At 40.9% G+C, this 72,089-nt stretch overlaps 1 long non-coding RNA gene across 2 annotated transcripts; it reads left to right on the forward strand.

Moving 5' to 3' along the window:
• The first annotated feature begins 22,111 nt into the window (after positions 1 to 22,111).
• LOC141942876 (uncharacterized) lies at positions 22,112 to 45,051 on the forward strand. Of its 2 annotated transcripts, XR_012628767.1 has the most exons (4): positions 22,112 to 22,340; positions 23,109 to 23,179; positions 25,162 to 25,339; positions 43,303 to 45,051. It is a non-coding gene; the product is annotated as an uncharacterized LOC141942876 (long non-coding RNA). The 2 variants fall into 2 exon arrangements; XR_012628766.1 differs by lacking the exon at positions 43,303 to 45,051 and having other exon boundaries at positions 22,117 to 22,340; positions 25,162 to 25,416.
• The last annotated feature ends 27,038 nt before the right edge of the window (positions 45,052 to 72,089 follow it).

Consider the following 72,089-nt stretch of genomic DNA (forward strand, 5'->3'; position numbering starts at 1 on the left):
AGCCAGTGTCTCAAGAAAAAAACTTTAGGCATTAAGTGAAATGGATTTAAAACAAATGCAGAAATTTGTCAAATAGCTGAGTAACCCCTTGTCTCTAAAGATATACAGCAAAGAAGGATCTGCCTAGGATAAAAAGTGAGAACATCTGCCGTAGCAGGCAAGAGCATGCAAAAGAGATGGTCAAAAAGACTTTCTGTTCAGTGGCAGTTACAGAGAAGTTGACTAATGTGCCTTTGTCCTGGGGGACAGAGCAGGCAGAGCCTTGCAGGTGGGCTCAGTACACGAAAGCCTGTCTGCACCCTGGCTTAGTCTCATGGCCATGGTGGTGGTAACAACGCAGCAGACACATCAGTGAGGAGATATCTTGAACTATGGTGTTTCAGCATCTGACCTGCTAGCAAATAACATATGCAGACAACTTATATACAGCCAGGGTGGCTGGCTCAGGGTGGGCAGGAAATAACCAAGTGCCTGCACTGGACTGACCACAGGCTCTCTTACTGGTGTGAGAAATAAATTACAAAGGACATGTTGGACTGTGTGCTGCAAGAGGCATAGAACAGAAAGATCTTGAAGCAACAGCTTGAAGGAAGTTTAATGGTCTGATCATCTGAGCCTTTTACTCAAATTAACGTTGTCCCAGAGGAACAAACATTTGTCCCACCAGTGACACACACACACCCTAGCTTCTCTTCCTTTGCTCTGTATTTTTGAAAAGCATGCACAAAGAGAGCTAATGAAATGTTCTTTAAAGGCAGGACCAGAAAATCTCTGCATACAGGGAGTAACAAAGGAGAACGAAGACTTCATTAAAAAAACTTTCACAATTTCTTTTTTCAGTTTCTCCTTCCATATGTCAAGCCTTCCCAATGATGCATTTAGACAGGTGCCTAAGAAGAGGTGCATTCCACACCACTACTGGCTACTAAAAATCCCAGTGTTGTGTTTTATCGAAACAAGCTGAAGTTGAGATGCACCTTCATTTTGCCTGAAGGTAACTGCTGAGAAGAGGATCACAGAAGTACTTATTAGACCTCTGAACCACACATATTGTCTTTATTAAGACAGCTGGGACTCCAGTGGCCATTTATACTATCAGGAGATAGAGCTGTTGTGCATCATAGCCACCCTGTTCTCTTCATACCAGCAATTTCTGGTGAACCAATGTCTAATGTTAAGGTGTGAACCCCCTGACATTAACAGTGAAATCACAAGTTCTCAAAGAATCCCAAAGTGCTGAGGATGGACAACACAATTTCTATTTCACAGCTGATTCACTCAGTGCCATAAGTAAATAAAGACAAAACTCAATCCTGACATAACATAGCAAATTCACGTGTGGCAGTAATAGGTAGGAAATATGTAAAAATTATGGTTTAAGAGCTACAGCATGAAAATAAAAAACAATGTAAAAGAAAGGCAAATATAAGCAACCAAGAGCAAGGAATATTCCCCAAAAAACGCTCACAGAAAGTTACTGATTAGGGAAGAAACATACGTTTTGTAAACACAATAATTAAATCTCAGAACTTCAACATCTGCAGAGGGAAATCTCTACTAAACACAGGCTCAAGGGTGAAGGATTGCACGCAAGCTACCAGATAACTCTTTGTCTTAAATTTTACATTGTTAGCAGATGTTTTTATAAATACACAATCTTATTTTATCTTAATAAGGTATAATATATATGGGGCACAGAGGCACTGAAGCTATTTCTACTGACTTTCTGCCCACAGAAAACCTAACATGTTTCTTGCACCCCCAATATTTTCTGTATCTGTTACTTCTATGTAACCTAACACATTCAGTTGACTTAAGCTTTGACTACTCATATTCACCAGACTACTACTTATTATTTTTACCTATTCTGGCACTGGCCTACAACAGCTAGTGCTTTTCATCAGGTTCTTTAAAGTCAAAGAGCAGTTATGAGTGAAAAAGGGTTTTATTTTTCTTTGAAAAAAGTTTATTTGGAGTATGAAAAGCAAATATAAAAAAAATTGTCCCTAAACCTGAAAGCTGTCCAGTTGGAAACAGCAGATTGAGAAGTGCATTTTGCATTTCTCATACGCTGATTCTGCCCCATGGATCTGGTGAGACTGTGTCCTCCATGACCAGTGCAGCCCTGTCTCTGAGGGAGGAAAACCCATCACAATGCAGGCTCTGAGGAGGGTGCACCACTGCAAACACAGCCTGGCTTCTTGAGACCAATTTAGAATATAAAGAAGAATGAGACTGAAGCTTCAGAGCTGCAGCTTCCAGAAAGCACCATCATTAAAAAAGAAAAAAAAAAGATGACCAAGATTTCTGAAAAAACCCACTCTTTCCCTGAAATATTTTATTTAAACAAAGAAGATATTTTATTTTTCCATCAAAAGTCAGCATTGGTTGACTTTTCAGTAATCTTAGCACCAGACAAATTACAATATTCCTCACTACAGCTTTCCAACCCAGTAATCCTACAAAGAACTGTGCGATCAGAATTTTAAATGCCCTGGGAACTGAGTTAATACCAGATGGTATCCAGCTATATTCATCATTATAATTTCCTAATATTATATTAACATTTACTAGTTTAGCACTTGAATCATCTAGCACGACACTGTTAAAATGTATGTCCTGAACTCAGCACCATGCAGAACAATCTTGCCTCTCTCTCCTTGGCTGTCATTTCTTCAGGTTTTTAATAATCTTGATCTTTTAACATTTTATGGTCTTATGAAAAGCGCAGGCTTCACATATAATATTATTTTATCTTTTCAGTTACAATCACAGAATTAGATCAATCTATAGGTGCTTTTGCCTTTTCAATAGTTCCTAGATTTTTAATAATATCAAGATAAAAGTGTTTCTTTCTTTCAGATTAAGTAAAATATGTTGCATGAATGGAGTGTGCATTTTCTGCATGGGAGAATGATCAGAGCTGCCAGTTTAGTTATGTTGTTCTCCTTCCCAATACTCCATTAGAAAACATGCTGGAAATCTCCAATTGTACCACTGTCCCACTCCTCCATGTGCAAGTTTATGGCACTTAAGATAAATACTTCTTACCCAACTTCGCATCAAGAGTAATGCGTTAAGTTATACTTGGTTGCAAAGAGTTACAATGATAAATTCTTTTTTTAATTTATCATATCACATGTCTTCTTGGTGCACATTTTCATTTGAAGAGTTTGACATTTTGTTTAGTGTTCAGCTCTGTTTGGCAATAAAAAGCACTTTCATCTCCTACCCTTCCCACCTTGTGCCTTCAGTGTGTAGATATAATTGATTCAAAGATTGCAGAGCTGACCTAATCGCTGCTCTCCCAAGAAATGAGCCCCTTTTCAAAGCAGAAAAGGAATCAGCTCACCAAGCAGCATTTTCTTGGCTTTGAAATGACTAGCACAGTATTGTGAACAGTTAAACTGTTTCCTTTTCACTGTGATATGACATAAATAGCTTGTGAATAAAGACTAAAGTACACGTTCATTTAAACCGTAAGACAGTGTCCAACATCTATAGTGCAAGGCATACCCATTTCCCTGTACATACTGTAAATTTTCCATATATACTCTTCCAACAATATCCATTCATTGTAATTGGCAAAGCAGTAACACTTAGCACTCCCTTCTTGAAATGATGCTCTTTAGGAGGGGGCCCTCTGAATGCACAATACTTGGTGGCACATCTTTGTCCCCCACTTTATTTATTCCAGGCATGCTACTCTTACACAGTGGAATTAGACTGAATGTATATCATGTTAAGTCTCTTCTTCATGTGATTCCTCATAAGAGTAGGCATTTATCTGCATACCAAGACTATCCAAATCTAACATCAACAACAGAAAATACTTTGAAACAACTATTAAACTTTGTGCTCCAGAACATAAGTTATTCCAATTACAGCTCAGCAGAAGACTTATGTGGGAGTAGATAATCATCGTTAACATCTATGGACAGCACAGGTCTCACTTGCTACTTTTACCCACTGCTGCAAACCAACTGGGCTTTGGGTTTGATCCAGTCTGGCAGTTCCTGGGAGTCTGTGTATTTGGATAAACTGTGAGTCAGCCCAGTTAGCCCAGTTAGAGCATAACGGAATTTGTATTCTCATTAGAAATGCCATTGTTCCTCCTTCAATTATCCTTCTGCCCTTCTTTGCCTTTCTTCGTTCCCAGCACGAAACTAAGAGGTGCCTAATTAGTACCACTGTCCACAAGACTGGCACATGAAGAAACTGTGGTCTCTGCCAGCCTGATAACCCAGAGGTCAGATCCTTCACTGAGCTACATTGTTGTCCTGCTCAGGATGTCAATTTACTTAGTGGATGACGTGCCTCCATAATGCTATCTCTAAAAGAAGATGTTTAGCCCCACAAAGATGACATCAAGGCTGAAAGAGACTTCTGTGATCACCCAGTCTGATGTCTTACAGATAATCTCACTTGGTGACTCTTAGATCATGGGGAAGCAATGTACAGAAGATGGCTTTGAAAGCATGCAGCAATTTCTAAAATACCATTCTCAAAACCACCATTAATTAAAAAGAAAATTGACAAAAGAGCATGACAGCAATTTTTTTTCTCTGAAATGGGGTTATCAATAATGCATCATTTGTTTTAAGGGAATGGATGCAGAAGTACACAGGTAAAAGGCTATGGTAATTTACTGTGGTTCCTTATTGCAAGGCAGGCTAAATATACTTTTTGAGATCTTTTTTTCCCCCCTGCAAGTAAACATCTTTGCTATTGTGCCTACTATGCATTAACTTGGGGAGTTTGGCTCAGTCTCCCATGACACAGTGAAGTGACCAGCCTGCAGTACCTATCCCTACATAATAAGGAGAACTTTTGCCAGTTCTGTATTGACATCATGAGATACGAACTCCAGCATTTACAGCATGTCCATGCAATTTAGGAGCCTAACTACCACTTCTGAAATTGAAGTGGGTAGATAAGTGCTTCACAATCAAAAGAATTAAGTTGCAAGGGTTCCATCTATCTCAACTCTCACTGAAAAGACCACCACCACCTAGACATTCAATAAATTCCACAGGAACCTACAGCCTCAGTGTGCCCTGAGATCCATGCAACTGAAATGCCTATGAGGACCTAAACCCATGATAGCTCTAAAAATGGCACACTTAGGGTCCAGAATTCCTTAGTAATTGCAGAAAACGTGTTCCAGAAAACACTGGAATAGAGGATTTAAGACATTTCAGTCTGTAGCCTCCTTGCCATGGATAGCAGTGGCAACAGCTGGGGTCTGATGTCATATCAGTATTTTACTGCCCTTTTGCATGAAGTATATTTTTGGTCTGGTAAAATGAACAAAGAATTTATCAGAGAAAAAGGCAACATTGTGAAGACAGACAGTGTTCCAAGTTTGCATAGTCAATGTCTTCTGCATCTTCAATTTCACTTCCAAAAATCTCCTGAGATTCTCCACCTCTGTATCAGGCATCCTGTGTATCATGGGGAAAGATGACTACCTCTCCTCTTTCAAACCCATTCAGTCTCTCTCCTGGACAGCACTTAGCCCTGCTCACCGTTATTCTAGGTCCCCAAATTCTAGCTGGTCAAACATCAAATGTTACAGTTTGCTAAAAATCAGAAGAAGAAAAGAAAACTTGGTGGAAGCTGGTGGCAGACTTGCCCTGACAAGGGTAACAAATTCCAAATCACGTTCCTGTGCCATGAGTCTCCTCTCCTGGGCTTCCCCTGTGTGGCAGGTACCTCCTTCTACAGAGCAAGTTTCTTTCTATTTCTCTTGCAGTCTTCCACTAGCATTTAAAAAAAAAAAAAAATCAAGCACCAATTTGGCTGGAGGGCAACAGGAAAACCAGCTGGATAACCCACTTCTGATGACATTCATTGATACACAAGACTAAGGTTTCAGTCCCTATTCTCCTGCACACCTGTTGAGTAACTTGAAGAGATCAGATAAGAGTAGAGGGGTTAATTAAGAAGTAGCAATTTGTATCATATGTCAGCATGATCCAGAGTCCACTGGAATCAGTGGAAAGGATCCCTGTAGTTAATTCAAATTAATTAACCCAACTATGATTAAGTCTTGAGTGCAGTATATGGCAAGCTGAAAATCAGAAACAGAGTTATATTTTATATAACTTTATGTAAGAGATTAAAAGGCAGTATGGTCAGGACATATGAAATAGTATTTTTGACATGTTCTTAGAGTCACATGTCTCCTTGCATGCTAAATTTCAGATGAAATACCCCAAGCAATGAATATAAGCCACTGTGTTTTGCAAATCAATTAAAAATTAAACATACCTCCTTTCTTTTAGACATGAAGAAAAGCACACATCACTGAAAAAAAAAAAATTCTGATCAAAGAAAATCTGTAGCAGCAGGAATGGGGAAGCAGAACTTAAACTTGCCATTTTGAAAAAGTACTTATTCAATGCACAATTTAAAAATAGCACAACAGTGTCTAAACATAAAGCAGCCACAAGCATGAATAGTGTGGTTTAAAATGTGCCTTTCCTACTAACCAAAGAACCCTGATCTGCACGCTAAATTGTTGGAATGATGCTTGTAATTCATAATTGAGTGATGAGAACTAATACCATCGTGCTGAGCCTTGTTCTCAGTAAGAGCTCTCAAGCTGCTCCCATCCCACAGCACAGTTGCTTCTGATCACAGTTACTCCCACTGCCCATCCTTTTCCCTTAAAACCTCTAGGTCCTTCCACCCTAGGCAATCCAAACTTTGTTCTCCACCAAAAAATCGCTACTGAAGAGAACACAAACTATACTGTTGCATCCTATGAAACGATGTATGAAATCAAAACTTCTAGTTCGTAACAGCTGAGAAGACTTCATGCGTTGGCACTGTTCAGGATTATCCACCGGATTTCTCAGCTGGTCAGAGGCATGATGTGTGCTATCTGGGGACAAGCCATGCATGGCCTGACTGTCAAAGCCAGCAGTCCTGCATCCCCATTTAACTCTATGTTAATACTTCTAAATTGGTAAATAGATTTTCCAAAGTGTCAAGCAACCAACAACTTAAAGAAGCTTATCTCTAAGCATCCAGAACTTGCAGATGAAATTAACTCCCAAGAGGAGGATAGACACAATCCAAAGGATCTGGATATTCACTAAAACCAAAATGTTTTGTTGAAAAGACATAGTTTTCATTAACTCACCCCAGTAAACAAAATTCCATTGAAACTGGGTCAGGACCCTGCACTTTGTCAGAAACCAGGATTTTCTGTGTATGTAGCTCTTGAATGCCCCATGGAGTTCCCAGGACCAGGAAACTGAAAGTCTCTGGGAGTTTCTAGAGGGCTGTGCAGCTAATCAACATTCTGCATCTCTATATAAATCCCCTGTCTATGTCTTCTAAAGAAGATTGTGGAATCAAGGTTCATTTTTGTATTTTTTTTCCTTTCACAAATATCACACAGCAGGAAAAACATTATGGAAGTTTTAAATCCAAACCAATGGGCAGTTATTACCTCCCCAAGGTCACTCCGACAGTTTTATTATCAGTGACACAGGAGCAAATTTTGCAAAAGCAATGTGGCAAAAACACCTATGTATTATGCTTCTGTGCATGGTCTGAAGCTAAATTACTTTGGATAATGTGCCAGTGATAGTTCTGATAACACTTTTTAAGACCAGACACGGGTCATGTCACATCCATGGATTATGTATGGAACTGTCAAAATTTCCAGAAAACCTTCTGCTGCTTTGTGTGCGCATCTGTGTGCTGGTAGCCAATTCTGCGATATTATTTATAATTATAAAGTGCCAATAAGTATAAACATGGGAAAGCATTTAGGATTTAGTCTTGCACATATTGAATAACAACATACATTGACTTCTAGCTGATTGTGACAGACCTTAAAAATATATACACTTCTTGAAAAGCATAAAAAAGGGAAGGCAAAAATAGAGAGTGTAATCCAATACATAGAGAAATGATACAAGGTTCCTTCTATCCAATGCTACATTTCTGGTGAACAACAATCACGAGGGCTTGAGAAAATTTTCTCACTGCAGATCACAAAATGCCACACTAGTTGGAGGGAGACAGCCAGCCTTTTCAGCCACAGCCTGGTATTCCTTCTGTGGATGGCATGTGTTTTGCTGTCTCACTCGTACATATACAGGCACATACACATGCACACACACAGTGCCTGAGCTTGCAAACACATCAACCCCAAGCAAAAAGTCTTTACACAGGTTTCTTTTGAGAGGCTTGCCCACACCAGATGGAAATAAATCCAAGAGCACTAGAAGCAGCTTTATGGAAACATGTTGCTGGAGTTGAGCGGGGTTTATCTATACTGTTAAAGGCAGTAGGGGCTGTTTTTCTCCTCTCAGGCAGTACCAGGGAGGCCTCAGTTACAGAGGGGAAATCCTGCTCTGGAATCAACTGAAAAACAATGAGATTTTCCCCCAGCTCTTGCCTGCGTAAAACTTTCTCTGCTCACCACTTTCTCCAAAGAACTTTGTTATGTTTCTCCAGCTATTCCCTAATGCCAATAAGGGCGGTAAGCAACTAGGAAGGTGCTTTTAGCACAGAGAAAAACATAAGCTTTGACAACTCTTGTCTTGAAAAACAATAGTGCTCTTACTTTGCAAATCAATTTTAATAACTGTGGCTAGTTTGCTGTGAGTTGAGTAGTTTTGCATGAACACACACAATTAAATTAATATGCAAATGTTCCCATTCCTCTGAGAATACTAAGAGGCATTCTTTACAGCTTGTGAGACAAGGAGAAGGAAGAGAAAAAAAATAGCAGGCCCCAAAAGAGTCTTGTTCAGGAGGGTGAGATGTCTTTTCTTTGGCTAAGCCACTGAAAGGGGATTCAAGCCTGACTGAAACAATGCTTGTTGATGAAGCAGAAATAAAGGAGGAAGAGGAGCCTTTGGAGATAAAGGAAAGAGGAAAAGACTGGAGCATCCCAAGTTGTTAAAAACTGACCTCAGCAAGTCTAAATCTTCACAAAGGTGGCATTTACTGTGTCAGCCCTCACAAAGGTTCTCATTCTTCCCTTGCCTGCGGGGACCCCCTCTTTCTCCAGCCATATTTGAGCAAGGGCCTCAGATAATTAGCACAGACTCTGGCCCTTCACCCTTTGGCTGTCAATCACCTTCCCAAGCAGATCGGCAGCAGAACAAGAAAAGATGGTTTCCAAGTGTCTTTGCCCTTCAGCTCATATCTATGCGCCAGGGGCCCCTGGGAATGGCGGCCTGGCTGGGAGGGTGTCGGACTCCCTGACAGCAAACACCTCGGCTACCCGGGGCACCGCTGCATGCAGGCAGGGCTCTTTGTACAGCCCAAGCATGAGAGCGGGAGCATGGACGGGCTTCCCAGGAACCTCCGTCCTCAGCCACAAAAGACCCTCTGGAAGCCAAGAGGCCAGAATGACTCAACAGTCACTAAAAGTTATTATGGAAAAAGCAACCCTTTCACTTGGGCCCTTGCTTGCTGGCTTTGTAGACTTGGACAAAAACAACTGCTGCCCAGACAGCAGATATATCACAGGAGAGAGTGCATGTGTGACAGAAAGATAGATTAGAAAAGACTGGGCTCATGGAGGCAAATAGATATAGATGTGGATCTCCGGAGGGGGGGGGTGGGGGGAAGAGATGGGACACAAAGGTGCTCCTGTACTGCTGCTGTTCTCAGCACAGTGCCTTTCTCTGACCTCCCATGCCAGATTTAAGGGAACCAAGACCACTGGTAACACTGCAGTGAATGACTGTGAAGCAAGGCCGGGGAACCAGGAGGGAGGATACAACTCCCAATTCCTCTCCCACCAGCCTGCCCCAGCCTGGGAGCAAAAGAGAGGGGAGGATGGTGGGATGAGCTAAAATGCATGAGCAGCAGTGCAAATACAGCCTGGTAGGCAGGAAAGCACTCACCCCTCATCTGAACAACAATGGAAAAGCAAGTGGAGAAGGGAAAAAAAGCCTGTTTTGAGCTAGGATGAGTCAGTACAAGTCTGGGATCAACTGGGAAGGGCATGGCTCTGGTCTGAAACAGTAAACCCTCTACAGATGACTGGTCAGTGAGTCCCAAAGGATAATTAAAGGATAATTCTGGTCACCCTCCTTGGCCAGGGAGGGAAACAAAGGGGCTGGAAATCACCCATCTTCAATGCCTGGCATATTCTCCTTACATCCTCAGTTCGCACAAATTTTGGAAGACCAGTTGTCTGTAACAAGTACATGCATGTGACAATAGAGAGAAAGTGGGGCTACAAGCCTTCACCCACCCAGCACTGCTCAGGCAGCGTGACACAAAGAGGATGTCATGCAGGGGTAACTGGGACTTCAGAGGAGCTGTGACATCTAGCACGTTGTCACTTTCCCTATTTACATTTTACACTGTCTTTCTTTCAGGCATGAGAGTGTTGTGAAGAAAAGGAACTAAAAATCATCCAGAAGAATCTGACAGTCTAGATTATTAGTTACACAAATGTTTTGCTAGAAACTATACTCATTTCTTAAAATCTCATGAACATAACTGCAGATAGAGGAAGCAATTTATTAATGCCCTTTTGTTGACGTGAGCCTGCCATCCCTCATTCAAAGGAGTCCAGTGCACCTGAGAATGAAAATAAACAGCTTCCCTCTCCCCTTAAAATCCTACAGCGGGTTAAAACCTACATGAGATTTTAATAAAAAGGATCCAATTTGTTTTTTATTTACCTTCTGGTTTTAAGTCTTTAAGAAACAAATTACTATGCAGCTTTGCCGGCTAAAATAAATAAATCATTACATAAATCAATCAACAAATAAAGTGAACAAAAATAAACAAATAAATCATTTAAAAAAAAAAAAAAAAAAAAAGCTTGATACTTCCAGTCCCCAGCTCCCAGGAGCTGGCATAGTAAGGAGTGTACCAGATTGTGCCATGCTCTGAGAAACAATAGCAAAATGTATTAAGACTTATGCATTATTGTTGCCTTTCTGCTGTTATTACTGAGCCTATTCTGCCTTTCTCTTTCCTTGCCCTGTGCACACCATCTGCTAGTAAGTACCAAGAAAACAAGAAAAGGGTATGATTATTTGTAGCCACTGACTAAGGCTGCAGCATGAGAGCCACTGTACAAATTGAAAAGGTAAATTTGTACTGGTAGAAGGATCGGACACCAAAGAAGAGGTGGGTGAGAGAGCATGCAGAGGCAGCAAAAGCATCACTTGGCCTCAGGGGTCTAGGCCTCGATGGCAGAGGTGATGCCCTTAATTTTAATCTCCTTGAGGAGCACAAAGGGAAGAAGGATTTATGACACAAATAAAGAAATTACTATGAATAAAATGCCTGTCTGAGCTACAGTGAAAAATGCCTGGCCCAGAGTTTTATTGTGTTTTTGTTTAACCTCTTCACACAAGGCAACGGAAAGGAACAGAGGAAGCCTCAGTCAACACCTCCATACAGACAGCAGCAGGCAAACATGAGCTCAGTTCTCATTTTGAATGGGCTCTGGAGTCCCAAAGGGATCTGCAGACACAGACACAAGTTTTTTAATATGAATGTGCAGGTACTAACAATATTACTTCATGGGCACCGAGGTCCCTTCTGCCCAAGACCAAATATTCCACCAAACCACTGAGACTGAAGTAAATTGCTAGGAAATATGCTATTTTCTTCCTCTCCTCAAAGTCTAGTTTCTGGGGAGCTTTCGGCCAAGAGCTGAAAACCAAGAATCTAATTTAACTCCCCTTTCCTGAGGAGGAACTGCCTGGAGATGCAACAGAGGTGCAATTCTCAGAGGTGCTCTGTCTTCTCACACAAATAGGTAAAACCCAAGCTGTGGTCTAGGCTCTGCCCCTCAGCTGTATACCAGAGATAGTATTTCTCTACTTCATGTTTTTACAGTTAGCCACAAGCTTAAGTGCTCAATGAACTAAGGCAGGAGCTCCTGCTATTATTTAAATGCATTTTAAGTACATTTCAGCGTTGTTTGCTTCCTTTTATGATCACTGCCTGTTTTTCACTGGATACCCTCTAATTTTAGATGTCTGTGTCTATATATTGATCATCTACTGATGAGTAGGTAATCAATTCTGAGAAACTTTAGACCTTTGTAGTTCAGCCTGTTACTCAGCAGCATTTATTTTTCTGCTCTGAAACAGTGAATATCTTGGAAATTAAAAGCTGTGACCTGAGCCAGGTGGATTGACAGAGAAATAAAACCTGTAATAACAGACAAACCAAGATATTCCTAGAATGACTCTCTGAAAGCAAATGCTTCCTGTGAGGGCACTAGTAACAGTTTGTAGTGGATAAGAGCACATTATTATTACACAAAGCTGTGGCTACTTATGACAAATCAGAAAGAGCAGGTGAGCATGAAGTCAATTGATTCAGAACTGTTTGCATCTCCACAACCTCCAGGTACTGAAATCTTGACTTCATTCTGGCCTGGGGAGGCTGCTCATTCACCTTTATGAATGCAATGAATAGTTAGACAGTGATACAATAAGAGAAGGACAGACAGGCAAAGCATTCTTGTGACCATGTGGCATAGCAAAGAATGTAATAAAAATACTACATGGGCAATAATCAAGGCACATTAATTCAGCAGTGTGGGGGATTTAAAGTTGAATTTTCAGCAGCTTGGGGGATTTAAACCTCAAACCTTCCACTGTGTCTCAAGGGGAAACACAATCTGCTTGATATCTCAGTCTTCTGGGTTTCTTACAAAATCATGTCCTTTCGCAACAGGTAGAGATACCGAAAAGACACCTACATTCCAGATCTGTAAGGAGCTCTATATACTCATTGCCTGACACTCAGAAAATGAAAAATGCCAATACACTCATAATACTTGAGCCAACAACCTGTGTGAGAAGAGATGGAGTCACTGTTCTTGGGAGCTTGCATGGCAAAGGTTACAAATACAAGAGGGCACAGAAACATGGTAAGCATTGTATGGTCTTGGCCCAATGCACACAGAACAGGTGACTGGAGAGAGGAAGAAAAATTTGCTCTTCCTTTTCCTTGCCAGTGCTGGCCACAGCTGCACAAAAGCAGGTATCAGCCAGCTTCCAGGCCTCTCACTCCCACCCCAATGTTTTGTCCAGCCCTCTACCTGCATGGTTTCTTCCCCAGGCAGCAAGGATGTCTGGGCAGAGATAGCTCAGACTGAGGCCAGGCAAGAAAGCAGTAGGGCTGCAGCCAGCAGTAGCAAACCTGGCTCAGGGTCAGTTCCTCAAGCAGCAGCATCAAGGACGGTGATGCTGGAGACCTGCTCTGGCACAACTTCACCTCTCTCATATGGATGAAGATGCAGATCCTCGTGCAAGCCCCAAGATACATCTTACTGTCTGTAATCACTGCTGAAGTTTCAAGGCTGAGGTATTATTGCCTGCACTAGCTCTCCTGCCACGTGCATCTTACTTCATTTGACTTTTCCCCAGCTCTCTATCACCATCTCCAACAATCATTCCTAAAATAAACTGCACCTAGAATCTTTCTTGAGATGAGAACACTGTATAGGTCCTGAACAAACATCCTGAGCAACCTGATTTCACAACAGGAGGAAAGACAAAGGCAGTCTCAGTCAGCACCTGTAGTGACCAACTAGGAACAGTGCATCTGTGGCAAAGGATTTCAGCCCTGTTTGAAGAGCAACGCTGTTTTAATGCATGAAAGGAAAGTTGAGTTGGCCTCAAGGTCAGCACAAGGAAGATGAGAGTAGTTACATCACTGTGACTCAGCTAGGAAAAGCATATTTGGATTTTTATAAGGGAATCTCATTCTTGTCTTAACCAGCGATCAAGGACAACCAACACAAACATTAACATTTCAGGTTGTTTTTTTCTCCACAATATACAAAGTTAAAAACAATTGTTGGAATTAAAAACATTCTGTGACAACTGTGTAGAAAACATGCAAATCCTTAGTGAGCAGCAGGGAGCAGGAACATGATAAATCACAGAAAGTCCTCTTTGAACAGGTGTTTTGGCAGGTCTTTATGAAGCAAAGACAGCTCTGTTGTTCTACAGAACAGACTATGGCTTGTTACAGAAAGACTACATTTTTTCAAGGCAATTTTGAACTTCCTATCTCAGACATAAAAAACAAACCAACTTGAGGTATATTTTAAAACATGTATCTGACTGCAACTCCACCCAGTGCTGTCTATAGCAATAAAATCATGGTCTTCAGAAAACACTTTTCTAATGTGCTCAAAAATATCCAAACCAGGCTCTGCTTTTCAACCTCTCCCTGAGAGACCCACTGATATCCAGCTCTGTTACCACACACCTGCAGGGCTGCCCTCCTAATGAGAAACCTAGGTCTTGTCAGTTCTGCTCTCCCCTCTACCAGTCACTCCAGCAGCATCCATGAGGAGATAGTGGGGACCGCCCTGCTGCATAAGCACTCACGGTACCTTGCACTCTTTCAAGCAAAAGCAAATCCTGCCTTGTCCAGCTGAGACCATGACAGGTGAGTAAAAGAAAGCCTGCTTTCTCCAAGACAGAGCAAGTCCCAGACGAGATTCTCACGAGACACATTCTTCTGAAAAAACCTTTGATCATCTCTGCCTAACCTCAATGGCCCAGATTGCTCTCTTAAGCTTCGGGAGCGAGTCATAGCTGGAGAAACTCTCAGCTCCACCATACAGCCTGGACCAGCTGAACCCTGCTGTGCAACCCCAATACATCCAGGCAAGGCTACGGCATATGACGGCTGCCAGAGAAGCACAGGTGCTGTAGAAGACCAGGAAATTTTGATGGGAGATTAAGTCCTTCATGCGTTATTACCACAGGATATCACACATATCAGAGTAAAACACAACACAAGCCAAAAGGACGAAGACTGGTTTATAATCTAAGCAAAAAGCCCTGGCTGCTTTTACCAAGTCAATGCTCCCAATAGTTCTCCTCACAGTGGAGGTTACAGAATAGCCATAACAGGAAACTGCTGGGGTGCTGCTCAACCAGGTGGAGCCGAACATCAAACAAACCAGATCTCCTGAAAGCAACGTGAGCCCTAGCTGATCACAAGACGCTATAAATACAACTTTGTGATTGTCCATTCTCACTCATTTGGGAACAAAAGGGGATCTTTTAATCCTATGGTAAGACCTGGCTGAGGAGAAACCCTCCAAGCATGAAACGCATAACCCCTTCTCCCTGAGCAGAGATCCATAGCAACGTTTGAAGGGAACACACCCTCGCTCATGCCACGTGAATGCCATGCCCAACACAACCTTAAGATCACCCTGTATCAGATAGTCCAGCTGCTACATGAACCAGTCTCCATCTCAACACAAGAACAGCTCTTCTGGAAATGACAGATTGCCTTGATTTAAACACTGCTGTTTCCAGATGCAATAAGCTTTACGTTAAAAGCATTTAATGCTAAAATTACAGTGAATATTCTGGGCAATGCTGTGATTTATGGCAAAATAATATTTGATACATCACAAAAATAAATCCATGCATGCATGCTTTCCTTCTAAATTTTTAAATAAGTTTAAGATTTTACATGCTTAAAATATTCCATATATAATCTGCATACATACATCTAAACCATACCTTTCTGTATATGGTCATATACATATGTACATATATAAACTACACATATATAAAGACATATGGGGCTACATATTTACTTACGTTAATGCATCAGATGTGGCATTTATATCTGGATGGAATTTCTACCTATAATTCAGTTAAATTTACACACCTAATCTTGTTGTCCTGTATTTGTACAGAAGCAAATGGAAATAAGAGGCAGAAATATTGTCTGTAAATAAAAGCTCTTTGTCCATGTGGTAAAAGGCTAACACTGCTGAAGCAGGAATTGGTAGCTTTCAAGCAATATAAACAGGGTAGGTCTAAAAATAGGTGTTTATATAATAATAAAATAATGTTTTTCCAAAGTGAGTTTCAATTCCAAGTGTCCCTTATTAGATTTGATTGGCTGCTACATAAGAAATCACCATGATCAATCTTTTAGTTAATCTCCATCGTCCTTCAAGCATCACAGTGACATGGCTGGGACATGCCAGCAGTTGCAAATGCTTCATTAAGTAGTTAATCGGCAATAACTGTAGGGGTAATTCAGCATTTTCCAAGGAGTTCAAATAGCACTTTAGGGTAAAACGTGCGCCTCTGCTGATATCTGTCTAAGTTGTTGTGATTAAGCATAATTAGGTTTCACCATCTCTCTTCCAAATAATAATAACACATTGGAGACTTGTGAATGCCAGGGGGTATCTGGCACATCAAAGCCATATTTTTAACAGTAGATATATGGGTTTTATAGCCTGGACCAGTGGAATTTAGCAAGACTGCTCTGGTCATGTGTTAGAGAGAATTTTCTGTACTGAAAGCCCCACAGTGGATACAGTCTGTGTAAATAGTTGAGCGGTAGGACGTAAAAGCAAACACTGATTTACTGAGCAAACTAAAAGTAGCCATGTTGTAACGTTCTTGGCTCAGATCAAATGCTTGTCTAGAGGAGAATCCCTTTATTAACAGCAGCATAAACTTCTAGCAGGTAGAGAACATTTAGATGGTTATGCCTGCAAAAAGCATAGCTAATAGCTACCAGAGGGAGTGCAGTCTTCCAGCAAGCCACGTACATGCAACAGTCTGAGTGGTACTAACAGCTCCACCAGTTACCCTGTTCTCTCCTCTCACTCAAGCTGTCAGAGAGGCTGGTCAACCATCTATCACACTTTCAGCCATGAAACAGCACATAGTTTGCAAAACAGCCCTGATTTCTTCAAACATACTCATCTGGGTACAAGCCCATATTTCAAAAATAAGTTTCAGACCATAACGTGTATTTCCACTATTTGGTGTCCACTGGACACAAATAGTCACCGGAGTACTTAATGACATGATTAATATTAGAGGAATGGTGTCTAAGAGCTCTGTTCTTGGACCACCCTGTGGTCAGTGCAAGAAGGATGACCCGAGTACCCACAAGACATTTAGTCTCACACACCGGCTTCCAAATCTCACGTAGATTGCTGGAATGACTCAGCAAAGGGAACACTGAATTTCTTCCAAGTATCTTAGTGTGAAGGACAGCAGCGATGCTTTGTGCTCTAAATCCAAGAAGCTTTTGGCCTTGACAAGTGTTTCATTAAATTGGTACCCACCTGCCTCTAAGAATATTCAAAAACAAGAGATCTCTGAATAGATACCCAAACAAATCCAGTGTTTCTATTTGTCAAAGCTTTCAGTCAAAATTAATTACATGCCAAAGATGTCATGCTGGCTAAGTTGAGTGGCACTCAAGGGCTGCTGGAGATACTAGCATTGGTGTATGCATTAGCAGCCATGCAGAAAGAAGACAGCATTCAGCCTTCTTGGAACATGCAGCTAGTGAAAAATACAGTGCTGTTCAGTCTCTCCTGTGTTTTCCTGCTAAATCAACCTGCTACCATCTCTAGCAGTGCTCTCTTTCGCCTTTCCCTCCACAGAAAGAACAGTCTGATGCACAGATTCATAAAATAAATAACAAATGTTGGTCAGGGAACTGGGGTGCATTGCAGAGAAGAGAAGGCTGAAGAGTTCACCCTAACATACTGATCAATGAGGCTGGAGGCTGGTGAGACAAACACGTGTGTAATAAAATAATTATGACCAAAGCATGAAGGAGAGTATGATCTTGTGCTGTAAACCTTCCAGGAAGGTAAACTGTAAAGAGAAGGAAAAAAAAGCTATAAAGTCGAAACCTCTGGCTCTGAGATATGTGCTCTTCTTTAAAGAGAAAATACACTTCATGATTCTTAGAGTCATGTCCACATTACAAATACATGCTGGGATCCTCTTTGTGTATTGTACAAGCATACTGCAAAAAAATGCTCAGCTCTGACAATATTCAGATCTATTAGGGCCTCACACCTGATATAGGACTGAGCCATATGTGTAAATGTGTACTGGGACCATGAATTTTGTTAATCCATGCAAGGGTTAACAAGGACAGTACAGCATAGGGGCGACAGAGGGCTGAGTGTTTATATACAAGCAGGGTAATGTCACTTAGAAAAGGTGCATTGTGTGTAGAACTGCCCAAGTATATTTGAATACTTGTTTATATAAAGACCATCCTGCTTTCTAGAAGGCTTTTCTTTCATTACTGTAATCAGAGCTTGCACAGCTTACTTTTCCAAAGGAAGAGGGAGTACCTATGCCTTCTTGTGCTGTAACAACTCGAGTACAAGCACAGATTTGCTATCAGCAGTGTAACGTTCATGATTTTGTACCAACACCTCCATTTCTAGGCATAAAAACAGAGGTGCAAATAGGAGTGCTTGCAAAAAGGAAGGATCAGACCTGCTACACTTTTGCTTCAGAATGAGCTGCTCACATTGTGCAATGGCATTCTCCTGCAAAATTTCGTCCTGTACTTACAAAGCACCTGTGCAAGGATGGGCAACCTATGCTTCTGAAAAGTGATTGTATGGAGGGATATCTTCCATGAATCTTGCAGAAGAGTAGCCTAGAATGGTTGGCCTGGACTTGGTCTGGACTCCCAAAGCACCTTCTCATGTAACTGATCATTTGAAAGTATAATTTCAAAACAATAAATAAAACTTAAGAAATTATTTTTTAAAAAACCCACAACAAACAAGCAAAACCACCAACCAACAGACTTAGAAGAGAACAAAACCAACTCACAAGATGGCCAGGTTTACTGAAAAGGGCTTTAGAAGAACTTGCACCACTTTCACAGAGCGCTGTGGAAGAACATGCCCCCCTTCTCAGCCTTTCTGCATTTTCTTAGGTGGCTTTTTCAGCCCAATTACAAGACTGTGGGAAACAAAAGTATGACAAAAGAGCTGACTTCTGTTCATGCATACTGCTCTATCCCCTTTGAAAGTACAGACCATCAATTTCAGTGGGACTTTGTAGCTGCTTAAAGCTAAGCATGTGCTTAAATGTTTGGAGAGTCAGATCCTTAGCACACAACTGCCTGCTCTCTGTGTGTAAAAAGAACATAAATCTGTTACCGGGGGTCTGAAAACAGCACTCCTGCTCAGTAACTGAATGTGATAAACATCTTGACCATAATAAAGTTTGTTCATTTGAGTGATCTCTGAACACACATGCACACACACCCCCACACACACCCACACACACCCCCACACCCCCTGCTGATCTAACCAGATCCTTCCAGCTGTGTGCTTTTCTCAGAGTAGAGAACTCTCTTTCCTCCATGATATTTGGCAGGCCTTTAACTTGAGCACTGGACACATCCTTTACATTTAATTAAAGTTTGAAGAATCCTCTATTATCCAAATACTAGATTGTGAAAGAGTTTTCACATTTTCTCTTTGCTTGCACTTTAAGCAGTCTTTAAAGCTTCCCATATTTTTTCCAAGCACAGATGCTCTCCCTTTTGACAGAATTATGGAGAATATATTTTTCCTTATCTTCTTTTACAACTTTTTCCCCTCCTACCATTTTGAGAATATACTCCAAGCTTGCTGATGTATAACTCTCATTTCACTTCACATGAACATTATTTTCTGCGTTACAGAAAACATACACAAATTTATTTACAGTGAACTCCTAGTGGAATCAAATTAAATTAAGACTGGATAGAAACTGCAGTGAAATCATCTTGCTCATTCAAAGTATTGTAAAAAGTATTACCTCTGGAAAGATCCTGCTGTCACCACAAGAAGTAGCATCTTATTCCATAAGCGACTCCACCATCAGCTTCATCTTCACCATTACATTTTGGTCTAACATGAGATGCACTTTATGACATTCAGGTTCAGAAGAGGCCTTAGAACTTGATTCAGATGTTTTAACTAATGCGAGGCCTTAGAACTTGATTCAGATGTTTTACTAATGCCTAAGTGTCTTGCACCACACAGGGTAATTAGTAGAGAAAGACATTACTCAAAATTTGGTAAAAGTGGCATTGGAGTCGATGCATTCTTGCAGATGTGGGCCCTTTCCACTCTTTGCCACTGTGAGACACCCAAAAAGATGACATAAATCAAGTACTTCCCAACTGCACACCCACTAAATACTGCCATGCAAATGGCCTTAAATGATTACAGAGCAGGTAGGTTTCAATGAGATTTATTACGAAGAGCTACACTATAATATTCTTCCCCATGGCAAATGGTTTATTGCTCCTTATGCAGTCATGTCCACAGTGATCAGGCAGATCACCGTCTTGCTCTCCTGGAGGGATGCTGGCAGTATCAGAACGATCAAAACAGGTGTGGAAAGTGAGACTTTCATACACTGGCTTTGCAACCAGACATACTTGCTTAGCCTACTGCAACTGGAAGGTCTTCCCTGATCAGATCAACTGCAAAATAAACAGAATAGTACTGAAAATGTTAAAATAACATTGTCTGTGCTGTAATTCTGCTGTGATTATGCTGGTACACCCACACACTCTGGTACAGTGTAGATGTAGTTTTACTGGTGTCTTATACTGCCAAAACGCACTCTCAGCCTGTCCAGTTAACAGGCTTGCACAGATCAAACCATCTTCAGCTTTTGTTTCACTCTCCCCAGCCTCTGATTTTGTCCCTAACACTCTGTCTTGCCCATGGAGAGAAAAGCAATACAGGAGATGGTTCAAAGGGGACTAGTAAATTGAACATGTTGCCTCTAAGGGGAGGCTTTGAAAACAAGTTTACTTCTGAAGCTAGGAGACAAAAGCATAAAACTTGATGCAATAATCACAGGGTAAAATTCAATAGTCTGTACCACTTGAGAGGTCAGGCCCAACGATCGCAACAACTTAAAATATGAAAATTGAGAGCTGCTTTAAGATTTGTGTATAGGTCAATAAAATTTACACTGCTTATGAAGTGCTCCTGGTAGACATAAAGTTAACTCGCTGTAGCTTCTTGCTCATTTCTGCCCTTTGTAATCTCTTTTCCAATCCACTATCCTTCTGCTCGTGGGTTTGTTGCCATGTCTTCCGATCACATTTCCATCTGTGTTCAAGATGTCCTTCACCCTGCTTTGCTCCCTTACCCATTTCTTTACTCCCCCGTCACCCTTCTTAATAGCAGACATGCATCTTGCTCTGCCATTCAGCTGTTCCATACATATACACTCTCTACATTTCATCACTGTCAGCCTCCTCTTTATTTTCTGCCTTGAGGGAGACACATCTGAGCAAAGATCTCTGGAGGACTGGCAGGGAGGGATTGACAGGGACTCTGGCATACAGCCACTGGATGCCAACACATTCAAAACTTGGGTTAAATAGCTTCTGAATCCTTGCTCTCATGATTGATCTCTTGTTTCTTTCTACACTGGTAAAGATAGGCAAAAAAGAGGTGTATCCTTATCAAATCTTGAAGGTCAAATGACTCAGCTGAGTAGCCTTTATTTGAATTGAAGCTTCTGAAATTAATTTGACAAAAAGAGTTTGATATATTGGCAATTTGGAAAGGAAACCAGAATTTTGGGATCACTAAACTGGAGGGATTTCCAAGGTCATCAAACTGTCATCCCACAAGTGGAAGAAACTATGACAAGACGCTAAATCCAAAGCGCTCCATTCTTCCATTGCCACCATACACGCCAGTGGCCACAAAACACTCCACCAACATATAGCAAACAAACACTTACAGCACAGGAGACCAAAACCTGCAATACTATAAACAAAATGAAAGCGAGCACAGCACTATAGTTTCTTACTCCAGCTGAGGAATACATCAGGTGAAAACTTTTCAAGCAGACTGACCTCAGATACGTGTTATTTGAGCATGGGAAAAAATGGTGTTATTTTCATGAGTCAGAGGGTCCAAGAGACGTATTTTACAGACACATGATTACATCCTAGGAGCAGTCAGGATTCCTACAATCTCACAAAGCCACAGAGGAGAGGCACTCCCATGGGGCTGAGGAGGGCACGGTTCCGAGCCTTCTGGTGGACAAAGCCAGGACTGATCAAGATCTGGCCATATAGAAAAAAGACCACCTTTGCGGGAGGCATCGGCCTGTCAGCCTTGCACAGCCTCTGAGAAATAGCTAGGCTTTGATGGAAAACAGGCCTTGGAAGAAAGATAAGAGGCTGTTGAGCTATGCCAAGGTGGCAGGGAAAAACAACGGACAGCTGCAACACTAAACTGTGGAAAAGTACTGAACTGTGAGAAGTTACTGCCGCGAGAACAGCACGTGAACGAGCGGGTGATTGGTCTGCACAGTGCGTGTTAGAGTGGTCTTATGCTGATAGGAGAAAAGGTTGATAGCTGTCTAATTGCTGATTTGTTAACTATGAAGTAAGAGCTTTACCGACAGCATCCGAGAGCATAAGTATGTACTGTTGTAACAATAAACTCTTTCTTTCTGGATTTCATCGGGAGTCCGTGCCTCAGTTGCCACACACCTTGCCATGCTACTCTGCTGATTGAAGAAGAGGTAGGTCAAGAGAAATTGAATTTCAAGGGGGATCTGATCAGCCCCCAGGCTCCTGTTTGCCATGCATGTGAACTGGATAATCCACTGTTCCCTGTGACATTGAAAATTTCCCCCAGTGTATTTTAGCTCAGAAAGGACCTGAACAGGAACTGGAGCAAACCAGTAGATAGATCCCGAGTGACAGATTTTAGTTAGAAGCCATCGCTTATTTATTTATTTTTTAACTTCTTGCTTGTGATAAGATTTTTCAAGATTACAGACAGAAACTGCATCAAATTACTGTATAATTTAGTGTTTCAAATACTTTTTCCGTGGCTATATATGTCTGGCACACTCCTGCAGTAAGTATTGAAGGGAGAGAATTAGTTCTCTGGCTGACAAAAACAAAACTGTAACATTTGTCTTCAACAGAAACCAATTCCCCTTTCCTCTGGTTCCCCACCCCTCATTTTGGGACAAAGTATAATACACTCTTGATCTGTCAAAATAGTTCACTTAGGTAAAAATAGAAACCTTTCCTCTATGGGAGAAGATATTTTTTTCCCTTTAAAATTTAGAAATGATCTTAAGTTAAATGTCATTCAGCTAAAAGAACCTGAAATATTTCAAGGTTTTCCCAAATTCTATCAACCTTATCCTCCCTCAGCTGAAACTATTTGACCCAAATTCATAAATGCTTTTCACTAACATGAACAAGGTATTACTGTCAGGAAAAAAAAAAAAGACATAAAGAAAAGAAGTTTTGTTTGAATGTTTCCTTATTTCTAGCCAGAGACAAAACTGCCATCATGTTCATGGGACAAAAGCTGGGTTCCTGTGTCCTCTAACTCTCCTCCAAGGTAAGTAATTCACAATCATTTTTCCTCTTATGCTGGGGAACAAAGTGCTTAATTTCACTGGGTTTTTTTTGGTGGGTGGTTTTTTTCTTTCTGCTAATTGCAGTGGTGGACAATTTAAAAGATACACGCTTAAAATCTGTGAAAGCTTTCCTAATGTAAGTATATTGGATAGGGACGCTGAGAACTCACAAACTAACAAACAGATAAATACATGGACACTGCCATGTGCTTTCACACATTGCATTAGGACTAAGAAAGAGAAAGGAAGGGAATAAACCTGCTGAAGGAAACACTTGCATTAATGACATTTAGGGAGTAAGTTGCTATAAGCAGTATTAGAATGTTCAAAGCAACAAAGACATTAAAAGAATGTGGTAAAAATAGGTAAGAAGCTTCTTCAACATTTCTCTTAGAAAAAGCAAGGAATTACATTTTTTGGATCTGGTTCTTTGCTTCAGTACCGCTGCTTTGTGGGACTTGAGCATGGAAAGAAAGGGACCTAAATCACAGATATACATTTCCAGGGGACAATATAAGTGGGGTAAGAAAGTCCTATTATAAGGGGGCAATCAAGCTCCAACTGATCAGGGCAACTGCTTTACCTTCAAGTTCAATAGGCAGAGGAGGGCTAGAAAGGAGAGTAATCCTTATCTGGATAAGAACTGTTAGAAATGACTGGTAAGCTTCTGCAAGCTAGTCCCTTTGGGGGATGCTGGAAGAAGGGATCAATTGCTAAAAATGATGTATGTCCAAACATATTTGTCCAGGTTCCTCCGAGTGCGATTTGCCTCTAACAGGAATATCAGGGTTGCAGTTTCCTTCCATCAAATCCTGACTGCATGAAACTCATACATGTTCTGTGACTACAAATCTGAAAATGATTAAAATTTCCTGTGGGAAATTATGAATGCCTTTCATTTAAGGAAGCTCATAACTTTTGTTTAGAAATTATCATTTTGATTTGTACCTTTAATAGAATGGAATACTGTAAATGGATTTACATATTAGATTATAATTGTGTAAGTAAAATTAATTACATTTAATACCATCTGTGTAGGTACTTAATGAAGGAACTAGAAATTCAAATCTGTCAGTTGGAACTCAGTAATTTTTTTTAAAATATGAGCTGTACCTGGAAGTGTTGAGTTGAGTGCAACTGTATTTTGATCATCTGGCTGATTGATTTCTGCGCCATTGAGTTTGATTTCAGAAGGACTGTATTTTGGACAGTTAGGGGGTCCCAACTCTCTCACGACCATCTTCGTCCTCTGTTTAGCTGCCACTCACTCTATATAACTGCCAGATTTTTCTGTACCCCAAAAGCTAGTCCTAATAACCTCAGATGCATAATACTTTATACATTTCTGACAAAAATAAAGGTTCTTCACAGCACAAAGGACTTTGAAATCTATCTCCAGCTGAAGAAGGAATGGGAGCTCAATCCATTAACAATTCAGCCATATAAATCTTGGCTAGTGCACATATTGGATTTAGCTTTTGTTTTACTATTGTAACTGAAAAACTGCAATACAATTCCCTGTGGGATGTTAAAAACCGGGTAGTATAGGTCCTTCAGAAAATTCAAATGCGTAATTCTCACCCAGGAGCAAACTTTTATGACAGTTTTTAAAGCTTCTGAAAAACAGTTGGTTGCAGTGATTGAAGCTGAAGTGAGATTCGCATCCATTTTCTAATGCCTTAAAAATAACAACAGGAATAATGGCCCCTACACAATAGAGATGTAAAAAATTAGAGGTTTCACCAAAAGAGTTATTTAGATGAGAAAATTATAGCTGCACGTTTGCACATCTGCACCTTGACAATCATATCCATGAGAATGTTGTAATTGCCATGAATTATGCAAAATGCTAATTAAGAACTCTAATTCACTAATCATCTCACAGGGTCATAACTAGAGCTGAATTTTATTAAGGACATACAATTCTGTGAAATGAATTTCTGCACTATACATCTCTTTTCAGAGGAAAGAAGGGAGGGCATGCCGTCTTTGTGGTTTAGTTGGAAGGAAGGAATTCAAGATGAAGCTCTCTGGGCAGCCCAGCCACTGGCATCCTTTATGACTTCTGATGAACATCTTTGTTCCTCAGTTTCCCCCTGTATAAAATCAGGAAACTACCCTCCTACCCTCCCCAGCAATGTGTAAGGCTTAGTATGCGCATGTTTGTAACATCACCTATGTAATGTTGCATAACTCTTCAAAAAGCTACCTAAAAATTTCTGAGTGTGCTGATGTCTCTGTTAAAAAACAAGAAAGAAGAATTTGCTGCTAATATGCAACTGGTATCTCTTATGAAAGTTTGAGGCAGAGGAAAAAAAAAAAAAAAAAAGGCTCTGACTACCCTGGAGCCAGGAAAGAAGGAAGGAACACACTGTACTTCAGGTTACTATTTTGCTGACGAACAGGGATCATCACATGGAAAGACTACTCTAATTTGATATGGTATATTTGCAAAATGTTACTGACCCAGAGATGACAGAGCTAACCTTCAGAGATTCTCCTGAGGCAATGTTTAACAATATAAAACTACAAGACTGCATCAGCTTAAGGAAATTGCACCCATGTGGACGGACACAGTCAGGCGAATCCTCAGAGGAAAATGCAGCAATTCTAAAAAAGATCTCAATGCCTCATTCCCATTAAAGTTGCTGGGGGGGAAGCTTTCAGATCCATTAGCTGGTGCTAAAGATCTCTGTTACAGAGGCTGGATATCACATCTTGGAAATACTACAGGCAGGCAGATGATAGATACAGACACAGACAATAAAATCAACTACACTCCCCAGTTCTTGTGCTATCGAGTTTCTCAGCTGTCCTGCAGTTACACATTGTGCACACGTGCTGAGAAGTATGGGACTGCTAATACAATTATATCAATGTCTGTCTGCACCAATCTTTCTAGTGGAGACAAATCTTTCTCTGCAGCACTGATCAAGGCTTCCAAACGCACATTTGACCTAACAAGAAATTCACACCGAAGTGTTTTGGCAGACTACAGAAATACACTTCAGGTTAAAGATGGCATAAAGTATTCACTGTAAAGCAAGCTGCTTTATGTCATCCATCTAGTGGATAAAGCAGATGTGGAGATCTATGTTTGCTGAGAGAATACATCAGCCTTGTTATACCAATAACAGAAACTGACACCAACTTCACGGCTACCAGGGGAGGTTTCCAAATTGGTGACAGTAAAACATTCATTTCCCTCTTTTTGAGGTCTGTCTGCTTATATATGTTATGTTCTAAATTATGGCAAATTTACAGCCAGAATACAAGAGGAGGAAAAAGTCTCAGGACTGGTCACAATTTTAACATCTGAGAGTATGTTGGCACCAAGGGAGACCCAGCTGGATGAAGCACCTCTCATACTGGGGCTAGACAGGGCCCCAGGAGACAACCTGCTCAGCATCCTCTTCCCACTAACCAGGGGGAAGCAAGAGGAGATGATCTCAGGAAGGAAAATCAGGACACCAGGAGAAAATGTAAATGCATATAGGCTACTTTTGCCATTTTCTGTGCGTAGCCAGAAGCAGAAAGCTGGAAGACAGGTTGAGGTAACACTAGGGTTTCCTGCCATGCATCCCTCCTGAGCGCTTCAACCCTGCCTGCAGAGTGCCTGCTGGGGAACTGCCAGGGCAAAAGCCAGAAATGCTTGCAGGGAAATGTTTCCTCACCAGGACTCAGCTACCAGTGCTTGCTAGCTACAGCTTGGCAAATCATTCCTAAGAATTAGAATTTCACAGAAACGAGCTGCTATTTGCTAACACAAAGTGGGCTATGTGGTCATAGGCCAAAACCTGACCAGGTGTAAAGCAAACTCCACTAATAAGAGAGGACCTAGCTTGATATTTTCTGGGATGAATGCACCTACTTTTCAGCAGTGGGCAAAAAGGAAGGAAATACATGATAAAGCACAAAAATAAATTCAATTAGAAGAAAATTGCTAATGTTCTATTTTCATCTTTTCTAATTTATATCTCTTCGTTAAATAAATTAAATTAAATAAAACCAATTTCAAAATATAATCAAATCCAAAGAGCAGTCTTGCAGCATCTACTGACAAAACAGATAGAGGATGCTCCACGAAGAGGGCAGAACGAGTAATTCTTCCTCGAACTGACTGCTCTGGTATTACTGTCAATTAACAGGAAGACGGCCAGGGAACTCAATGCTGACAGCATTGCAAATGCAACCCATAACATTTTGCAATTCTGCTGACTTGGTTAAAGTTGTTAGTGTTCATTCTGACTGCCATGCTGACAGGTGTGGCCAGGTGAGCTTGTGGGTCATAATACAGGACTGACAACCAAGAATTGTAGATTCATTGTATGGATCTGCCATGGACCTGCTACAGGAGCCAAGGGAAAGTCATTTAATCAGGCTGTGAATCTAGGATATCATCTCCGGGTTTTTTCCACCTCTGCTCTCTATTTTGTTGAGCTGCAAGCAGCGTGACTGACAAGCTCCCACTGAGTGTCTGTATTCCACCTGACACAGAGTCCCCAACATAGGAAAAAGCCTCTAGGACAGCAGGAGCCCCTCAAATGATAAAAACTCATTATCCTCTTGGTTCTACATCCAAAACATGAGCATTTGACATTCTTGGAAGGGTGTCGTGACTGTCAATTGCCACATATTTCCACTGTGTATTCAGCTTAGTATTATTATTGTCAGTCATAGAAGGAGTGTGGATATATGATAACACAACAGAGATAAACTGCATAGATGCAAACTCGAAAATGAGCAGCTCAGGTTAGAGACAGGGTATGACCTAAAATGTTCTTCAAGATATGTCACCAATGTTGGTATGGCAATAGCAGAAAAGTGTCTTGCTTAAAGCAAATACCCACTCAGATTCTCCTCCCCTCTGGCAGAGCTCCCCTGGCAGCCCTGGCCCAGTGTTCTGCACATACCAACAATTCAGTGATGAGAGGGTCAAACACAAGATCTACCAGGTAAACCACAGGGACTCTCCTCATTCAAATCAGAGCAACAGGGAATGGCTTAATTTGTTAAAAGTGGTGAACAGCACAAAAAAAGAGCTTGGAAAAGGGTCTCTCTCTAGGGAGGAGACATGCCTGCTGACCCTTACAGTGACCACAGATATCTTCAGGTGCCCATCAGTTGGAGAAACAGCGCCCTGATCTTGAAAGTGTGGGAAGTGCACTGCTGAGCCAAGTCTTCCTGTGGTGGGAAAATGCAATATTAAAAGCATTCCATTCCTGCACCATTTGCAGTGGAGCTGAATGAAGGAAGCAATCAGTTTGTTCTTTAGGAGGAATAATCACAAAGCAGCAAATGACTAGAAGTCAATATTTATTAAACTGCAAGCCAGTTGCATTTTATGAGCGCCAAAAGTGAGAACATTATTATAAGATCTGATAAATCAAAGCACTGAGAGTAAACACACTGTGTAAGCTACAATTATATGCCTCTGCAAGATCAATAATTCAAGAGGTTTCATCCACATTATGCATGATGGCCTATGGGAAGTTGGCCTCTTGAGAGTGCTTGCTTGGGCTGAGAACAGATGCAGGGGCTTTTGAAGAATTCCTGTCTCCAAATTTCAAGTGGTCGACTATCATACTTTCAGAGATGCAGGAACAATACAATTATCTATAGTGGGTGGGAGGGCAGCTATTTCTTCTCTGCTAATACCAGGTGCAGAAGGCTCTGTGGGGACAAAATCCACAAGCTTTGCAGGGAGCACCTACCTCCTAAGGGAACGCTGCACCGTTAAGATCTTCTTGGTGCTAATTAAAAGCCAACACAGTGTGTTAAGGACCACCATTCTGAACTGAAGTACCCACTCCAGCAAAAGGAGCTTAGGAGAAGTGCTTCTGTCACTCTTCCTATGGACTATTCTCAGCACAGCATCTGATCAATGTAAACTTTAAACAAACAAGCACGCTGGTTTCTCTCTCACTGAATACGTGCAGACTCAGTGTATTAGCATGGAGCAGAGGGGGAAGGGGAATAACTGCCCTGCCTTCTCTTCTGGGTGACACCACCTGCAGAGGTAACAGCCCTCCAAGACATCTCTAGCCAGCCAGCCACACAGAGGGTCACGGTGAGTTGTAGGAGAGAATCGATATTGTGATGAACCCTCAGAGAGATTGCTCTCCAGTTCTTCCACTGCTCAATGAAACTGTCTCCCTTCTCATGTCAGCAGCAAAACTCCCAGGATTTTAAGTGAGTTATTCTAGTGTCCATCTGTTGATGTAAATTCTCCTAAAAAGCTCTATAAATTGCCCTCCTGCATTGGGCATAATCAATATCACTCCTTCTTGCCCTCCCCAAGATAGCACTTGTATTTTTCTGAAGAATGCTCTCAAACACAAAGACTGCTTGACCTTTACTGCATATCCAGGGCCTGATTATTTCTTAGCCTTCTTGTTTAGAAGGGTACCTGCCTTGCTGTGACTCACTTACAGTCTGCTGGAGTAGCTTCCATGCTGAGTCTACTGATCAGCCAAAGATTCATTTATCAGCGGATGAGGTTATGAGGTTGTCTTAGCTACACTCCCCAGCAACCTGCTTGATACTGATTTCATTTGCAGTAATAGTACCATAAAGTAAACAGCTTTGCCTTTGTTATTTGCTTTAAAGTAATCAATGCAGTGTGCACTCATTCACTCTGAGGCTTAATCAAATTAACTATATTTGTTCCCCACTTATTGCTATGGATTTCAGTTCTAATTAAGCTCCTAATCCATGAAGTTGTTTTCTTCCTGGGATAGTATAGGAAAGGCTGTTCCCACCTTCTCCCCCCTCCCCCTCACACAGGGTTATGTCAATTGGAAAGCTGTTTCCTTAAAGAAGATGCAGTTACTTCTGCTATCAAGTTGCCAAAACTCAATGCCATCGAGCTTCTAATTAAAAATCTAAATAACTTGAAAAGGGATAAATAAATAACTCCAGAAGGGTAGTCAGTTAGCCGAGCTTATCAGAAATACGTTGGCATATGCCAACGCAGAATCTCATTTTCTAAGGATGGCTTAGTTTTCAGGCAAACTTCAGCAATGTGTTTATAAAACCAGATTGCTTTAAGAGGCGGTAATTCTCTCTAGTTGGGAATACTGTGTTTTCCTAAAGAAACTAGAGCCATGCTCTCTTTGTTTCTGTCTACTAATCCTCCATCAAAACTTCTGAACTTTTTGATCCAACTTAATTACATTTGGCAGAAAGATGGACATTTCAAAGATACTGTTTTCCTGCAGTTGTTGGAAACAGCTGGACAGGGAGGTGAGAGACCCAAGTTAGTGCTCAAAGAGGAGGAAGCTGTATATGTATGAGTTTAACCACATGCTTAGTAGGCAACAGAAAAGCTACAAGGCACAGAGCTGTAAAGAGTAATTCCTTACAAGAATCCACCTCTCTCTGCCATACTTGTTTCTGCTACTAGCACAAAAGCAACTGCTTCTTGCAGACCCCTCTGAGTCTATTCTCACAGTGGTACTACCTGCAGCCCCAGCCCTGCAAGGAACTGGGCTCCTTTGCCTAGGGCTGAAAGCTTTCAGTTCTTTCTGAACTTGGACTTAACATTTTATTCCCAAAACAGTCAAAACAGAGTTCCAAATTTTAAAAACTCAGTAACTTTTTTTTTATGGTTTTGCTGGATCAAATTATTTAATTTACCGTGACTTAATGGATACTTTTGGTCACCTGATATAAGCCTGTTTTATGCAGGAAGGGTTTTCTCTGAAAGAAATTGTCTGTAGTAGGTAAATTTAAGATTGTGCTTAAGAGCAGTAATTAATATTTGAAACAATGACAACTCCTATTAATACAGTCATGAAACAACCCAGGGGGATCAACAGAGATTATGATTTGTGGTGAACAGCTGCTTCTTTCAGGAAACCCTAGCCTCAACACCTCACAAACCCACATCATTCCAAACCTGCCCAAGTAAAAGCAAATGTCCATATTTTTCAGGTTAATTTCTCAAGATTGTTCAGTTAAGTGTAACCGTTATTAACCATGTCTTGGCATTTAGCCTAAGAAAAGTATATTAAAATGATTTAAATAAAATCCTGCAAAATTAAGAGGAATACCAACTGGAGATTATTTTTTTTTTAATCAGAATTTTTTTATTTTTTGCCTATCCATGTTTTTGAAAGGCAGGATAACAGCATTGTAGGGACCGTATTCACTGTCACTTGTGAAAATTCCACTTTAAAATATTTAGATATTATGCCTTCTACCCAGGAAGTCCCAGCTAACATATACGTTTCTATATTAGTCAAAATTTTATATACCAATTCTAGCCTATTGTAAATGATACAGAAGGATGTCTGACTACATCTGCAGTCACTGAAGCATCAAAAGTGCAAATAAGAACCTGGGTAGCCAAGCTGCTTGGAGGTTTTCCTGCTCACAATTTAAGTAGGATTAAAATATAATGGACTGTTGCTCTCAAAACTTAAGCATACAAATACATATCTACATGCTTGCACCTTTACGAGAACTGTGGAGTTGATGAAAGGAACTCCACTATGCACTCACTGAAGATGTCTGGTTAAGCATACATCTAAAAGCTTTCCTATAGAGTGATCACAATGCATAAAGCTGGCCAAGTGAAGAAAATTAGGATGAGGAATCTTTGATTCAACAACCTCATTCACCATAAACGTTAACTGCAGTTGTCTTTCCCCAGAGGTAGCAGCATTTCAGAGAAGCATCCATGATTTCTACATCAAATGTACTTGTCAAAAGCACCGGCCAGAACTACATCGCTGTCATAGCTCAGCTATCATTATTACTTTCTACTCTGATTACAGATGAGTACCATATGCAGTATTTGCATGCATATGGACAATGCTGTGTTCTAGCTAGCAACTACCATCCTGCCTGCAAAGATCCTGACTGATTTTAAGCACTTCTGAGTGTTCGGACGAAACATTACTACCCCAAGTCTAATGTTTTAAAACTTGGATGCTTTAAATTAAGTCATTAAATCCATACTTACTCAGTGCATAAGTGTCCTGAATTCCTGAATAGCTCTCTAAATCAAATCTTACCTAGATCAAATCAATCATATTAACACATTTCTTTAAAGTCTCAGCAGGTGACTTTCCAGAGAAACCTGTGGAGCCACAGAGTTTGATTGCCATTGGAAGACCTGATCTGCTCTGAAAGCTGTCAGGTTTAAGGGGAATCCTCAGTGAGTCTGGGGTAAACAGTGCTCTTTTATCCCTGCTGCAGAGCCACTCTATCCCAGGCAGCAGAGCACTCCCCAGGTACCCCACACAACCTTCATTTCATGACAGATACAAAATCTCTGATATTTTGCAGTGAACTTCCTAAGAGAGAGTCATGATATTTTCCTCTTCTTTGCCCTAATCTTCACACACAGCCTGGCAATATTTCACAGTGGTGCAAGAATGAAATGGAGCATATTTCTGTTGAAGTGCTCCATTAAGCAACAGCAGAAAATTAACAGGTGCCACAAAGCGATCAAAAGTGACTCACTGTCTCCTCTTGGCTAGAAAAAACAAGGTTTGGAGGGAAAAAGAGGAGTCATGAAGCAGGAACAATAACTGTGAAAGGCACTAGACAAAGAAGAGACTGCATGGAATTCCTCAGACTCCATACAAAACCAGGCAATGGGATTACAAATCATGCTAGAAAAAGCAAGAAATAGATTTTGTATTTTGAAGTAAAAAACCAGATTGGCTCCAACAGGTCCATGTCTTTCCTGTGCTGGAGGCTCCAGAGCTGGACACAGTACCCCAGGTGGGGTCTCACCTAGAGAGTAGAGGGGCAGAATCACCTCCCTTGACCTGCTGGCCACACTTCTTTTGATGCAGCCCAGGATACAATTGGCTTTTGGGTTGTGAGCGCATTGCCGGGTCAGGTCCAGCTTTTCATCCACCAGTACCCCCAAGTCCTTCCACCTCATGGCTGCTCTCAATCCTTTCATCCCCCAGCCTGTATTGATACTGGGGGTTGTCCCGACCCAGGTGCAGGGTGTTGCACTTGGCCTTGTTGAACCTCATGAGGTTCACATGGCCCACTTCTTGAGCTTGTCCAGGTCCCTCTTGATGGCATCCTGATGCATAAAGATCTGTAATGCCACTTTTTTAGCCTGCTTCAGCACAACAGACTTGTCATGCCAACACTCACCCACTGCAATGAGCCTGCTATCAGTAAAGGCATGCCTATCTCTGCCAGCTCCTGAAGCTCACCCCTGCCCATCATGGCTGTTATGGCATCAGAGGGAACAGGGAGCAGAAGCACGATGGGATAGGTCTGAACTGAAATTGCTGCTATCACTGCTCAGCATCTGTACATGCACAATCACATGGACTCTCTGCCTTCCTGCACTTTTTTCTTCTTTTTTCATATCTGTCAGCTAAACCAAAGATCCAAATGCAAAATGTAGCACTTGGGAAAATTATGTGGGTTTGTGGCACTCCCTGGAGGGCTCTGGGTCTGTGAAGCAATGAATGGATTATAATGAGTCATAAATATAGTACTTTCATCTGTGACAGGATCCTATTCTGCTATTCATATAATGTAAAGGCAAACTGCCCATTTTCTTCAGACCAGTAATCTGAAATCTCAAAGAGGGAATGAAAAATAAAGAGAAAGCATCTCTAGGCACAAATTAAGCAGACAAATATGCAAGACAACATATTTAGCAGCAGCTTTGGGAACTTTGAATAAGAAAAATAGGTGCAATTGTCTTTTAATTATTCCAAAACATAATACTGGAACAGCTAGATCAGAACAGAAGAACCATATTCAGGAGAAGAAATGAGGATGCAGTTGTACTTATGATTACTCTTCATTTTTGTGACCCCTTTGAATATCTTGCTGTAAGGCACATCCTCAAACTCTACTGCAGGTTTTACAAATTAGAGTTATTTACAAAAATCACTCTCCACCCAAAAAAGGTGAGCCTTTCTTCTTCCCTGTATGTGAGTCACCTCACATTAGAAACAGTTTGCTGAGCTCTGGCTTACCTGCTCAGCCACAACGTTCTCACTGCCTACTTGCCTGCTTCTGCTAATACTATCAGCTACCATTACTTTGACAGCATGCCTAATATAGAGATCTTTTGTATCCAAGCTGGTAAGTAACCAGCTTCCAGGCAGTCTGCTGCACTCTGGGTCTGAAAAAAACTGTCAGTCATCCTCCTTTAAAGCAGCATTTGGATAAACCAGATGGACTATTCCTTCTCTGAAATCACACCCACTGAGTGGATCCATTGCAAATGGCAAGTTTGCATGGGTTAAATTGAATGACAGCAGACAGATTGCTGATTTTCAGTAATTACAGGGGCCATCTTCCCAGGCTTTTCTGCTTAAAAGAGGAACACACTTTTCATATTTCTGGCTGAAAAAAATCCTGCCATGGTTGTCCTCATTGCAGCCCAATCCTAGTGATAACCCCCTCAATATCCCTGCACCATATTGATGTTAAAGCAAATAAAGAACTGGGTATCCCATGCCTGCATGTCACTCCACCTGCAAACTATTGTTTGCAATGGTTCCCCAAAAAGGCCACAGGACTTTGTCCCTGTCCAGACCACACACAGGTAGCAAGTATTTGAAATATAAGCACAAACATTCTGGATCGGTTCAATGCCTGTAGAAGAGGGACACAGCACAGGGATTTAGGGACTTTGAGGGAAAAGGGTGTAAGTAAAGACATGCAGACATCAGCAAGGACTAGCTTTCCTGAGCTTTGGATCAGTACTGTAGCATGCACCTACGGAGACTTTTGTCTTAAAATAACAACAAAGCATGAGGGACAAGCATATATATTGAATCAGCGCAGTTTGTCTGCACTCTAAGAGCACTAATAAGCACACAGCTCAAGCAGAGAGCTGAGCAGAGATATGAATGCCAACATGTTTCCAAGGCTGAGAAAAAAAGATTCCTTCTTGATGTTCTTCCCAGCTGTTGCTAAGAAGTTTTGCTGCTTTTTTTTTTTCCCTGCATTTGCCAAGAGACCTTTCTAGAAAATTTGCATATGGATATTACCCACTTAAAATGGAAGAGAAATCATGGCTCAAGTGAGATGATTCTCCGGTACTGACATAACTAAAAGAAAGCAAGTGACATCAATGAAAAGCAGTGGCTGAGGTTTCCAGAAGTAGATGACTACAGTCACTTGTTTTCACTTTAATGGAGACTGCTCAGAGCAGTGTTGAATATTAGGCTACTTATTTTGGTATTTCAGGCCATCCAAATAGGACTTTAAGACAGACCCAATGACGAAAAAAAGAACCATGAGTTTTCTCATGTGCTTTGTACTTCAGTATTCCCCCCCACCCAGCAGTGTCCATTTTCCTATAAAGTGTTTACACTCACATTAGAATAGCAAAACCAGAATTTCTTTTCATCTCTCAGTGGCTTTTTCAATTTCCATTTCCCAGTAATGTTTCCCTTTCCAAACTAACTTAAGACCCTTTCCCCACCTCCTTCTACAATTTCCACTTTTTTTTGTATATGCTTGTTTGTAATTTTAGACTGCAATTCCAACATCAACCCCCTGCTTTCTTGCAAGGACTTTCAAAAGAGCCTGAAGGAGTTAGGCATACAACTCCCAGACATATAACTTGTTAAAGCATCACTGAAAGTCCCAGCCCATATGGAAAGCAAAAACAGCTCTCCAGAAGGAGACTTATGATCCATCAGAAAGCCAGTTTTCCATGATTTGCAGCCATCAGCGGCTCCCAGTATTGTAACTAACCCCACATGTGAACAGTCCCATCGACTCCAAGGGAATTGCTCATAGCTTGAAGTTAACAATAATTATGCAGATCTTACAGAGCATTTGCGCTCTCTGTCTCAGAGACATGTTAAGGAGGTCAATACTTTTATTCCCATTGTACAGATAAGGAAATGGAGGTGATACAACTGACCCAACCTGAATGGCAGAGCCAGGATAAATACCATGATGAATAAAGGCTACCGGTTATTACCCTGCTTGCAAAGTGTTTAATTACTAGAGTCTCATAAGAAAATTTATGAAATAGAATCCATTTCCCTGTTCTCCCTCTTTCCCGAGCACTGATTCCGGCTAATCATCATTCATCCTTCATGCCACCACACGAAAGTTAACTACAGAAAGAATAAAAAGAGTATTTATACAGCTAAAGAAGGATTTACATAGCTGGTTCCTTAGGAGCTTTTACTATGTACTGGATCAAAAATCAATTTTTTAAAAAATGCCTAAATAAATACATATTTGCCTTATAGACTGTAATAGCTCATTCAGAGCCCTGATGATGCAGTAGGGAAACAAACTTCACTCTTGGATATTACTACAGGAAGTTCCTACTCACCTGCAGGTGTGCAGGTCCACTCACCTAAACCACCACCACACTACAGTTCCCACTGCAGAGGCTTTGCTTCTTATGCCAGACTGACCACTGGCAGGAGGAAATGCCGTGTCTTATGGCAATCTCAGACCTACCCAGGATACCCTGTCATTTGCTATGCAAAAATTGCGTGCTGGTTTTCAGTTTAAACAACTAGTGTGCATTGCAGCTTTAGCGCTGTTACACACAGCTTGCTCCTTACTTTATGTATTCTTATCTGGGACAACTAAGCATCTAAACCACTAGGAATATGCTAAGGGTCAGGTTTTTTTATCAGCAGCATGAGTTTCTTGCTGCCTGCCCTACAAGTGTGTCTGATCTTTAGAATCCAACTTTCTTTTCTGTAGCAGAAGGGCTATATTTATCTTGTATCTAGCTCATCTTCCACTTCCACATGACAAGAGTTAGTTTAATGTTAAAAATGATGTTGTTTCAGGCCTTCATGCTTCTGGGCACTGAGAAAAGAGTAGGCAGAGCTGTGAATATGTAATCTTGGCATGACTTTCGCTTTCCATTTCCTTTACTGGCCACTAGTGGGATATTACAACAAATTTATTTCTGGCAAAACTAATTCTGTAAGAGATTTCTATCTCCTTTTGCGTAATTATTTTTTGGCTTGGACTTTTTGCTGATTATCTTTAAATTAATTGTGAGAGGAGGGGGAGATTTCTTTGGGTCTTTTGGTCTCCAAAGTATTGAAAATACTTTTTTTCATTTCTGTCTCCTTCAGACACATCCAGAGTGTCCATGAGACAATTTACAAAAGTTCCCAACAAAATTCTCAGTTCTTTGACACCCTGTGAACCTCCTTTTCATTCTCCTTTTCCATGCCAGTGTCGAGACTTTTTGTCGCTTTAAAAAAAGCACTGGCTTTCTTTTAAAGCCCACATTAAGTACATATACCAGATCAGAAAGAGAATAACCTGTGCTTACCTTCTGCTGGTTCAGGTACCAACATGACATTCCGCACTCTGCAGTAATACTTGTCAGTGTTATTAATTCCTGTAACTCAGTCTTTGGGTTTAAAGTAAACTACCCACTACGCTGGGCTGTTCTGTACAGCAGTTTCCCCATGATTTTCATTTAAAACAAACAATAAATGGAGTCACTTCCAGTTTCTAGCCTTTATTTGCTCGCCTGGGGAATTGAAAGTGTTTCTTGCTGGTGGTTTGTTCTGTTCAATAGCTTTTTCCATGGACAACTTTCTGATACCTGATAGCCCCCAATGGTCCACAGCTATCTATTGGTAAAAGTTGCTGGCAGAGAATCTAGCACATAATTTTATGCACCTATGTAATGTGTGTGTAAAAATGACACCAGAAATTGATTTAGCTATTACAACAGCCAGAGCACTGCCTATCCTCTTTTTGTAGTCTGTTGACTACAGATGGTGCTGGATAACCCAAATTAAGGGCTCATGCAATCTGAAACAAGAAGCATGTATTAAACATTTACAGCAAGAAATGCAAACACCAAATGCAAATAAATAGGGTTTCCCACGGGTCCCTTCTCTTTTGTTGTCCAGAGAGTATTTTCTAACGAAAATGTTATTTTTAGTATTGTATCTGTGTGATACAATAAGCCTTATACAAATTACTACAGAAAGTCTGTGGAAACACATATTCAGGTTATATGCAGTTACAAAACTGGTGTTTGGGGAACCATCTAATAGAAGTGTAGTTTGCACCCTTGGGACTTACTTTATAGTGGGATCCAAACAGCATTTTATCCGGTTAGAATCAAGTTTCTGCCATGATATTTAAGCTTACTATCTTGGCTTTTGTCTCTCTGACTAGACATTTTTAACTCCCTGCACTGAGCAATATTTAGCAGGGCAGCTTTCTCTCTATGAAACACTTGCACATCCGAAGAGCTTGAAAAGGCTTAGTAAGCAATTAGTAGATTGCAAGATTTTATAAACACTAGCAATCTCTTATTCAAGAAAAACATGATCTAGAAAACAAAAATTATTCTAAAAAATCCTACAAAATTATTTCATAAGATCTTGCTTTCATGTTTTACCATATATTTTTCCGAAGTTATGACTAATTTCACTTATCAGATACTATCTTTCTCCCTCAGGAATTTCTTTTCTTTCTTATTTTTTTTCCCCAAAGGCATAACATTTTCACAGAAGATGATTTATGACAATGTGGTGATTTTACAGCAAAAAAATTCCTCTTTTATGGGGGCCTCAATACATCCAAATCAAAACACTTCTTATGTTAGAAAGGCCTTTAATTCATCATTCTACTGAAATGTAGAGAAGGACTAACAGCCTCAGTACACAGGCATGGATCTGGTCTGGCTAAGAGGCATGGGCACAGTCGTTTGGGCAGACACAGGACACTGCTCCAACCTCCACAGGATTTCTGCTAACTAGTTAAGCACATGAAGGACCTTGATACCAGTCAGTTACAACTCAAAATACAAGAGGGAATTTAAGAGCAATATGGGATGCTTTACTTAAAGCAATTTTTTCTGTCAACTCAGGTACACAGGTCTTTCTTCAAGTTAAATCATTTATAACAATTTAGAAGGGGAAGTTGAAGGGCAGGCTGCTTTTGGAATTATGGGTACATAAAACATAGTGAGACACATCATCTGATCCAGCATCTTCCAGAATGCCCTTGTCATGCTTTTCTCTCACTACAAGCCTGGTCCCAAAACTCACTGATGGCCACTCTGTGCAGTTGCTTGTGGATTTCATCCTAGGGATACCCTCCATTGGTCTGTGCTATTTGTGCAGTTAGCATGTATGTCAGCATTTGCTCACATAGATAGAGAGAAGGAAATAAGCTAAGAGTAGTGGGCTAGGGTTGCTATTGATTTAGTTAACATTAATTAATCAAAAATGCTTACATAAAGATCATTGGTTAGTTTCTCTGATAAAGATTTGCCTATTAAAGAAAAGCATTGCAGGTCCAGGGGTACTGTGGTAAATGCAGATTATCAAGAGACTTTTTCAGTTCACTGACACCACTCATGGAGTCCCAGAAATGGCCCCTGGATGAGAGCAATCCTCAAAAGTACTGATCCTCCTGCCAGCAGTAAGCAAGACAGCAGAGATAGGCTAGAACAGGCAACTGGCTCAAGCAGACAAAAGAATACTAAAGAAAGTTAACCTTCATGTAACTTCTGCAAGGCTTAAATTTTGTTTAAAAATGTAAACAAATTTAAGGTGTCCTCCAGGTGTCCACGGAGTCTTTACACCCTGACTAATTTGATTTTCACCTGTGCTACAAACATGGAGCCAACATTAGCTGCAAGGTGCCCTGCAGTCTGGGACAATGCCATACTTATCACATACAAATTCAGACAGGACCTGTAGATAAGTCTCAGGTAGTTCACTCTTTGCATAGCCACAACTCAACTGCTTCTTAAAAGCCTTCATATTATAGGCATTTACTGAATGGGAAAGAAAGGTGGGATGCATCTCCAACCACTTTGCTTGAGATTATATTGAAGGCACATATTCATACCATCTTATTTTAAGCACTTAATTTAGGTGCCAAAATTATTCAACTGATCAGACTACCAGAGAGTGCCCCACAACACATCAGTCAGGCAGCAGTCAGCATCTGACAGAGGCATCTCTTTTGCCAACCACAGAAGGAGGCGTGAATTATCTCTGCAAAGTATCTCATCTCAGTCTTTCAACTAATTCTGCTACTAGAGACATTGCACTTTACTCCATAAGTAGTTCAGTGAAATTAAAAGAGTTGGAAATATTGTTATGACTGGTCCTGCCCCATGAAGTCCGCAGGACTACATCCGCTGTCATGCCATCAAGAGTCAGGGCACAGAAGTCTTTCCATCCCCATTACTCTGCTTCCTGCAGATTTACTTGATAAGAGAGAATCCCTGTTGTGAAGGCTTTACAATCTACATAATCAGAGAAACTACACAAACCAAACTGAACAAACCAGGGGTAAGGACGTGTGGCAGGCTGGTAATTGTGTGGATAAGGGTACCTGCAAGCCTTGATTTGGATGTTCAATTACAGAACGAGGACAGATGCCTCCAAAATAAAGGAGCCACTTATTGGCTGCATTCAGGTGCTGTGCAACTCTCGATGGGGTTTTATAAAAATTCTGCCTAGTGGACACGACATTATTGTACAGCAGATGAGCACTCTTATAAGGTTCAGCATCTGGTGTCCCACCTGTCAAGTAGTTTCCTATGAGCAAAATTTTGGAAACCCTAGGCTGCAAGGATCTGTATGGGCTAATGACACGAGAAAACCACTGGTAGGCAAATGGTTTAATTGAACAATGCAAGCAATTAAGAAACATAGGTCTGAGACCTTTTTCCTCATTTCTTTTTCCTACATCACTGCTTATATAGTAGGTTCACACAAAACACAGCAATCTAACACTTGAATATGTTTTGATGTCAGTGCTCAGTCATAGAAATTTTTCTGTGAATTATTCCATTCTTCTTTTTGGAGGCACTTTCTGCAAACCATGAACAATTGATCTATATTGCTCCAAATGCTTATTAGAATGAGGACCATTTAAAATGTCTGCATGACAGACACATGTGATCACCTGACCAAGGAGCTGCTGCCACACTATGCAACATTTTTGAGCAACAAGGTCCCAAACTGAACTTGTCCCAACTCCATGAGAAGGCATTGGGGTAGGGGGGCAGGGAGAAGAGAGAAAATCAGTAAAAAAAAATTATCACACACATTTGCGTAAGTAATTGAAGAGTGGAGCAGAAAAAGACTTGATTCCATGAATAAATTATTCATTGCAAATTATTCACTCAGCTCCAATAAATAGAGATAGCCTCTCTTTGCTTTTTCAGAGAAAAAAGAATCCACAGTATTCCACAGAAGCCAAAAAGGAAATATTAGAGATATTATTTACACTTAAACAGAACAAATTATTCACAGGGTGCTGAAAGCAATCTCTTCAACCAACCAACTGTCAAGAAGCCAAATTTTCAGAAGGGCGCAGCACTGAGCAACTCCTGCTATAGCCTACTGAAAATCCACCCACTTCATGGACATGCCTAAATAAGAGCTGGCACTTTTGGAAACCTGCCCTTGGCTTCCCCTACTCACACGCTATGCACTCTACCTTACACAGGCTGGCCCACACAGCCATACATTCTCTCTTGAATGGTATTATCTGCAGAGTGACAAAGACAACCTACAGCATCTTCAGATGCAGTGGGGGAGAGTATAAAGAGAAATCCCTGCATCCTTCCCACCCTTCCACGTTTTTCCAAACTCCTCAAAGGGGGCAATGAAGCCCTCTCTCTACAGGCTGAATGCTGGCGAGAAAGTAGCAAGACCAGAACAGACTCTCTAGTTTTAATAAAGCTGTCAGGGTTGACATATAGTATCTACTGCTTTTCCGTTCTCCTCCATCTCAAGCAGGATGGAGGGATTATGCAGATGAGCCACTATATTGTGTCTGGCTGAGAAACATTGTCCTGTATGCTTGGCATAGCCTGAATTCATTTCTATACCCCTGAATGCCCACAGCTACGAAATGCCTTGGTGGGATAAACACCTTAACAAAGCTGTTTAGCAGATTCACTAAATGGTTCTGGCAGGCAAACACGTTTCTAGTGAATGGGAGAATGTGCCCTCATTCCCCTTCCTCACTCTCAAATCTTTGAAGTTTTATTTATGTTGTACGTAAAAATAAGACATTTAATCAGGGATCACGAGCTCTTAAAGTTACACTGCTTTTTCCACGCACAGAAATGTCATCCCGACTGTAAAACCTCTTCCACTTCCCAGCCACAGAATGAGCCACCACAAGTTTTTCACTGCTAGTTCATTTCTGCATACATCCACACTTTAGGAGGCATGAAGAAAAGGGAGTGAAGCTTTCAACACAGCAGCCCTATTCAGCTAAAGAGAAGCTGAGGCCCTTCATTTCCCTCTCCATAAGCTGCATGCTCTAGAAAGGAGGTATTGACTGTCCTTATGGCAGGCAACACAAACCTGCATCCTCCTAAAGATGTGTAGAGTCCAGAAGCCAAGGAGTTTGTATGGACTCTGCAGGACTGAGTCCTAGTATTATCACAACTGCTGCGGGCAAGTCCTGTCACTGTTTCACTGCTGCTTCCCCTCCTGCAAAAGCTCAGGCCCAAGAAGCCATTTTTCTTGTATCCATTTATAAGCAGTCTTGGTCACTCAGCCACTCAGAGCCACTGCAGCTTTCTCACCCAGGCTTTACATCTGGATTTCACTACCGCTATCACAGCACATGGTCAGGACAAACACTGTGTGCATGGTGTGACCTTACCCAAGGCTCCTCCAGACACACGCAATCAACAACATGGAAGACCATAATTATGTTCTTTAACACTATTCCTTTGTATCATGATTATGCTCTCTGAAAGTCAGATAAATTATATATTCTTCCCAAGAAGAATGAAAAATAACAAATCCTTAACGTAACTTGAAGCCCCTCTGTGCTGTGGAACAGGTGTAATAAAAAAGATTACACATATTAACTCACTACACTACTATTATGAAACTGCAGCCATAAGAATGCATCCCCAACTGATATCTTTTAAGAAGGTTACATCCTAGTGCAACCTGAAGTATTAATGAAGCAAAAGCTTGGGCCAGATGAAGCCCAGATACAGCAGAGGTACTTTATCAAGTTATCGCAATTCCTTTCCTGCACTAGGAATACTGCAGTTGATTACAGTGAATCATGACAGCATGGACTGCTAAAAAGTAGGCATTGTAATTTGATTGTTGATCTGGTATCTATTCTTTCTCTTTTCTGTCTCTCACAGGGAGAAGAATAAGGAGTAATAGCACATCAAAACAAAGAAAGCTTTAAATACCAGCCTAGACACATTACCTTGGCTTCCGTGTTTTGTTAGTATTTTAAGAATGAATTGACAGGTTTGACAAGATGGGTATCGAAAGAATTTGAAAAAATGTCAAAGCTATAGGATCTAATCAAGACAGACTGTACAGGCAGCTTCTGCAGAAGAAAGGGCTGTGTGCAGGTGGGCTGCATACTAAAACTCAGAAGGGCAGGCAGTCACCGCAGGTTTTTTCCTGATTTTAGGGAAACAGAGATCAATGTTGTGAATCTCTATAAACAATCTGGAAAAAAGCTTCTGCTCCCATCTTACCTTTCCTTGTTAGGCAACCCACCCACCCACTATTTTCCCTCCCCCCTACCCTGATTAGCTCCATTAAATTTCCATATAGGCAGGTGAAGTTGTGGCTGATAGCAGGTCTTTGTCATGCGAAGCATGAAGGCAAAGAGTTGCTGCAATGCATCTGAAAAATGGCAGGCTTCACAGCACATTGCCTCAAGAGGTTAGGTCCAATTAGAATATCATCCAAGATCAGTTTTAATTTAGCTTCTATTTATGACTACTTGGCTTAATAAATTAATTTAGTTTACTGTGCAAACAAAACCACAAGTCTGGGAAGGTGAACAGATTCATAAGATGATTTCTGGAGAGGATGCCTTCAACCACAAGCTGAATAAGAAACTCTAATGACTTGGCCTGTGACAGTTTCAAATAATATCTCCTTGATTCTACTGAAGTCTAGGCTTATTCTTTACATGTTTCTTTGCTGAATGAGGGAAAGCTGACAAATAAATGGTAAATAGAGATAGATTAATAGTAAATGGAAATCGATTAATAGTAAATAGTGATAAATACAGTTGTCTTATTCTTTCTCAGCAGCAGGACCCTGATTCAAGGCGGCACTTGGGCATATGTTGCTATAAGCACACAGTTAAGAGCTTTCTCTTCCTATTTCTGTATTGTTTTAGCCGGTTTCCTTAGAGGTTCTTAATCACAACCACATTTCCCATCTAGCAAAGAGGAGGTCATCGCTGGCTATTTTACCCACTTGTTCAGCACCTCTTCTCTTCCCTGGGATCCTTCCTCTACAACAGCCACCCAGATTTGCCTCTTCCTCCTTAGTCTCTGCCCAGACCATCCTTTTGCAAGTAGTTCTGGCTCTGCACCAGTCTTCCTAGTCAGAATCCACTCTCAGCTTTCTCCCCAGGCTCTGCACCTGCCGGCTGTTTTCTAGAGTTCTGTGCCTGCTACCCAGGGAAAGAATTTACAGTAGCCCCCTTGACTGGATGCCTGATGAGCAGAGAAGGCACAGAAGCTGAGGGGGAGCTTGGCGAGACATTCAGGGTTCTTAGATGAAACCACTAGGAGAAGAAAACTGAGCAACAGCAGGGTCATATTCAAAGGATCCAATCCCTTCAGTAACCATGTCTGAGCAAAGACTGAGATTGAGACATTTCCTATATTGCACTCCAGAAGGAGCCCAGCCAAAGACCTGGGTGCCCATGACATGCAGAGCAGAGACACAAAGGTGGAAAAGCCAAGCAAAGTAGCAGAACTTCTCCAGGCATTTCTGCACCTGTAGCATGTGAGTTAAAACTGAAGTCAGTGGTATGTGTCCAAGAGTTGTCACTGCTATATGCGAGTTATTTCCCTGATCTCCATGCAAATGCTGCATCCCTCCTTTTGATTTCAATAAAATCCCTGGGAGCCTTTCTCTGAGCAATCACTTGTTCAACAGACATTCTAGGTTCACATCATCCATGAAAGAGTCCAAACACCAGAGGCTGAAGAAAGCTGCACCCCTTTTGTTTATAAGCAATGGTGTTTAAACTGTTCTCAAGCACTCTCAACAATTTGCATTCCTTTTTGCAAAACAGGACAAATCCATCTGACATATGCTAGGTTCAGAGCGCAGAGAGTTTTTCGAAATCAAAAGGAAAAAGAAAAGCTGCAGGAAGGGATTCGGAGAAGCAGAAGAAAACATTTCAAAACCTCTATAGACAGGAATCTATAGCAGCAAGTGAGAACTTTCATCTCACTTCTCCTTTGAAGGACTGATAAATGTTTCTATTTATTGTAAGCATCTACTTCATTTTAGCCCCTTTAGCACTGCTTAGCGGGGACATGTCTATTATAAATTAACTACAACAGGATTATACATTAGAGATGCAAGCCATGGCTGATGAAATTCTGCTCAAGTACAGTACAACAAAACTGAAAAGTTCAGTGGAGTTTCTCAGGCTTGATACTACCATAATTAAAACCTGGTGTGAGAAAAATCTCTTACTGTATCCCTCCCCCTTCAGCTGTGGTATTTTTTTACTACAGTGTTCATTTTCCATGTAGAAATCCAGATCTCTAATCTACTCTTTACTGTTTCACATCTGACATTCTAATTTATGCCAGTGCAAAACAGGTTTACTGCACTAACAAATCAAAGTAGTTATTTTACCCTAGTTTAAATGAACCGAGGAAGGTCCCGATAATGAAATATTAGGCCTTCTGCATTTCAGTGTGAGTGTTTAAATTGTAACCTCCAAATTTGACCTTACAGCAGCCAAGGGGAGATGATTAGCATAGCTCACTCCGTAAATATTCCAAAATCGTCATACTTTCAACCAACGTAAGAAATTAGGATTACAGATGCAACTCAGAAGTGTTATTTGCAAGAGCAAATTTGTGTATTTTCTTATTTGTATTATCTGCATAGTTTCTGTTTGTATAGTTCAACTGACTGTAGCAATATTTGTTTAAACACTAGCACTGACATCCGTGTGAGACATCACATCTTTTCTGAACTAATTTCAAGATCTGCCCTTAGACACAATGGATCCTGAAGAGAGCTTGCTGGAATATTTTTTGCTAAGGCAAATATTTTTCTAGAAAGTGTTTTCAAAAATCACATCATATTGAAGATGCTTCAAAAAAATTTTTTTCCTTTTGACAAAAAAAGACCTCTCAGATCTATGGCTGTCTTATCTCTTCTTATAAGAAAGACCTGTAAGTTGAAGGCACAGCTATTGATACTATGTAGCATCATGAAAACATTCAGCAGTACCTGGTTTTCAAAATAAGCTCAAATTCTTGAACCTGTTGTGAAACCAGCCTGCTCTACTGCAGGGATCTTTTCAAAATCTTGAATCTCTTTTCCTGTACATCCACAACAGGTGATGGATGAGAGAAATGTACAATGGCACCTCAATATTCTCCTACCCAAAGCTAAAAATCAAACCGTAAGTTAATTCTGAATTTTTCTACTAAAAAATTGAAATACCAGCCCTACTACACCTCAGAACATTTCTGGAAAACCTATGTTTTAAGAACTTTTTTAAAACCATCACTGATGTATAAAGGACTTATCCAATATTGGGTGCTAAATACATGAGAGGATCTGACTATATGTTTCAGGAATATCTCCAAATCCAGTAAATTAATTTGATACTTAATGTCTGTGAACTTTGATGGTCCCTTTGGGGCAAATCACAGAAACTTTTGGCCTTGTCTGATAAAGCAGGCAGCCAAAAACTGGATTTCAGTTGATATTTGCCCTATCCCTCCATACACTCTTTTACTGGCAAACAGATATACTAGAACGTGCAGTACTTGAAAACCACTTTTTTTATTTTCCATATTAAACCATAACTGGTCTGAGGCTAGTGCAGAAATCTGCCAAATGAATTGGTTCAGCATATTTGCAGAATATAAAGCAAATCTGCAAATAAAGCTGGCAGAGTGAAAGCACAGACCCACTGAAAGCACATGGCAAAGCTCCCACTGGTGAGAGCAGAGGCAGAACACACCCACACTACCTGCAGATATGATGCAAAGCAGAAAGCAACATCTTAGATTGGGATTTTTCATAGGATCTGAGGTGTCAGGCACCCTGATCCCACCGTAATTCCGCTTGTCAGGAGGTTCCAGCTGTTCCTCAACAGCTGGGTCCCAAAATTTCCATTACTGTTTTATGATTTGTTCCAGCAAGCTCTAAACTTTCTCTGATACCAGCTGGAACTCACGTTGCACCATGTAACAGCAGTGGTACTAACAAATATTTGCTAATACTTGCCAATATTTGCTCCTACTGCTTTGTTAGCCTCCTTACTCTAAGCATCCATTTTCGATTATTGCTGCCACACTTCCCTGATCCCATTGGGCTGATGATTGAAATTAACAATCTGCCCATCATCACCAGGCTTCACACAGATCTTGAGAAAGTGCAGAGGCAAAGGCAAAGTTGTTCCAAGCTTGGCTGAAAGAAACTGCAGGCATTATCACTAAGTTTAAAGAGACCTGTCATTGCAAAATGCCAGCTACAAACTGTCACCTCTAATTTCCACCTCCTCCCCTTCTGATGAATAGGCAGTGATTTGGGTTTGTTCCACTTACCTGTCCCTCAAACCAGCAAATAATATTTCTCCATGCCAGTCAGTGTCCTTTTTCCCACTTGGCAAACACTGGTTTGCTCCCTGCTGCATCACCTTCTGCACAAGAACTGGCTCTGCAACTGTTTGGTTTTGATTACTTCCTTATTTTTATTAGCATAGTCTATAGCAGCTCAGCTTTGGGAGCCTGGCTAAAGCCCTTCCAATAGCCTTGTCCTTCTGACAGCTCACTTGTCCAGCAGCAGCATAAAAGCTGTCTTGTAGACAGGCAAACTTCAAATGCCCATTGACTGGAAGGTGGGTGCAGCTAGGCACAGGCCAAACGTTCTGGTGGTAGTCCAAGGCATTAAGGTTTTGGTTCAGAGGAAGGAACTCAGCAATTAAGAAGTCCATTTTTGGCTACCATACTACAGCACTCCACCGCAACACAAGTGTTCCCAGGCGATACACTTGCCCACACCCCCAGCAGCATGTTGGCTGGGCTAGAGTTTCTATGAGGAATGAGTTTGATACGGGAAAGTAAACCGCATCTGTTTCAGTACACCGAGGACTGAGCCTCAGTCCTTCAGTTCCAAGAGCTGCCTTTGCTGTTGAAAGCAACAAAGAACAGAAATAGACTCTACTCTCACATCTTCAAATCCCAAAGGATTATGTCAGAAACAGCAGGTGATCTCTTCCAGTCCTGCTCTATCCTCTGCACAGACAGAAAAGTACTTAAAAGAAAGAAATTGAAATTTCCTCCCTATGCATTTTTTTTACTCTCCACTGCTTTTCAGTTTTAAAAAATGTGAATTAAAATAAGACAGAAAAGGAGACCTGACATTCTTCGAGTCACAAAAACATACAAAAATAGGGAGAGGGGTTGGTTTAAAAGAAAAAAAGAAAAAAAAAAAAAGACACAACCAAAAAACACAAAACCAACAAAACAACAAAATTTGCAAACAAGAAATTATTTTTGCCTCTTGGCTATTTTCTAATTTCATTTGGGAGATAATAAGGGCCTGCAACAGCTTGCCCAGAGCAGTCGGGCATCTGTCCTTGTGCCGAAAAAAGCCCTGAGCAACCTGGTCTGAACGTGCTGCTGGCCCTGCTCAGGGTGGGTGGCTGGAGTAAATGACCTCCTGAGTACATTTGTAATATTGCCACTGCTGTTGCACATTCTATCATCTATCTATGCATGATACTTACAACATTTATTACTTTTGTTTTTTAAGCAGGCATATCACTAATATAAAGTAGGACCTCAAAGCAAATCCTGAACCTCTCCTGGTTTCACCTCTACCTCATTCAGAGCTGATGAGAAACCACCATAGGGAGCTGTGTTACAGATACACCTGTACCACCTTAGCCACAGTGTCCTGTACGGGCTGGACAACTCTCTTAATTCCTTCAAGTGTAAATCACTCTCCAAACTAATGGGCTAGAGGAATTATAGCAGGACAATGTTATTACCTTGCAGTTCTAAGATATTACCCTTAAGATATCTAAGCAACAGAAGCCTCTGATTTATCTACTCAGAAACTGCCTGCACAAATGCTTAGCTAAAAGAAGTGTGTGTTCATACAAGTTTCAGACTTCACATTTGTACTAGGGAGGAAAAGATACTGAAATATCCTGCAAGGAAGTCAATATATCACTGCAGACAAGTAAACCTTGACTGCAGTCTCCATCTCTCTGCCTTGCACTCAGTCAATGAGCAGGATGACCAGACACTGCAGATAGGCCATGACAGTAAAGGAGATGACAAGTCTGCCAGAAACCATACAAACCTCATTTGTTAAGCCAGCACATTATTCATGATTACCAAACCCAGCACCGGAGAGGGTGTTCTGCCCCTACCACATCCATATGGGTCTCAGAACCCTTGGACTTGGAGAAGCATCATTCTTTCCTTTGGCTACATTCCCAGGTCTATGTCCATCCCACTTCAGATCAGGGCCAATTTCCTTTCTACATTTTCCTGAACTCCTTCTTACTTTAAAGGATGTCCCCATTCATCAGCTTCTCATCTGCAGTTTCTTCTCCCTTTTCTTATGTGCAGAGGGAAGAGCTCTGAGAACTACCTCTCTGGCCATCTCCAGATGTCAGCTCTGCTCCCAGGCCTACAAAACATGGCAGCTGACAAAGCAAGCATTAATCCCGTGAATTGCTCTTTGCCATGCATGACTCATTCAGTTCACTACTATCTTATCCTTTACCTCCATTTATTCCTTCCATTGCTTCCTCCTTTCCCAAGTCAAAATTAAGTTTCTTGAAACTTTTTAGTCCAGGCTTCTGAAAAGCTCTTTGAACCCATGACCCCAACTAGTATTTCAGAAAGTGTATTTCTCCTTTAACTGTATGCATGAAAAGATGAAGTTTTCAGACATGCCCAGCACAGCAAGCAGGTCTCAGTAGAAGATACAAGAGACAGAAATATATTTCAGCATCAGTGGCTAACCAGGAACTGCAGGAGCAGACCTCTGAAAAAAAATTTCTTTTTGACATCATCCATGTTTAAATGACAATATTGACATAAGTGTCTCGCTCTCCACTGTAATTGAGTGTTCCATTTCTGGTCCTTTATTACCAGTTTCAAGAATAATCTTTCTGCCTCATGGGGCAGGGGAAAGAGGGCAGGCAGAAATCAACATTTCTATTGAATAGGAAATTCTAGTAATTCAATCTTTTTTCTTCTGTGTAGGAGAAAATAGAACTGCTTACAAGAAAGCATTAACTTTTTATTTTCAGAATGGAAGAGTTCAGGAAAAAAAGCTGTTTCGTTTATTAAACAGTTTCTCAACTGAAATGATTTATTTTACCTTCCTGCCTGAAGAAGTTGCACTCCATTTTGTTGAGCCAAACAGACACTGGTCATGTTAATCCTGTTCCACCAGGCCGACCTGAGACACAGCAGACTCACTACTCTCTCTTTCAGCAGAAGCACTTGGAAATGCCACATGCCACTTCAGATTCCACAGTGCTGGGATGATGCATCATCCCCCCATATCCCACACGGTCATTTGGAAGTTTCTGTAGCAAGAACTAAGGAAAGAGGTTGCACAGGACACAGCTTCACAATTGCATTAGTCTTCTTAAGCAGTACAAACCCCCCTTCATTCAAACAAAATTAAATACCATATCTTCCATTTAACTCGGTCTTGGAACTTATTTTAGTCTATGATGAATACATCACAATATTTACTGTTGTAAAATTACTTGCATCTTGGCTTTGTTGTAAAACCAGGTACAGCATAGAACTTACATCCATGTCTCCAAACCACAGTTAGACCTGATTCCTCACCACTGCATGTCAGCAGAGCTGATCCTCAGCTGACATACCCCTTCTGAGTCCACATTTCCGAGCTCATCTGCCTTGCCACACAATATCAAGTCACTTAGGTCCTTGCAAAGCACTACATCACACAGCTCCCAGCATCCTGAATTTGATTTTCTCTCCTTCTTGAGGACACTAGTCTCCTCACTCCACCATCTCCCACTGCAAAGCCAAACTTCCATTTCTGTGGAAAACTGCTTCCTGACTAAGTGAGGGAAAAAAAAAAAAAAAAATCCAAAATGCATCTCTTTTCTTTATGCATAATTTCCTGTCATCAAACATTTTAGACAAAACATGAAGGTGTATTACTTTTTCAGCTGTTTAACAAAAATTATCTATTTTTGGTACCAGGATACCCAGCAGTCATGGCACTGTCTTGCTTTTTGTTGAGAAATTACTTTTGCCCTGAAAGAAACCATACAATTGTTTTCTCCATTTATCCTGCTATGGTGTGGAGCAGCTCCCAGCATTACCAACCTGCATGCCTGTGGAGTAGCCGTTCCCCCATTGAGACAGACACAGAGGAAGGTGTTGCTACTTCTCTTCCCATCACTGGGATTGCAGAACCATTTGCAGTCTCCCAAACTGAAAGACCCTTGAGCTCCTGAAAGTGGAGACAGAAAATAAGGAAGAAGAATTTGTTTTCCTTGGAGTTCTGGTATCTGTTCAATACTTCTCTGTTCAAGGTTGGAGATAACAGAATGAATGCAGTCCTGCAGGAAGACTGTTCTCCTATTTTGTGTTCCTGTCCACCAGCTTCTCTATCTTTAGATACATGGCAAGAAATCCAGGCAGCTTTTTTCCATTCCTGAGATGCACATTTTTTGGCATAGCATTCCAGCTCTTCAAGTGTTTTTCAAGATCCATCTACAGCCTGATTTTGCAATTAGTGGTGTTTGTACAATAAAGTCTCCAAAACACAAAATTTGGAGTACTTTAATCATAAAGATATTATGTTTTCCACCATCTTACAACTTCTATTCAATCCTTCATAGGATTCATTTTCTTGAGTCAGGGTAACCACAAGCTACACTATTTAAGTTGTAAATTACAGCCTTTTACAGTATTTGAAAGCCCAAATCCTTCATTCACACACTACATTATTTCCACCCAATTGCTAAAGAGATTAAGTATTTAAAAATAAATATTCTCTAGAATCTTTCCAATTAGGATTAGCTGGAAATGAACTAGTATCAAGTGAACATGTTTTCTCTATCATTAAAATGTGAGATCAATACAATGAAGATGAAGGCAAAGGCGGAGACTAGGAGAATGAAGAACTGCCCACTGTAGAAGATCAGGTTCAAAACCATCTAAGGAACCTGAAGGTGCACAAGTCCATGGGACCTGATGAGATGCATCCGTGGGTCCTGAGGGAACTGGCGGATAAAGGGGCTAAGCCGCTATCCATCATAATTCAGAAGTCCTGGCAGTCCAGTGAAGTTGCTGCTGACTGGAAAAGGGGAAACATAACTCCCATTTTTTAAAAGGGAAAAAAAGAAGACTCAGGGAACTACAGGCCAATCAGTCTCACCTCTGTGTCCAGCAAGATCATGGAGACGATCCTCCTGAAAACTGTGCTAGGGCACTTGGAAAATAAGGAGGTGATTGGTGACAGCCAACATGGCTTCACTAAGGGCAAATTGTGCCTGATGAATTTGGTGGCCTTCTATGATGGGGTTGCAACCTTGGTGGATAAGGGAAAAGAAACTCATGTCATCTACCTGGACTTGTGCAAAGAATTTGACACTGTCCTGCACGATATCCTTGTCTCTAAATTGGAGAGACATGGATTTGATGGATGGACCACTTGATGGGTAAGGAACTTGCTAAAGCATAAGCTCAAAAAGCAGATTAGCAGAGTCTTTACCTAGGCAGGCTTCTCTTAATACAAGTGTCACACTGTTAAGAACAGCAAAAGGCATAGAAATGGTCATACTTGGTCAGAGCAAGGGCAAGATTAGCCCCATATACACTCTTGGATAGAAGCCAACCCTCATCCTTGACCTTAGGCATCCATTAAGAACAGTTTAACAAGATATCTTCCTCATGGTCCACTTCCAACGTCCAACTGTTTTTGGACTCTGGGACTTGTTTTTATGTTTTTAGCACGTTTCAATCAATTTATTTTCAATAAAGCTCAAGGCTCCTGCTGAAACAGTGAGAGCTTTTATCATCAATAAATGGCAACCACTACATTATGTGGCAAGTGGCTCTGCAGATAAACTTCAATGAAGAGCCATCTCCTCTCACTTATTTTGCGTGCAACCTGCCAGCCTCTTCAATGCCTCCTAGTTCCTAGCTCTTTGTGCCACCAATTTAGACAGATCTGACAATTCAGAGAGATAATTTTGTGAGCTGCTACACACATTGCCACAGGTGAATTTCAGACTGGGATACTTCTTTCATGGAGGACGCATTTTAAAAAAAGACTACAGGGAACAAAATGGAGCTAAATTTCTTCATGCAAACTAAGAGTAACATACAAATACCTGCTTGCTGCTGTACAACTTCAGTGTAGAAAGTCAGCTGAAACCATGCAGACAAGCACTACACAAACAAGAAAGAGCCACAATCCCACAAAAGAGTGTGCAGGAGGCAGGTATAACATGACGTGGTTGAAGGCTCAATTGCAAGACCTTCCCAGGCATACCAGACGTCCTGGCTAGAGATGAGCTGGTGCAAAGGCAGGAGGTACCTGGTTTTGTTACACATAGCAGAAAATTTTTTCCCATTGGAAGCACAAGTGTGATTCCCTCACAGGCCCTGAAGCAGTCCAGCTCTGCCTCTCACTTGAGATTGATGGCAGCAGGGGGGGATGATGACACAGGACATGACACACAGCAGTTCACCAAATAAAATAGCTGATTGCTTCACTTTTTGGCAATTTGAGGCTAGTTCTTAAAAGACAAACCCTGGGAGGCAAAGCAGAAGAAAACAGCTTCTTCTATAAACGAGGCTTATTAAAAATAGGGAACATGTAAAGAAAATTCACTCTCTAAATATCAGCTGCTCATGTCCAAATTGATTTCATAAATCTATCACCTTTTCTCACCTTTCTTTCCCCTCTGATGAGGTCACAACTAATAAGTTTCCTGCTGTGATCCCAACACAGGGTGAAAAATCTACGGGAAATCCATTCAGGTAGCTGTAGTTTGGCATAAAGGCCTTCTATTAATGAATTGACACTAGAAACATAGCTTTCATCTCCTGCAGGGTCACTGCTATAAGGAAGTACTTACGTGATCTCTAAATGCCAAAGTCATTCTTCTGTTCAGAAACATGGTCTTGACTGAGTTGCCAGACCCCTGGGAAATTACATTCCTGTGGAGCTCAAACGTAATGAGCAACAAGCAAATCCTACTAGCTCAAAAGCCAGGTTGATATATTTCTGCTGCACCAACAGGACCCCCAAGTCAGCAGCATTTAAGCAGCACCTAGTGTGCTCACCTCTGTTGAGATAATTGCTAACCTTGTCAGCTTATTCCATGGATATATTGCAACACCTCATGCTTATACAACCTTTTTTAGGCAGGAAGATCAGCTTGCTTTCCAGAACAGATCCCACACAAGGAAGTATGACTAGCAAAGAGGAACCTAAGACACAACAACAGATGTATGTTATTCATGGTAGGCTTGTATTGGTGAAGAGAAAACATGAGGGGGTCCCCTCTCACTTTAAATGTTAAGAAGAACAGAATATATCCTCTGTCTCACTGTTGGTCTGATATTTAGGTCTAACCTATTCAGACTCAAGATGGGAAGTACCAGCACCAAGTGGACAGCCAGCAGACATTTTCTCCAGACAACACTTTTCTTTGCATTGATGTTTGCTGCTGAGTAGTAACTACCTGTGAGGAACACCCACCTTCCTGTGTTGCACTACTGCAAGCTGGAACCCCACATGCTTTTCTAAGATGAGTGGGGCCAGTGCATGCCCTCTTTCATAGCAGCAGAAGGTGCAGGTATACAGCCTTTGACTAGGACTGATGTGATTAATTGCACTCATGCAAATTTCTTTTGTCTTATCATGCTTGAGAGGCCCAGGATATAGCAGTCCTAATGTTTGGACCACTATCTCTTCTACCATGTAAATTAAATTCCTTGCTGCTGCCAATGGCCAAGAGATCAAATTAGAGTGCTGCCTGCATCCCAACCCCCCATGTAAAAAAATATGTATCAGCACTCAACTTACGTTACCAGCATGTGTGTCTCAGTGATTCTACACTTGCAGAAATCATGTAGTAACACCCTGATGCTAAAGCTAAAGTACTGGCCCCACCCAAGTTTCTCTGCAATGTCTCACCCCAGTGCCCCACTATTCTAGTCCTAACTGTTTAATCACAACGCCATGCAGTAACTCTAGGTTAAACCAGAGACCTCAGCTGAAAGTGAATCCCTGTAGCATGGACCGCAATAGCTGGTCATGATAGCCCAGTGAGCTAAGTGGTCCTACCTTCTTGTTAATAATGGCCCTTTGGGGGTTTTCTACCTGCTTCCTCTTATGTGTGGTCAGGGACTAGGGAGGTTGTTGCCTTTTTTAAGTGCAGGCAATTGCAACAACATGGACTTCTAGTCGTGTGCTTTTTATGCAATAACACTGTGCTATGAAATTCAGTGCAATGCGCTCCATAACCAAAGTGAACTGTATATAATGTATTTTATTTGCACAAGGGACTGCTTTTCATCTCTCTCTCACTGCCATCTTCCCCAGTGTTCTATCAGGCTTTTCAAAAATACTGTGTTTTCCATAACATCTCAGGTTTCAGTGACTGTGCCATCATTTTATAAGCACCCACCTTGGGAGAAGCATGAACCTTATTAGAAATGTTGAGCTGAAGTTCAGCAAACACGATTCCAGCCTTGCCATTGCTTTACAAATACAAGAAAGTCATTGAGACATACTTGAAAAATTATCTCCCCACTGCACAGATAAAAATTTACCAAAAAAGTTTCTCTCTTCAGTTGGAGGTCTTCAAAAGAGTATTTTTGTTTTTCAACCAACACATTGGCTCCAGATTTAAAAACTTGGGGAACAGAGGAGGGGGTAGAAGGGAGCGAAGGGAAGAGGGGAAGGTTTTGTTTCTAAAACTTGTATTTTCATCTGAAAAAAAGTCTTCAAGCAGTTTTCATACCCTGTATATCAGTGATTGAAAAGATATGTCCTGCAAGCTGCTTCTGTCCTGCACATAAGTAGTGTATTTGCACTATTGAAGGCTTCTATTCATTGAGCTTGTTGATAAATGAAGAAGAGGAGGTAGGACTGTGGTTGAGGACTTCATGCTGAGTACAAGATATTAAACTGATAGATTATTATGATCTAAATATATTAAAGTCCCATTACTTAATACTAATGACAATGCGAGGGCGTATTTGCTAAACAGCCTTTCTGTCTTCTCAGACATCAGTACTCAGCAGATTACAGGAACGGAATTTCAACAATCACTCATATTTTTCTGCTAGGCTTCAACAACATGCTATGCTTAGAAAAGGCAAAATGCAATACAGTTCAATCCCACTAGGTCTCAATACTTTCCTAGCAGCTGTGCAGTAGGCTTATCAGGGCTTACAAAGTGGGCCCTTTCCATGTCTGTTCAATTACAGATAATAATTGAAGGCATTAATCACACATTTACAACAAAATTTTCCACAGTTAGAGACACCCTGCACATTATGGGAGCCAATATACATCCACCTATTTATGTTGCTATGCTGTTCTTGGTCTGAAAGAAAAATATAATCAAAACTTAAACAATGAATGGATTTTCACATTTAATGGGCTGGGCTTTCAGCCTGGTACAGCAACTCAGTGGCAGTGACCCTCTCCTGATTTTTATTTTTCCTTACTGCTATTGGAGGGACTGGGAGAAATCATCCCAGAATGCTTAGGAGCATGCACACCACTAAAAAAACCCATGTGGTGGAGTTGTTCTCAGCCACACCATTCACCACTAAGTGTGGTAAACTATTTTAAGTGATGTGGTATCCTCTCATTCTATCAAGTTAAGCCCAACACGGGGGAACATACTTTGTCCTCCTATCAGATGAATTAGAAACTAAGTTTGAGGCAGTCAGCAATGCCTAGATGATTGCCCAGTGTTGCTGAATGATGGTCAAGGAAAGTTTTAACTTGCAGATCTAGCCCTGGGCACCAAAACAGAGGCACAAGAACCTCAAATATCATTTTAAAAGAAGTCTAGGAAAGTGGGATAACAGAATTAGGTGAGATAACAGAAAAGGTCGCAAACTGAATATCCAAATCCCTTAAGTTTTTTGTAAATAAGGAGTGGGACACAAGACTAGGAATATGTCTCCAGTAGTGTAACAATGGAAGACCTTGCAAGAACAACATTTTCAGGAATGTCCAGTAACTGTTAATAATCTTTTTGTTAGTGCTTAGTTTTTTAGAACCATCTTTGACAAAAAACCCAAGTGTTTTCCATGTTGCAGAGCCTTATGCCAAGAGCAGACAAATTCATGTTTGAATTTTTCAAATGCTTCCATTTACCCACTGTAGAAGCGACACCAGTGTGACACCACTTTACTTTTCAGCCCTCTAGAACAGCAAGTTACAGGTGCAGGGCAGAAGGCCAAGTCAAAGCCACAGCAGCTGAAGTTGAACAGACTTTTGGATTTCAGTAAGTCTTTGCTCTCTGCATTTATCCACAGACGCAGTAGCAAACTCTACACTCTCAAACACTGCCATTGTCACAGGACTGCTCTTAGGATTTATACTTCTTTCTATGAACAACACAATACCTCCAGCTAGAGCAGGTGAGAAAGCATTTGGTGGAAGTAAAGGGAGAGAAATTCCACAAATCCAGAGCATTTCATGGAAACTGCCTGTGTTAGGACAGCTGAAATACTGTCAGAGTTTACATGGGGACTCCCTGGTCTCCAGCAGCCTGCCAAGACACCAGGGAGCCTTAAAGGCCATGTAGAGCCATGCAACAGATGGCAACGTGGACCCTACTTGGGTCCTTGTCTGTAGGTTACAGGCCTCCTGGAGGGGCTGCCAAAGGTTTGGGATGAAGGGGAAGCCTTGCCTTGGAGGGGAGGGGAAACAGAAACCCCAATGGCCCTGTGTTACTTCCCACATACCTAGGAGCCTCCATGCCCACAGTCTGTGGCCCATACCTCTACCCTGACCCTGATGCTCTATGTTCCTAATCTCTTTCTCCCTATTTAAAAAAAAAAAAAAAAAAAAGTAAAATTACTGTGAAGCAAAGAAAACATATCCAGCTCTCCCCAAGCCCGTGTTTTCACAGGACTTTACAGGAAACAATGTTATTTATTACTGCAGAAGATGATCAGACTCCATAGGGCAGATTCAGGAGAGGAGGGGACCTGCAGGGATAGTAGGTTTTTCTCCTCCATTAGTTCTTCACATGACACACCAAGCTTCACATTGCAGAGCAGCTGTACCCTTCCACATCCACACCACGCTGCCTGGAGCTCTGCACTGTCAGATACGCTAAGCAGACAGATGAGAGCCTCATCTGCTGATGATAGGCTCCACAGAAAGATTCCTGTTAGCGACAGGGGGCTCTCATGGCACTACATACATTAGCCCCCCAGCTCTGCCTTGTGAAAAGTTCTCTGAAACCATTTTCAACTGCTGTGAAGATAATCAGTTATGTCTCTGGCAATAGCATATTTAACAGCTCCATTTGCTATAGAACATAACAAACAGGTCTTACACAGTGCAAGCTTTTTCTTCAAAGGCTAGAGAAAGTCACTAAAATCTCTCCTTTGCGCTGTTTCCACAAGACAAGGCTGTTTTGTTTAGAACTGAACAGCAGCCAGGGTGAGTTCATGTTAGGTGACGAGCAGAAATCATCCTGAAGAAAAAGAAGCAAAGAGGGGCAAGGTGGGAGAGAAACCTGTGCAACTTGGGTTGAAAACCTTGGGAACTTCCTGAAGTTTCTCTGCAAGGAGATGAGATCTGACAGAGCCTCAGAGTAACTGCCCTTTATTCAGAAAGGATCTGTCACAGGCTGTCACCTCTCCCACAAGAAATTATACGCAGTACCAAACAGAAACATCGACAGGGCTTACAGCAAGTGCACATGTGCACAGCAAATTGCAGTTGTGTCCTATATAACATCCCCATTACTAAGCAAGACATTAACACATTACATTAAAGTATTCCCTTCCCCTACGGCAAGTCCACACTGAGGTATGTCCATGTGACAAAAACCACTTACTTTCAGCATGCTTCAAAAAAATCATTACAAGTTTGACTGAGATGCTCACAATGCTTTCCATGTTTCTTAAGTCTCCTACCTCTGGATTCCTGTGATTACATGAAAAAAAATCCAATTGCAGCAATAAAAAAAAAGTACAAATTTACACAGGGACAGTGAAAACATTTTTTCTATTAATAAAAAATCCACGCTTTTGCAACTTCCTCCTGAATATGTATAGGCAGGGAACAGCTGAGGTGTGAACACTGCCATGTGGCAAGGGAAAAGAACTGAGCTCTCAGACAGCGCCATCACACATGGCTTATTTAGACAAAGGTAAGCAAACTACTATGAAGCCAGTCTCACAGCTGAGGTACGTAGGAAGAGACCTTTCTCCCTTAGTTTACAAGGCATGGACTGAAGTCACCTAGGAAGTTTTGGAAATCATTACCTCCAGATCTGACTAAACAAATCTAAGAGAAAAGTCAAGCTAATAAACACATAGCGTGCATCCAAAAGTTTTTTTTAAGAACTGATTTACTAGCATCCCAGTGATTAAAATTTGCTGCTTATTTTTCCTGCCTCTCTCCTTATCTTCTGTTGTTTTGCTATTTGCTAATCCTTGTTCCTTGCAGATATATCTGTGCAGATGGCACAGAAGCAGAACTACCTCTTGTCTGTGTGCAGCTCAGGACATCTGCAGCCACAGCCACCCAGGTTGGGAGTGCAGCCAAAGCACAGAGGGGTTAGATGCTTTGGCACAAAAGGAACATCCACAGCTTCTTGCAAGAACATAAGAATTGGAAGGGTATGTTTGCCAAAATGGCTAGAAAGACTCTCCCTTGGACCAAGTTATTTCTGAAGTGATATCTTCTTTTTATGTATCCTGCTTGGCAACAGCAATAGTCAATAACAGTCACTGGAGTCTGGTCCGAAAGGAGAAAGGTCCCTAGACAGACTTACTCCATGGCAATCCTCATTACCCTACAGCATGGTGACTTTGTGGTAGCTGCAGAAATAAATTATTGTCTCCAGTACCACTGGTCACAGAAAAAACAAGGAGAGCAGAGCTCTATGAGTATCATTTTATGGAAACCCAGTGTGATGCAAGGAACAGGTTTCCACTGGCTCCAACTTAAGTCAAAGCCACAGAGTGACTGGAATCTTGGTGGAGGATAAAAAATTCTAACAACAGTACAAAGTCTGAGGGCCTACTTTTTAGCAGACTCTCTACCAGAGCCCTTTTACTACTAAGTGACTGAGTTTAATGTAGGCTTTGGCACATTAAGAGATGTAGTGTAAAGTTGTTAGAAGACAGATCTGTCGAAATAGAGGCAATTTATCTAAGGGTTTTCTTGCATCTGCAGCTGATAGACAGAAACCAGAAGTCACAAGGACTAAGAACTGAATAACAGAGCTGAGTTTAAAAAAATAAAAAATAAAAAAATCAATGTTTTCTTCCAGACTTAGGACAAGTGTTGACACTTCTCAGAAGTGAACAAAATTCCAATTTGGTGGTGGCAAAATATTTAAGCCTCTTTGACATTAAACTCCATTTACCAGTAAACTCAGTCACCTCTTGATCTCAGTCTTTCCTAGATCAGAGTCTCGGGGAAAGCAAAAACTCAGGCAACACACTCCCAGAGATGGTTTTCTTGTAAGACAGCTCAGTGCTACTGAAGGCTGTGCTGTATTCAGCAAAAAAACCCCAGACTTTCATGGAAGAGAGAATGCACATGGCCCTTGAGGAACCATAACCCCCTTAAACATGTGACCTGACTGAAAAAATAAGCCAAGATAACAACATTAGGTTATGTGATAAAGGCTGGTCTGCACACATATAAAGGAGCACAAACACACAATGGCAGGACTCACATATTTACAGGATGCAAAAAGCATTTGGGAATTGCACAGGACTTATTATGGGATGTTTAGGAGAGGAATCAAAGGCAGGGAAAAAGATGGATCTAGGTGATTTGGAGAGGAACGACTGTGGGAAAATAGAGGAGGGTAAGCTGGTAAAAAGGACCAGTCTCCTGTTAACAGGGCTACTCTGTACACTTGTCTGACAACCCCCTGCACCTGATCAGCAGAGTCTGTCCTATTTTCTTATCATATTCCATTTCCATCTATTTTGCTGGGTTAGGGATCTTCTTTTCTGTGTGTATGGGGGTCTGCAGTGCCAGCAACAGGAAAGACTGGAGTGAGTGTATTTAAGTATCAGCAGTTGGAGAGGCACCTTGGATCACAGGGGCTTGTGTGACTGGGGTGCCACTCACTCACCTGGAATGAGTGGGGGTCTAACTCCCTGCTGATTTCAAATGGCACCCTAATACCTCCTGAAGACAAACGCCACCTTTGATTTCACTGTGTTGTCACAAGTTATTATTTGGACTACCTACCTACAAGGAGATGAAAGGGAGTTGTACATTTTCACTTGCGTTTTGTCACATTACAGGCTTCAAGTACTTGATTACTTTAAGAGAAAACAAGGATTCAAATCTCGAAGGCAGCTTTCACATCAGTCTTTCCCCTTATGAATCTTACGAACATGCGATCAGATGTTATCAGATGCTCAAGTTGTCTCCCTTGAGAACAATACAGTACATAGCCACATACAGCTTTCAAAATTTGACCCTTTGTGTGAAAAAAGCATAGCTAATTGATATTATGAAATATTCAAATCCAGTATGAAATATTTAAAAACCTTATCTTTGCCATATCAGAACAGAAACCAATTAACACACCTACAAGGAGAATCTATAAATTTGTTTTTTCACTTTTATTAAAAAATAACCAAAATATAATATTTTATTCACATAAAATAATGCTGTTTCTCCATTTAGATGGGGAGGAAGTCTTACATGTGATCCATTCTAAGCCATTTTTTATTATTATTGTTATTTTTAGTTTGGCACCTGAACCTAAAAATCAATTACTTGTACAGTCCTGGGTGACAGTTGAAAAAGCAGTTTCTAATCTTGTGTCAGTAAAGGCTGTTGCCATGAGCAGCAAGATCCTCTGACTGACACGTAAACCAGTGGCTTTCAGAATAATTTGACAGCTATTTTTCTTTAGGGTTTCTTTCTTTCTTTTTTGTTTTTTAAACAGGGAAGTCTCTTATTATCATTTACACACAGCAGTTCCTCTCTCCAGTACATTAGCTGAAAACCCACTTGTTTAATTAAGCTTTAGGCTGTAAGCCTTCTGTTCTTTCACTTTAATAGACGTAGACATGGAAGCACAGTCTCTGCAGGTTTTACTTTACGTATCATTAGGTTGCTGACTTCTTAACCAGATTACTAGATACAAGGCATTTTAGCAAGGCCTTGCTGACTTGAGTCAAGGGGGAGAAGCCACTGCCGGCCTGCTTCTAGATAATACAGATGACAACATTATTCTCCCAATAAGTGAAATAAAACGAGTCACAGTACTTTTATGGACAGAAATGCAAATAGCAACAGTTATGCAAACAGGTAGCAAAAATCAGTCACAACCCCAAGAAGTTGACAAGACAGACAAGTGTAGAGTTAGATGCACTTGCCCAAGGTTATCCAGCAGATCAGTGAGCCCAAAGCAGAACAAACAAGCCACTCACTTGGCCCATGCCACCCTTCCTGAAGAACAGTCCATGTGGCTATTTATCCTGGAGTCACCTACTAGAAGATTGAATTTTTTTTTCTACTTCTAACTAATAAAAAGAAGAAACGAAGCAACTTTTTCTAAATTCCAGAAGGATGCAGAAAATATGCCATTTTCTCTGAATATGTGTTTTTTATAACATGGTTACCCCCACTGAATGGTGCTCTGCAAACACATGGGAGAGGGACACTGCTGCAGGACACTGCGTGATGCCAGGTGCTGTGGATGGTGTAGAGCAAGAGAGAAGGATGATGATTTTGAAGTGACCGAGGAAGGCCATGTTGCATCCATCTGTTTTGTTTTATATATCTCACATACCACTACCTTTCTGCTTTTCCATGTTATGTGATTTGTTGGCAGAGCTACAGTGAAGTTTTAGAATTACCCCAGTTAGTGCTATGAAAGAAATTAAAGCAAGGTGACAAGAATATTGTTGCGGAGGGCTTGGGTTTTTTGTGTTGTGGTTTTGTTTTGGTTTGTTTTTTTAAGGTTAGGACTCTTCTTACCTATCTTGAATCATATACAAAAGTGCAGGACGCTTGACACTTACCACGTGTACTGAAATTTTGCCAGACTTTTAAGAGTAACAGTTAACAGTCATTCAGTAGCCATAACGGACAAACAAAGGACCATAACTGCACCAAAATATTTCATCAAGGCATAGAAAAAGATAATTATCATTATTGCATGGCCTCTGAGTACCAGCAAGACCTTAATAGATCATGGACAACTCTAAGCCCCAGGGCTGCCAGACAGAACCAAGGTCAGAGCTCTTCCATGTTCTCTATTTACACTTATTAGACACCAATACCTCCACTTCAAGATTTTATGGTGCCAGACCTGCACATAGCAAGAGACAACCTCTGTTTTGGATATCACAACCACAAGAGAGCGAATGAGCCAGGAATGTGCCGGAAAGGGAGGGAAGGCAAAGAATAAGACAGGATTGTAGTACATCCTCTTCTCATTAGCACTGCCCAGTAGCATCATGACACTCATACAGTTGCATTCCTCTCCCCAAAGCCCCTTCTACTCATGGTCCAAGGAGCAGCTACATATGACTGAAAGGGAGAGCAGGCAAAACTGGTTCTCTGTTTGAGGCTCAAATTTCAGGAGCTTGACTGACATCTGAGCTAGTTTTCCTTACAAAAAGTGGGGGTTCAGAAGAAACCCCATAAATACTGTGCAGCTTGGAGATAAAATGCTGTCTCTCAAGAGAAATAAGGGAAAGCAAAAGAAAATTTCCCCATCCTTCATAATCTGTATCCTGTTGTTTTTTTGGGCAGTTTTCTTTCTTTAATTCAAACTCTTTGCAATCTTTTACCAGTGTGGATATAAAACAAATGCAATTATTATGAGTGTATTTTCATTCAGTACACTGCACATTATAAGTGTTCTTCCATCACCCTCAATAAATCTCATTTTGAGTGAACAGACATGTTAAGAATTTTCATCGAAATTTAGGCTATAAAAAAACAAAATTATATTCAACAAATCATAACAGACAAGATAGTCAAACACAGATAAGACAGCACAGAGCAGACCAGTCAACATTGATTAGCAGGTTTGCCAAATATATTTGCAGTAGATGGCAAAACAGAGAGCAAAAATAAGTTGTCTTAGTTGAAGCACTTTATGCTTTTTCATAACATTAAAAATAGGCAATGTAGGAGCAATATGTTAGCATGCCACACATGCTTGCATCTGAGCACACAGAGTACAAATATGGCATGCTGTAGATGAACTGTTGGAGACCAGGGCTCTGATATCCCTTAAAAACATAGTGCAAGAGATGGCAGAAATGTAAAGTGTCACTTCTGCAACACTGGAGCACAGGGAATCTTGATCCCTATCTGTAAGGAAAAGTGACCCAAGAGCATGTGAGGTCAATGGCCAAAGGCTGCTCCAAGAGCCTGCTGCAAAGCAATTACCTGCATCCCTTATTGTAAGGGAAGAGATGAAGCCCTGGGAAGCAGCAGGATACCCACTTGCAACCAGCTTGATCCTCAGTTCCTCCCTACCCTTGTTTCTTACTGTTCAGACCATACTTTGCACTGCTTGGCCAAATGTTTTTTTACATATTAAACTTGCAGGATATGGAAACTGGTCATCTCTGATCTAATCTTTTATCTCAGCAATTTTCAGAAACCTGAATTTGCACTAATAGGAAGGAGTAAATAAATATTTTGTGGCAATTAAGAGAATACCTTCCATTTCTCTCCCTTCAAAAAATTCCTAAAGTATTCTTAGGCTAATAAAAAAAGCTAAGAAAGGCAATCAAAGGTAACAGAACAGCTTCTATGCAAAGAAAACTCAATTAAAGTAGGACTCTTCAGCCTGGCAAAGGGCATGGGGGAATAAAAGGAAACAATAAGAGGTTTGGAGAAAGCAATAAAAGATAAATAAGGAAAAAAGGTTTGGTCATAGTGTCTCCCAAAAAAGACACTAGGAGACATTGGGGAATCCCAGAGGTTCTAGAATCAAAACCAAATAAGACGACGTGGTTCTACAGCTATGCATAACACAGTCATGAAACTCCCTATCACCTTATAATTGCACCTCAAGCGGCAGCCTCACAAGCCATCCACTGTGCCTCCAAAGTTTCTCTGCTATGAAGCGCTGTTCACAGGGGCTTTAGGAAATCTGCAGAAGCCAGGTCAGCTGGTAGTTGAGTCTGGGAAGTTGGTTTTCACATTACCGAAATTGTTGGCCAGATGGTTGGGATCAGAAAAGCGACTTCCTATGTAGACAGGTAAAGGTTGAGACAATCTCCCTGCCCTTCCATACAGAACAGACCTGCTGAGTAAAGAACTCCTTTCACATAGAGACAGCTTATTTTACACCTTACTTGGAAACACACACACACTTCACTGTCCTCTGTATGTGTGATGATGCTTCTGCATGTACACACAACAGCACAAGCACCTTAGCATGACTGGCCATATTACACTCCAACAGCCTTTTCAGTTTGGTCAGAGGATAGACATTTCCTTAAACAATCCTGTTGCTTAACTTTTTCCTCTAACAAAGTCTATGTTTGTAGAAAAACTAATGTTTTTTATGTTCTTTCCTTCTGGACACACAGACTAGATTTTTGGACTCCATCTTCTCTCCCTGTTTCTAATCCCACTCATTCCCCTCTGCATTGTTTTTGTACTCTAAACAGCATTCTCAGTCCTTCAGAATAGCATCTGTGAGACCAAGTCACATTTTGTTTACTTCCTCTCATGGGTCATTAACGAAAGCTGAGGAACACCTCACCCCTCAGCAGCTTCTGACTATTTCTCCTCCCTTCATCACACACAATACATTGCTCTTTGTCATTTATGGTCTTCTGACAATCTTCAATCCACCAGATCTCAGTCCAAATTTATCTGAATTAATTTTTCTAGTAACATTTGGGAGAACACCACAAAAAATGCTTCAGTCACATCTACATGTGCAACAGCATAGCTGGCACCATTACTAAACAGATAAATCAGAGACAATTAGGACTATTTCAGCTATCTTTTACTCACCTAATGTAATTTTCCTTTAAAACAAAACAAACAAATCACATGCATATGACAGATCATACTCATCATACTGTCCCAGTTCTGTAGTACTCAGTATTATTTTGGGTGGGGGTTGAGTCCTTTCTGTCCTTTTTGTTTATTTGTGGCATCCCTTCAGTGGATGGGATGGATTAGAATACAGCTTTACAAGGAGGAAAACAGGTATTAACACATTTAAGTCTATCAGTAGTCCTTTATTCATATATTAGTAGTGTCTTTATTCAATGAGTACTAGTAATGTATTTTCAAATATTTTGCACCTCCCTATGAAATTCCAGGTGATACATGGGCAATCCCTAGGTGGACAAGCTTGATATTGATTTAAATGTAGTAGAAACTGGTATGAAAAAGTCAGCAAGATAAAAGATACAGTCATATTGTTGATATTTTTCTACACCCAGTGAGGACTCTAAAATATTTGATTTAGCCTCATACAACAATACAGAAAAATACATACCTCTGCAACTCATAAGTCGGTAACTACTACAGCAGTAAAGCACAGAAAAAATTTAAGTGGGAAACATTCAACAACACAGTATCATTTTCCTTCAGATCATTATTAAATCCTTACAAGTAGAATTCACGCAGTAATGAAGACTGGAAGACTCGTTAATAATAACGACAATGAGTCTGTTACACAGATGAACTTGATCTCAGAATAAAATTATTTGAGTCATAGGGATTGTTAAACAAACCAAATACATGACGAAATATCTTAGATGTAAAGCTGTGCTTGTAAGATAGGGAAAGAATATGAAATCCTGAGATACAGTGCCACTGAGTGAATGACTAAGAACTGTAAGACAGAAAGGGGAACAGAAATTCCCCATAGTTAAGGCTTCCCCATGTTATGGCAGAGGGCCAATCTGACTGCCAGGTCTTCAAGCAGAAGATATGAGGCAGGATTGAGAAAGCGGCCAGAGAATTCCCTGCAATGCTCTGCATAGTCCAGGTGTCCTTACTCAAGGAGAAGGGAGAAACAAGGAATAATATATCAGAAGAATTTTAGAAAAAAGCCACATAGATAAGCTAACATCTAGAAAAAGCAGAAAGGAAGTAAGAAACAGTCTCTCCTAAATGTCTGCATGAAGAGATCCATGATGAGAGAAATCCTCAATGAAGAAACAAAGGTCTAGAAACAGAAAGTGGACAAATCCAGCTCAGAAAATAAAGTACACAATTAAATTTTTGATCACTTGCTATTTCAATAACTAATCCAGGGGTCACTAGATGTGCTTCTGAAGTTGTACCTTAGCTCAAAACAGAAAGCAGAAACATGATAAAAGGCCCCATAATGAGACATAAAAATCTTGGCCTCACAAAAGAATGTTAGAATTTTTGGGACCCATTTTCAATAGAATCAGGTTTAAAAGAAACTACTCCATCACTCATAAGCTTGAAACTAAGACAATGCCCTGGTTTAATTTATTTTAATTAATTTCATTTAAGTTCAACCCATCCCTGCTGGCAGCTTCACGCAACAGAACTGTCACCATAGCAATCTATCACGTCTTTTGAAATTCTGCTAAGTTGGCGCTCCAGTGAAAGCTACAGTGAGGGCACTGAAGGCTCTCCATGTCAGATGCTAGAAGGAATCTACTGTGGAAAAGAAAGCCCCCTATATCACTACTGAAGCCAAGTCATGAAGATAAATGGTGAAAGAAAAATACAGATGATCTCACTTTTTATTGTGCTCAGTTGTAGCTGAGGCAACCCGACCCTAAAAAGCTTAGTGAGGGTATCAGATGAGAAAGTATCAGATGAGAAAGCAAAGTCTCTGAAGGCTTCTCTGAGCCAGTTCATACTATGATAAAAAACAGATAATAAAATTAGTTTTGAAGCTTCCCAGGCTTCTCAAAAGTTTATTTTTTCCTTTTCCCTTGAGTGAACACAATGAAACACATCGGCTTCATACACCAAGCCCCCTCCATGCTAGGCCCTCACTACAGTTTCAAAGCTGCAATTCCCCTAGCTACCCTGGCTTCTCCTTGCTGCTGCCATGCACAGGCAAAGTCTCTTGAGTATCTGCTACCATAAGTGCCAAAGAAGACATCTGATAAAAGATGACTCTTTTCCTCAAAGAGGGGAAAACAACAATGACGAGAAAATTTTACTGCCCTTCTAGATTTACTTCAGTGACTGATTTTGATGTTTCAAGCCAAATATGTGCTTGATTTGCCTCTTATAGAGTGTATTAATGTGCGAAGAATGCTAGCTGTGGATAACCAGGCTAAAATAATCCCATGCGAAGGATTTCCACTGGAGCTGTATGTGTTTGTGAGACTTACACAGGCATTTTGAACATGACCCCCACAAAAAGATCAGAACTGCCAGAAATGTCAAACTAGGGTTTCTCAAATCACTTGGCATTTTCTTTTATTACAACCTATCCCAAACTTCTCTATTGGATCAGCTTTCCCCCTGAGGAGGGAATATTCAAACAATCTGCAAAAACATGACAACAGCACAAAAGATTGTTCAGAGTTATCTTGACTAATTTTAACACCAAATGTTCACTTTGAGTGTTTTATTTTCACCTCTGTTACATTACACATTAATGTCTGATATTGAAAAATATGATGAGCAAACTATGTCATGCTGCCAATTTTTATTTTGCATTCCGGTTTTTGAAGTTTTATTTTCTTACCCCAGTTGAAGAAACTGGGAAAATGCAAATTCAATTGTAATTTTTGTTGAATTAAGGAAAAAAATCAACAACATGCATTTCTTAAGTATTCTCATACAAATGTGAACTGTAAGACTGATTTCCTGGCTCAGTTAAAGGGTCCAAGCAACACTGAATGCTGATTATATGCTGAGGTCAGAAGGAGCAAATTAGTTTATCTACTTTAATAGTAGCAATCAAGTCTCTTTAGGAAAAGGTGTGAAAATTCTTCACTTAAAGATGGGAAGTCAGACTCATGGAAAACACAGACTCTGAGTCTGCTTCTTATATGCCGGGTATACCTCAGAATGTGCAGCAACCTTACTTATTTTTTTAAACATTTCAAGAAGTTGAGGTCTAATTCCTGCACAGCTCCCTTCAGTAATTTTGAAAATGTCAAGCAGATTGTAGGGTTCTGAAGCAGAAAGTGTATGTGGTAAGTAACATTATAGAACAAGGTCTATTACATGAGACTGTTCACAGTCATGTGATAAATCCCACAAAAGCAACATTGGGGCATTTGCTATAAGGTAGTTAAAGTGGGCTCAGCAAGAGTTTCAGAAACCACTGCTCAGAAATCACAAAAGGAATATACTCTCCCTGCATGGCTCAAAACTGGTCAACTGTCTTCACATTCAGCACAGAGAGACTATCCAAGCACTGTTACCTTGACTTTGGACATCCCAATCCAGCTGACACAGTGACAGACCTCCCCCCTCAGCAAAAGCAAGATGTCACTGAGGTGTGATGTGCCATAACTCAAAGCAAACCAGTGGTGGCTTCTTTAGGGGATCAGAGATGCTAGTGAATAACTCATTTTTTGTTATCTCCTGCTTTATTTCACATAAGAAAAGGGACATGCTTCCTAGTGAATAAGCAGACTGGGAAGGTAGCTGCAGCATCTCAGCAGCAAAACCCTGAAGCTCAGTACCCGACAGCAGCTGCCACAACAGGCTTAGGAACATAACTAGAGATGCTTGCCCTCTACGGGTGCAGCAGCCAAGGTTGGTTGTAAAAGTATCCTTTTCAAACTTGTATATACTGGGGGACTGTTGAGTTCTTGTTACTTCGTGCCCTAAGCTAATGCTAAGTGGGCACAACACACAACAGTACGTCACACCGTAGACCGGCAGACCAGGGGCAGAGATACATCACTTTGCCTGAGTTCAACATGGGGCTGGTGAAGTCCACCCCAGTCCTGTCAGCTGACCCTAACAGGGATCAGAGTTAGCCCCAGAGCTAGGACGCATAAGTACAGTTCCACAGCTCTACTTAAGGGTGCAATTTAACCTTCTTAGCCTATCCAAAAGAAATCACACAGTGCTGGGTGTCAACTACAGGTAGTTTTTAAAATGTTCTTGTTATCAGTTCTCATAGAAAGCATCCATCCCTCTTGCTGAAGAGAACTAAATGAACATTTCTGTTTCCTTTAGCTCTGTCGGGGAAAAGACAAACAACCTGAGAGTTGGTTTTGGTTTTAAGAAAGTGTTTAAAAAGAATCAAGTATCACCTTCCATGTTGTAGTCAGAGACCAGTATTTCATCTACAGGCATCAGATCAAATTCCTAGAGTATACTTGGCTTTCACCAAAGGGCATATATAAGCAATAATGTATGGGAGGTCTAACTGCACACAACTAGGAAATTGAAATGTTCCCTTGAATGACACTCCTAAATATGCATAGATATATACATAAAACATGTGAATAGCCAGTGGAATTCAAAGATCCTTTCAGTGCAACAAAACACAACAGTTTTTCCTGAAGAGGGACACTGTACAGTGAGGAATTGGGATTTATCTGTCTAGAGCTTATTTCACTTCAGAAATACTCACATAATTTTCTTCCCTGAAGGATGTCTTGCTCTCTTTTCCAATACAGATTGAAGAGGACTGCTTTCCCACTATGCTTCACCCTGCTTTCCTTCTGTCTCAACCTCTGCTGTCATCTCCATACAACAAATTGGATTACTATTTTCCTCCTTCTCTCAGGGATATGGTACTTATACTTTTTGATTTGTGTGAGCACAGCATGGGTTTGTTCCACTCTAGTAGCTGACCCATGCAAACCTGTTTAGAAAACAGGTACTACCACTCCACAGAGCTCTTACTGAGAAAAAAAAAAAAAAAAAGTTGTGTCTCTTGGTGCAGCAGGGAAGTGAGCTTAGGCTGTGATGTTGTCCACTAAGTAACTTGTGAGCTCTGCTTACACTCTCCAGTAGGTCAGCCAAGGTAAGAGCACTACTGCATTTAGACCAGAGGCCTCTCTAATTATGATCAAATCATCTTTGCATTGAGAACAAGTTCTTATAAGGTATCGGAACTAAGTGACACACTCCAGTACTTCAGGGAAGAAACTCTGTGGTGGAGTTAGCATCTCATCTAAAAGAAGTAAGAACTATTTCAGATAAGTTTTATGAGCACAAGGTCCCCATCCTGCTTCTCTACTCATCAGAAGAGAGGTTATTTCCACTCCGCTCTTCTCCCCCAACCAAACTGCATGAGACATGTTTTGTAAGCAGCTCTTTATTGTGCTTAAGCAATTCTCCTAATTGGAACATGAATTTTTAGGCCCGTGAGCCATACGGAGGATGAGGAGGGAAAATATGTCTGAATTTTCTGAAGGAAAGAGTAGTATGTAGGTAGAAGACTCAAAGGGAGGTACTGCAGTACTATTAGTTAGCCATACAGTATCAAGTTTAGCAGTCTGCCCTCCAGCTCCATAGGAGACCATGAATTACTGGTGTCCTACTGTAACACAGCCTTCTGGTGAAACACTTTCACAGAGAAATTATGTGGGAAGCTGTATAGTACAAGTGCTGTGTTTTTTGAAAAGGTTTGAAGCCCCAGCAGTAGCCTCCACACCTCTGGCAGAGGCATTTAAAGCAATCGTGAAAGAAGGGCAGCTGTCTCCAAGTTCACACGTCCTTGTTTTCTGTGCTGAAGTCATGGTTTTGATTTTTAAAGTTTTGCTTTACACAGATTCTTTTCTGCATTAGACCCATGACA

Source organism: Strix uralensis, chromosome 4 (genome assembly GCF_047716275.1).
Source record: "Strix uralensis isolate ZFMK-TIS-50842 chromosome 4, bStrUra1, whole genome shotgun sequence".
NCBI lineage: Eukaryota > Metazoa > Chordata > Aves > Strigiformes > Strigidae > Strix > Strix uralensis.